Genomic DNA, 65,468 nt, shown 5'->3' with positions numbered 1-65,468 from the left:
AGACAGTCCCATAGAGACAGAGCAAGAACAGAAAGTGGCATGTGTTATAGAGACAGCAGGGAAAGAGACAGTCCCATAGAGACAGAGCAAGAACAGAAAGTGGCATGTGTTATAGAGACAGCAGGGAAAGAGACAGTCCATAGAGGACAGAGCAAGAACAGAAAGTGGCATGTGTTATAGAGACAGCAGGGAAAGAGACAGTCCCATAGAGACAGAGCAAGAACAGAAAGTGGCATGTGTTATAGAGACAGCAGGGAAAGAGACAGTCCCATAGAGACAGAGCAAGAACAGAAAGTGGCATGTGTTATAGAGACAGCAGGGAAAGAGACAGTCCCATAGAGACAGAGCAAGAACAGAAAGTGGCATGTGTTATAGAGACAGCAGGGAAAGAGACAGTCCCATAGAGACAGAGCAAGAACAGAAAGTGGCATGTGTTATAGAGACAGCAGGGAAAGAGACAGTCCCATAGAGACAGAGCAAGAACAGAAAGTGGCTTGTGTTATAGAGACAGCAGGGAAAGAGACAGTCCCATAGAGACAGAGCAAGAACAGAAAGTGGCTTGTGTTATAGAGACAGGAAGGACAGCCATGAGACAGCAAAAGGTGAGACAGAGCAAGAACAGAAAGTGGCATGTGTTATAGAGACAGCAGGGAAAGAGACAGTCCCATAGAGACAGAGCAAGAACAGAAAGTGGCATGTGTTATAGAGACAGCAGGGAAAGAGACAGTCCCATAGAGACAGAGCAAGAACAGAAAGTGGCATGTGTTATAGAGACAGCAGGGAAAGAGACAGTCCCATAGAGACAGAGCAAGAACAGAAAGTGGCATGTGTTATAGAGACAGCAGGGAAGAGACAGTCCCATAAGACAAATAGTGCAAGAACAGAAAGTGGCATGTGTTATAGAGACAGCAGGGAAAGAGACAGTCCCATAGAGACAGAGCAAGAACAGAAAGTGGCATGTGTTATAGAGACAGCAGGGAAAGAGACAGTCCCATAGAGACAGAGCAAGAACAGAAAGTGGCATGTGTTATAGAGACAGCAGGGAAAGAGACAGTCCCATATAGACAGAGTAAGAACAGAAAGAGGCATGTGTTATAGAGACAGCAGGGAAAGAGACAGTCCCATATAGACAGAGTAAGAACAGAAAGTGGCATGTGTTATAGAGACAGCAGGGAAAGAGACAGTCCCATATAGACAAATAGTGCAAGAACAGAAAGTGGCATGTGTTATAGAGACAGCAGGGAAAGAGACAGGTCTATATAGACAGAGCAAGAACAGAAAGTGGCATGTATTATAGAGACAGTAGGCTCAGAGACAAGTCTATATAGACAATAAAAGCTGGGCTAGAGACAAGCCTGCAAATACATAGAGAGATAAGCATATATATATATATATATATATATATATATACATACATACATACATAAAGAGCAGGGCCAGAGATAGGCCTGTATATACATAAAGAGCAGGGCAGGAGACAGGCCTGTATATACATAAAGAGCAGGACAGGAGACAGGCCTATATGTAAGTGAATAGGGCCAGAGACTGCCATATGAATACATAGACAACATGGCTGATGACAGACAGGCATGTATACACATAGAGAGCTGGGCCACAAACAGGCCTCTATATAGCAGGATTAGGTCTGTATATACATAGAGAACAGGGCCATTAATAGACCTGTATATATACAGAGAACAGGGCCTGTGACAGGCATGTATACACATAGAGAGCAGGACCATGGATAGGCCTGTATATACACAGAGAGCAGGTTCCTAGACAGGCATATATACACGTAGAGAGCAGGGCCACAGACAGGCCTCTACATAGCAGGATTAGGTCTGTATACACATGGACAACAGGGCCTTGGATAGGCCTGTATATACACAGAGACAGATATGTATACACGTAGAGAGCAGGGCCAGAGACAGGCTAATACTGACATAAAGAGCAGGACCAGTGATATATCTTTATACACAAAGAGAGCAGGACCGTAGACAGGCCTGTGCATACCGTATATGCTGTATGTATATATATATATACAGACAGGCCTGTACATTTGGGAAAAATACATTTCCTTTTTGACATAAAGACTGCCATGATATACAGATTATTAAGTTGCCCTGTGAAGGTGGCCATACACAGGTTCAGCTTATCGGCCCATGTATGGGCACTAACGACGGGCCTGCCCGACTGATACCTGGCCTGAAATCGGTCAGATCTCGATCTGGCAGGTTTGAAAATCTAGTCGGATCGGGGACAGCATTGGCTCACTGAACCAACGGGTGCCTATACCCATTGTTCTAATTCAACCGAATTAGCCCAATATTGCCCACCTGTAGGTGGGGATATCGGGAGAAGATTGCCAAGCGAGCGGATCTTATTGTGTATGGCCACCCTTAGGCTGATGGTAAACAGGATATTTTGTTTCCTACGCTATATCTCCACTACCGCGAGCAGCAAAATATCTGAAAATACATTAGTACTAAAAGTCAGTATAAATAAACTCTAAAATACAGTGACAGGCAAATAAGGCACCATGTTGGGGATATATTTACATGCCCCCTTGCTATCTGGCGAGCCAAAGTGCCAGTGCTGGGTGCAATGGCTACACATAGTGCAAGCAATGCCACAGTATGCTATGTGAGTGTTCTACGTGAGTGTGCTACATGAGTGTACTATGTGAGTGTGCTACATGAGTGTGCTATGTGAGTGTACTATGTGAGTGTGCTATGTGAGTATGCTACATGAGTGTACTATGTGAGTATGCTACATGAGTGTACTATGTGAGTGTGCTACATGAGTGTACTATGTGAGTGTGCTACATGAGTGTACTATGTGAGTGTGCTACATGAGTGTGCTATGTGAGTATGCTACATGAGTGTACTATGTGAGTGTGCTACATGAGTGTACTATGTGAGTGTGCTACATGAGTGTGCTATGTGAGTGTGCTACATGAGTGTGCTATGTGAGTGTGCTACATGAGTGTGCTATGTGAGTGTGCTACATGAGTGTACTATGTGAGTGTGCTACATGAGTGTGCTATGTGAGTGTGCTACATGAGTGTGCTATGTGAGTGTGCTACATGAGTGTGCTATGTGAGTGTGCTATGTGAGTGTGCTACATGAGTGTGCTATGTGAGTGTGCTACATGAGTGTGCTATGTGAGTGTGCTACATGAGTGTACTATGTGAGTGTGCTACATGAGTGTGCTATGTGAGTGTGCTACATGAGTGTGCTATGTGAGTGTGCTACATGAGTGTGCTATGTGAGTGTGCTACATGAGTGTACTATGTGAGTGTGCTACATGAGTGTGCTATGTGAGTATGCTACATGAGTGTACTATGTGAGTGTGCTACATGAGTGTACTATGTGAGTGTGCTACATGAGTGTGCTATGTGAGTGTGCTACATGAGTGTGCTATGTGAGTGTGCTACATGAGTGTGCTATGTGAGTGTGCTACATGAGTGTGCTATGTACACGGAGCAGCCGCCGAGCGTAGGTCTCACAATGCAAGTCACAGCGAGACTGTTAGAGACATTATCCAGTCTGCTGAGAGTTGGGTGGGGAGGGAAAGGGGCCACAGAGAGAGGTGGCTGCCGGAAGCTGGAAGTCACAATAGCTGGAGGGCTAACAGTTGAAATGCTTTCATGAGAGAGGCACAGGGGGAGAGAGCCACGAGTGACAGTCACATGTTCCAGGCCACAGGTCACCCTTGCCAAAAAAAAAAAAAAAAAAAATATATATATATAAGGCAGAAGAGTGACTAAGCATGCTCAGGTTCAATTAAAGGGGAACTCCACCCAATCACTGTTTCCTCATTTCAAAATAACTACAACAGAAAGCAGTGTTTATCCCTTTTAGCTCCCCTGGTTATGGTACTTAAAATCATGTAGCTGCTCCTGTGAAATGGTTTCAGGAGTCAGAGCCGTTAAAGGTAAATGTTTAGTATGTTATAGAATGGCTGGTTCTTAGCAATTTTTCAGTCTGCCTTTATTCTCTATTTTTTATAGTTTTTGAATTATTAGCCTTACTCTTCTGACTCTTTTCAGCCTTCAAATGGGGGTCACTGACCCCGGCAGCCAAACAACTGTTGCTCCGTGAGGCTACAATTCAAAACCACTGCCTGGTTGCTAGGTTAAATCAGACCCTAGCAACCAGAGTGCCATTTATTATCCATTTACCCTAAAATCACACACCTTCCTTCTGACCAATCAGATTGCACCATTCCATCCTTATAGACCATAAACCCAAATCAAATTGCTGCTACTGCACTGAGGCCTTCGACTTTTATCACCTCTCAGTGGCCAAAGGGAGTTGTAGTTTAACAACAGCTGATTGGCCATCTGTTGGTAAATCCTACCTTATATAAGTAAAGAACCCCTAAAAATCTGTTTTGCCCTCAAGAAACAAGACACCCCCATGCTTCAGATTCTGAGCAACTTGTGAATTTTGTAAAATATATTTAGTGCTTTAAAAGTTATGTGTAAATGTAATTGCTACTGCAAGCAGCATTGGCTGAACTCCTGGTTGTTACTTTTGAAACAATGTTGCAAAGGTTGGTCTCCCCCAGCGAGTCAGGTCTGTCAGGCTGCTCCTTGTGTTACATTGTTTCAGTCAGAGCCCCCAGGGCAGGGAATAGAGAAGGACAGGCAAACACAACTTCTAATAGCAATTATACATACAAATAACTCAAAAACCATTGCAAATTTGTAATGAATGTATATTGCAAAGGGTTGGGTTGACTTGTCCTTTACGATTGAATTGAAAGTATCTTTCTCAACATAGAGGAAAAGAAGTTTCTATCCCCTCCCCCTCCAAGTGTTCAGACTGACAGTGAGCGAGAGCTTCAGGGCCACAGGGAACAAGGCCACCAGTCAGCCCATGAGAAAAGATGGGAAAATGCCTCTTTTATAGAAGTGAGCTACTGGGCGGAACAGAGATTTCCCACCGCCTCCCGAGTCCATATTGCTTATATTTTCCTTTCTTCGGGGTGTCCCCTCCCAGGGAAATGTGCTTGCGCTTTATTGGCAACGCTGCGTTATTGGGGTCTGTGGGGGCCCCTGGGGTCGCTAATTACCATGTGAGTCTCAGAAGCAGAGACAGCAGGAGACTGTGAGGCCGCAGCACGGCCGGGGCTGGGTGTCTCTTTCTGAGAAGCCAGAGAACACATCCTTTGTGTGTTGGGCTGACTCACTTCCTCTCTCATTGTTTAGATTGGGGAATGTTTGCAGAGCTGGCAATGTATACATGGCTGTACGCAGGATACAGGCCCTGGTAACTAGCCCTCGCCAGCAGAGCTGACAATCCAAAAGCCTGCATGTTAACATTCTTTTGGCTGCAGATATACAGGACTAAAAGGATACACAGCACATATATGCTGCTTGCTGCCCTCCAGCTGCAGAACAGAAGGTCGGTGGAGGCTGCAGGGAGTTGTAGATATATCTGATTTAACCAATTTACTGTAAAGTGAGAATGCACAGGGATCGGGGCACCTGGGGCCAACCTAACCTCAAGGGCCCCTGGGGCTAGCCAGAGTTGTCATCAGGGTGGCTCCTATGGGAGAGGTGTGTGGGAGAATACTTGGAGGGGGTGTTGGTTCCTGACTGCAGGAGTAAAAGCAACCAGGGTGATGGCAGACTCTGGTGGCATATCATGGGCATTAGGTGGCATCAAATCTTAAAAAAAACCAAAACCAAAAAAAAAACCCACTGGACCAGCCGGGGGCCCACCAGATATTTTGATTGTAAGCTCTATTGAGCAGGGCCCTCTCTACCTTCTGTATTGGACAATATTTGTATGTAATCTGTAAAGGTGGCCATACACGGGCCGATTCCAGCTGCAGATTTGGGTCCTTCAGATTGATTCTGCCGTGTATGGGCACCCCCGGCGGGCCTACCTGACCGATATCTGTCCGAAAATTGGCCAGATGTTGATCAGGCAGGTTTAATTTTGCTGTCGGAGATCACATGGGCTCGTTGATACGGCCCTAAATCCAATGGCCTGTATACCCGCCATTTTAATCTGATTGTTTGGCCCTAGTGTCAAATGAGCAAATTAGTCCAAAATCACCAACTGTGGGTGGGCATATCGGGAGGCGATCCGCTTATCTGGCAACCTCGGCAAATGATCGGATTGCACCGTGTATGGACACCTCCAGTCTTGTAGGGGGAAGGCACAGATTAGGGGTTCTCAGGCCATAAGGTGAGTAACTGAAAGTGAATTGCACTGAGCAGGGCCTCTCTGTATGTAACCTGTATATTCAATGAATACACCAGGGGTCTGCAGGTGCCTAGGGCACAGTTTGAGGGGGAGGTGCAATTTGGGGGGGAATGGCGTAGTTCCTACTGCTTTCTCCATGCCCTCTCTGCATGGGAGGGGTTGGTCAGGTCTGGCAGCGTGTGGCTTCAAACATGGAGGCCCTTGGGGGCGGAGGTTTGCTTCAAGTGGCCTGGGGCCTCAGTATCTCTTGGTCGGGGTCTGTTTCACACACCTATTACACAGCACTGCAAAAAAAAAAGTAAAGTTGGTGCTTTATAAATATGAGTTGTTGATAATAATAACAAACAATATAGCTGTGAGTGCTAGGAGGATGGTGTCTGTCAGTGCAGAGAGAGGGAGGAGCAGAGTGGATCAGCTGTGTCTCTGGCTGCATTTATAAGCTTGTGTGGCATTAGCCCTAGGGCACTTGGCTGTTTCAAGCTGCGTTCTACCTACGCTTGGCAGTTGCATACACCCGAGTGAGTACAACCCCATCCGGAACAATGGGGTGCGTTTGCCCTGTGTAGAGATCCACCGCGGGGTGAAACACCATGTGTAAGAGTCCTTAGTGCTGTTTTTAGAAATAAAGGACAGCTGGAAACTGTGACCGTTTCCCCTTTAATAATTAAAAGCAGCACAATTGTAAAAGATGGAGAAAGTCAGACTGCTGGTAGAGAAATAGCCCCAGGCATATATTTAGCATGCCTCACACTAGTCCATTCCCCCCCATAGACAAACTAGAGTAGAAATATTTGTAAGAAATACACAGTAAAAATTCTCATCCTGCACAACAGCAATTCAAAGGCCCTACAATGTAGCCAAACCTTCTTGCAGAACTGTATTGAGTAGAGGGAATACCTATGCCCAGGGTCTAGGGTTGCCACCTATTATAAAGTTAATTACCAGTATGGGGGGGCCAATGATGTGGGGGGGCAGGACCATGGCCTGAAGTGGCAGGCTGTACAATTGGAAGGGCCAAAGTAAATTTAAACAGGCATTGGGGTGGGGCAGGGGGGAAGGTGTCACACATTGCTGGTAAATATGGAATAGCAGCCCCAGTCTTGGCAAGTATTTTATGGGCTAAGCAGGTAAGATGCCAGGGCAGCCATCAGGGGGTATTGGGGTGGACTGGTGTCAGGGGCCTGGTCATATTTTGATCTGGGGGGGTGGATAGGCAACACCTTTTTTAAATCATTATTATTACAAAAGATGTACTATCTGTTATAAAATATAAAGATATTAGAAATCATAATTAAATTCCTGTATAACTCAGCCTGCAGCCTTGTGCCTTTATATGGGCACAGAACCCCTCAGTGACTGCTAATATCCTTATCATTTACAGTAGGGGGTACATTATCCCTTATAATACATGAGTGATACTCAGAGTTCCCTGTATAACTCAGCCTGCAGCCTTGTGCCTTTATATGGGGGGCACAGAACCCCTCAGTGACTGCTAATATCCTTATCATTTACAGTAGGGGGTACATTATCCCTTATAATACATGAGTGATACTCAGAGTTCCCTGTATAACTCAGCCTGCAGCCTTGTGCCTTTATATGGGCACAGAACCCCTCAGTGACTGCTAATATCCTTATCATTTACAGTAGGGGGTACATTATCCCTTATAATACATGAGTGATACTCAGAGTTCCCTGTATAACTCAGCCTACAGCCTTGTGCCTTTATATGGGCACAGAACCCCTCAGTGACTGCTAATATCCTTATCATTTACAGTAGGGGGTACATTATCCCTTATAATACATGAGTGATACTCAGAGTTCCCTGTATAACTCAGCCTGCAGCCTTGTGCCTTTATATGGGGGGGCACAGAACCCCTCAGTGACTGCTAATATCCTTATCATTTACAGTAGGGGGTACATTATCCCTTATAATACATGAGTGATACTCAGAGTTCCCTGTATAACTCAGCCTGCAGCCTTGTGCCTTTATATGGGCACAGAACCCCTCAGTGACTGCTAATATCCTTATCATTTACAGTAGGGGGTACATTATCCCTTATAATACATGAGTGATATTCCCTGAGCCTGAGCTCCAGCCCAGGGATCAATCAGTGCTAGGGAAGTAACCAGTTCATGGAACCCAGACACAGCAGCTGAAGAAGTAGAAGCAGTGCAGATTTAACCACCAGTATGGCAGCAGCAGGCACATGGGATCTTTTAATTTATGTCTGTTCTGATGGGCTGTGTCAGTTGGGGAAACAGTGCAGAGCTGTTTGGTAGGCCCTCTAGTGGCCAATACCAGATCCTACATGTTTATAGACTACAACACGTGGCAGCTCAGTATCTGGTTAAAAGAAGGAAGGAGCGGGGTTTCTGTAGAACTAGAACTGCTAAATCCACAGAATGTGATGCTGAAACCATTACACATCTGACTGAGGACACAAAGCCGCAGTACAGGAGACAAGATACTGGCGCTTTCTATCTGACTGCATACTCTTAGCCTATAATGTATCTTTCCACAACAACCTTCCCTGTTTATTACAATCATTAACATTTACTTTATTTTCCTATACATATATATATATATATATATATATATATATATGTGTGTGTGTGTGTGTGTTCAGCAAAATCTAGAGGTAAAATGTATTCTGCACAGGGATCCTGTGAATCCTGATGCCATCTTTGCTTCTCAAGGTAAGCTCATCCACAGACTCCTAAGGGCGAAGACACATGTAGCGATTAATTGCCGCAACATTTTTAAAAAGTCAGTTGCGGCGGCTAATGACTGTGACTTTCGCTGTGCAAATTAGTCACTGCAACTTTTTAAAGTCGCAGCTACTAATTGCCACGTATCTTACCCCTAACAGTGCCCCTGGTGGCTCTCAGTGGCAGACTCACTATTGCCTAAACCTTTAGTAAGAAAACAGATCTCCTATGAGGCTCTAATTGTATTGCTATTTGTAATTTTAAGACTTCTCTTTCTATTCAGGCCCTCTCCCATTTATCTTCCAGTCTGTCATTTAAACCACTGCCTGGTTGTCATGGTAAATTGGACCCCAGCAATCAGATACCTGATGAAATTCCAAGCTGGGGAGCTGCCCAGCACAATCAAATGAACTCATTCAAAAACCACAGAAAATAAAAAATTACATCCACTTGCAAATTGTGTCAGAATAGCGCTGTGTGGTTAAACTACAACTCTCATCATGCCCTGACACCAGAATGCTGCAATAGGAGCTGGCACACTTCCCATTAGCTATCCCTGACTGAAGGGGCTAAGACTAAAGAGTAGGGGACACTGTTAGAGTAAGGAGGTGCCCCATAACTCGCACATTATTTAGATGTGGCCACTGTGTTCTGCAACAGAAATGACCCCAATAGCCATCTAAATCCACTCCTCCATTACCAGGGCAGTGGGGTTACAGTGTTGGTGGGGAGGGTACGTGTTGGTGGGGGAGGGTACGTGTTGGTGGGGAGGGTACGTGCCGGTGGGGAGGGTACGTGCCGGTGGGGAGGGTACGTGCCGGTGGGGAGGGTACGTGCCGGTGGGGAGGGTACGTGTTGGTGGGGAAGGTACGTGTTGGTGGGTACGGTAGGCCATACAGTGTGTGTATCATCAGACCCTTGCACACAAGTGCATGCTATCTATAGGTTATTTTCTGCTCTGTGCATACATACCCCTGCAGTGCCCACACTGACTTGCCACCTCTATGAGTAACCAGTCACCTTCCTATAAGTAAAACAATCATTTTAGTAAGATGACAGATCTAGAACTGCAGTTAGAGAATGTACCAGCAGAGGGAGCCAACACTCAATAGCAGCAGCCTTGTCTTGTTCCTGAACTCACCAAATCTATAACTGAGTGATATTCAGACATTATGCCTCCAGCCCCCAGCATGCCCACTGCCTAGCTAATGCTATATGTTTGGGATTTATTCCAACAGTTGGATGTAGAAACATGGATCCTATGAATCTGGTCCCAGCACTGTGACAGGTGCAGTTCAGCCGCCGCAATGATTTTCTCTCTACATGACCAAATGCCCCATCAGTGGCTTATTATTCCTGCACCCAAACTTTGGCTTAAGGGTTCTCACTTTGTTGCTATGACCCTTACCCATATTGATAGAGATATGTGGCCCAACCAATAGTAATGTCAAATAATATGAAGTTAAGTTTAATTAGTAATGTGTTACTCCTGCCAAGCCATTCTGCACTACATACAGCCTGCAAAACTTACCATCGTACCCCTAGACACACAAGTGAGTGGGCACTTGTATTAGTAGTTTTATGCTGCTAAGTTGGTAAGCAGTAGCCTAAAACTTCCCACAACTGTTACTTATTCCCTATTTGCACACAGCGGCCCTATGGCAGGAGTTACAGCCTGCCAAACCCTGGCACCCAGTTCCAGCACACATGCTGTGGGCACAGTAGTGTAATTAAACCCCTATGTGCCCTAGGTGGAAAATGTATACCATGCCCCCCCCCCCTTACCATGCTTTCATTGGTGTAACAACAGCATGCCTCCACCACCAAAAAATCTTTAGAGGGGCCAGTGTGCATGGTAGCCCCCTACCCAGGGCTCCCTCCAACCCTCTTGCGTCTCCCATTCCCAAGCTGCTTGCACTGGGGTAGGAAAGATAGTGGCTGGGGAGGGGGGATGTCTAAAAACTACAGAGGAACCAGACCCTGTAGTCCAGGCCCCTTGTCACCCAGGCCCCCCTATGACCGCAGGGTCTGCTTCCTCTATACACCACTCCATGCTTCATAGCATACGGCTCTATCCCCAGTGGCTCCCAAGATAGGTGGGCCCTAGTGCAGACACACTACTAGTCTCCCAGTACTTCCACCACCTTCCCCCACTTTAACCATGAGAGTGATGGAAAGGGCTGACCAAATGACCCCCCCCCCCCTGAGTCAAAAGGGGGTAAGGGAGAGAAGCTTTCTTCTTGCCAAGGCTCCTACATTTTTAAGTAGAATTTTGATGGTGGTCTCCGGCCTCAGCTCCCACACTGTGGTACATAAGCTTTACACAGTACCACAAGAGTGGCGGCACAGAGACAGGGAGCTCTGGGGGAGTTAGCCAGGGTGCATGGGGAGTTAGCCAGGGGGCATGGGGAGTTAGCCAGGGGGCATGGGGAGTTAGCCAGGGGGCATGGGGAGTTAGCCAGGGGGCATGGGGAGTTAGCCAGGGGGCATGGGGAGTTAGCCAGGGGGCATGGGGAGTTAGCCAGGGGGCATGGGGAGTTAGCCAGGGGGCATGGGGAGTTGGCCAGGGGGCATGGGGAGTTAGCCAGGGTGCATGGGGAGTTAGCCAGGGTGTTAGTAGTACAACCCCAGGCACAAATACTAACTGGCCCACAATGCATGCTGTACTCTCACCCATCAGTGGCTTTTTTCTCTCTAGAAGCCATAAAAGATGAGAGATCTCAAAGAGCTCTACAATTGTTGTTGAACTGCAACTCCCAAATCCCACTGAAATTTCAAGGTTGTTGTTGTATGTTTAGAGTTGTAGTTTAACAACCCTGCATTACGCAAAGCTACCCTCTCACTACTGCCATCTTTTTCTAAATCCTTTCTGGCTCTATAAGCACCCACACAAGGTCACTGCAGTGCTTTCACTGTCTGTCCTCTCATACCCCGCTATGGGGGGTCCCCGTTCCCCAATACCCCGCTATGGGGGGCTCCCCAATACCCAATTGATCGTCTGCGCTTCCAGTCAATCGCATCAGCGGGACTCCCTTCCCTGTGCCCTTCAGTGGATTCGCCCTCTGCCTGGGATTTAAACATGTGCTCCCGAGTGAGGGGAGGTGGTTGTCAGGGCGACCGTAACACCGCCCCTTCACCGCATTGGGCAGCGGCGGGTGAGAAGGCGGGGCCGTGCGACGCTGGAGTGACGTCACGCCGCGTTCTGCAGCTGCTGGGAGAGCGGAGCGGGTACGGGAGCGGAGAGGGCCGGGTAAGGGAGCGGAGAGGGCCGGGTAAGGGAGCGGAGAGGGCCGGGTAAGGGACGTGTGAGAGCCGCCTCGGCTGGGCCTGTGGGGCGGATCGTTAGGGGGCGGCCTGGGTTACTCGGCACTACAGCGGGCAGGCTCTCGGTGTAAATGTCAGGCAGGGTGACAGGCTCCTGTGTATGGGATCCCAGGGGGAGGAGTCATTACGGGAGGGGAATATTCCCAATGCCAGGGGGGGTAGGTGCTGCCAGTGTAAATGCCAGTGTAAAGGTGACAGGCATATGGGTAAGGGGGGGCAGTCTGGGAGGGGACTAGTGCCAGTGTAAATGCCACTGCAAAGGGGGGTACTGTGCCAGTGTAAGGGTGACAGGCATATGGGTAAGGGGGGGTAGTATGGGAGGGGACTAGTGCCAGTGTAAATGCCACTGCAGGGGGGTACTGTGCCAGTGTAAGGGTGACAGGCATATGGGTAAGGGGGGTAGTATGGGAGGGGACTAGTGCCAGTGTAAATGCCACTGCAGGGGGTACTGTGCCAGTGTAAGGGTGACAGGCATATGGGTAAGGGGGGGCAGTCTGGGAGGGGACTAGTGCCAGTGTAAATGCCACTGCAGGGGGGTACTGTGCCAGTGTAAGGGTGACAGGCATATGGGTAAGGGGGGGGTAGTATGGGAGGGGACTAGTGCCAGTGTAAATGCCACTGCAGGGGGGTACTGTGCCAGTGTAAGGGTGACAGGCATATGGGTAAGGGGGGGCAGTCTGGGAGGGAACTAGTGCCAGTGTTAATGCCACTGCAGGGGTACTGTGCCAGTGTAAGGGTGACAGGCATATGGGTAAGGGGAGGGCAGTCTGGGAGGGGACTAGTGCCAGTGTAAATGCCACTGCAGGGGGGGTACTGTGCCAATGCAAGGGTGACAGGCATATGGTAAGGGGGGTAGTATGGGAGGGACTAGTGCCAGTGTAAATGCCACTGCAGGGGGGTACTGTGCCAGTGTAAGGGTGACAGGCATATGGGTAAGGGGGGGAGTATGGGAGGGGACTAGTGCCAGTGTAAATGCCACTGCAGGGGGTACTGTGCCAGTGCAAGGGTGACAGGCATATGGGTAAGGGGGGGCAGTCTGGGAGGGGACTAGTGCCTGTGTAAATACCACTGCAGGGGGGGTACTGTGCCAGTGTAAGGGTGACAGGCATATGGGTAAGGGGGGGCAGTCTGGGAGGGGACTAGTGCCAGTGTAAATGCCACTGCAGGGGGGGTACTGTGCCAGTGTAAGGGTGACAGGCATATGGGTAAGGAGGGTAGTATGGGAGGGGACTAGTGCCAGTGTAAATGCCACTGCAGGGGGTACTGTGCCAGTGTAAGGGTGACAGGCATATGGGTAAGGAGGGGTAGTATGGGAGGGGACTAGTGCCAGTGTGAATGCCACTGCAGGGGGTACTGTGCCAGTGTAAGGGTGACAGGCATATGGGTAAGGGGGGGTAGTATGGGAGGGGACTAGTGCCAGTGTAAATGCCACTGCAGGGGGGGTACTGTGCCAGTGTAAGGGTGACAGGCATATGGGTAAGGGGGGTAGTATGGGAGGGGACTAGTGCCAGTGTAAATACCAGTGCAGGGGGGGTACTGTGCCAGTGTAAGGGGGGGTAGTATGGGAGGGGACTAGTGCCAGTGTAAATACCAGTGCAGGGGGTACTGTGCCAGTGTAAGGGTGACAGGCATATGGGTAAGGGGGGGTAGTATGGGAGGGGACTAGTGCCAGTGTAAATACCAGTGCAGGGGGTAGTGTCCCATAAGTGTATATACCAGTGCAGGGGTGAGCAGTTATTGTGTATAATATTGGGGAGGGGGGTACAGTAAGTACCAGTGTACATGCCAGTGCAGGGGTGAGTGGTTACTGTGTATAATATTGGGGAGGGGGGTACAGTAAGTACCAGTGTACATGCCAGTGCAGGGGTGAGTGGTTATTGTGTATATTATTGGGGAGGGGGGGTACAGTAAGTACCAGTGTACATGCCAGTGCAGGGGTGAGCGGTTATTGTGTATATTATTGGGGAGGGGGGGTACAGTAAGTACCAGTGTACATGCCAGTGCAGGGGTGAGTGGTTATTGTGTATAATATTGGGGGGAGGGGGTACAGTAAGTACCAGTGTACATGCCAGTGCAGGGGTGAGCGGTTATTGTGTATATTATTGGGGAGGGGGGGTACAGTAAGTACCAGTGTGCATGCCAGTGCAGGGGTGAGCGGTTATTGTGTATATTATTGGGGAGGGGGGGTACAGTAAGTACCAGTGTACATGCCAGTGCAGGGGTGAGTGGTTATTGTGTATAATATTGGGGGGAGGGGGGTACAGTAAGTACCAGTGGTACATGCCAGTGCAGGGATGAGCGGTTATTGTGTATAATACTGTGGGGAGGGGGGTACAGTAAGTACCAGTGTACATGCCAGTGCAGGGGTGAGCGGTTATTGTGTATAATATTGGGGGGAGGGGGGTACAGTAAGTACCAGTGTACATGCCAGTGCAGGGGTGAGCGGTTATTGTGTATAATACTGGGGGGAGGGGGGTACAGTAAGTACCAGTCTACATGCCAGTGCAGGGGTGAGCGGTTATTGTGTATAATATTGGGGGGAGGGGGGTACAGTAAGTACCAGTGTACATGCCAGTGCAGGGGTGGCAGGCTGTAGTGCATAGGATTGGGGGGGTCAGTATGGCAGGGGAATCATGGGATGTTTCTGGTAGAGGGGAACATTATTATGAGCCTTTTCCTTTAGTTGGTAAGTACCATGGAGTTTTGCAGGGATTATTTTGTGTAAGGAGAATCCTATATTTTCTCATTGCAGTGACTGGCAGGAGGGGAGATGGCAAGCTGGCATTAGAGTTGGGCATTCCCTGTTGGAACAAAGGACATTGAAGATGGGGGCACTGACAAGTCGGCAGCATGCTGGAGTGGAAGAGGTGGACATGCCGTGTAATTCCCTCTACAGATACCCACCCAAGTCTGGTGAGTGGCTTACTAGCCAAGGCAGCGGGGCGTTGAGCCACTGTGTGCCATACATTGGCTTTTTATGCATAACATGTAATGTTTGGCAATATGTGTAGCTGTATATTGCCTTCTCGTGCCAAGCTGTGTGTGATGTAAGCCATGTATGCACTATACTGTGGGTACTAGCCCAATGCCAGGGACATGTGCCAAGCTGTGTGTGATGTAAGCCATGTATGCACTATACTGTGGGTACTAGCCCAATGCCAGGGACATGTGCCAAGCTGTGAGTGATGTAAGCCATGTATGCACTATACTGTGGGTACTAGCCCAATGCCAGGGACATGTGCCAAGCTGTGTGTGATGTAAGCCATGTATGCACTATACTGTGGGTACTAGCCCAATTCCAGGGACATGTGCCAAGCTGTGAGTGATGTAAGCCATGTATGCACTATACTGTGGGGTACTAGCCCAATGCCAGGGACATGTGCCAAGCTGTGAGTGATGTAAGCCATGTATGCACTATACTGTGTGTACTAGCCCAATGCCAGGGACATGTGCCAAGCTGTGAGTGATGTAAGCCATGTATGCACTATACTGTGGGTACTAGCCCAATGCCAGGGACATGTGCCAAGCTGTGTGTGATGTAAGCCATGTATGCACTATACTGTGGGTACTAGCCCAATGCCAGGGACATGTGCCAAGCTGTGAGTGATGTAAGCCATGTATGCACTATACTGTGGGTACTAGCCCAATGCCAGGGACATGTGCCAAGCTGTGAGTGATGTAAGCCATGTATGCACTATACTGTGGGTACTAGCCCAATGCCAGGGACATGTGCCAAGCTGTGAGTGATGTAAGCCATGTATGCACTATACTGTGTGTACTAGCCCAATGCCAGGGACATGTGCCAAGCTGTGAGTGATGTAAGCCATGTATGCACTATACTGTCGGTACTAGCCCAATGCCAGGGACATGTGCCAAGCTGTGTGTGATGTAAGCCATGTATGCACTATACTGTGGGTACTAGCCCAATGCCATGGACATGTGCCAAGCTGTGAGTGATGTAAGCCATGTATGCACTATACTGTGGGTACTAGCCCAATGCCAGCCACATGTGCCAAGCTGTGTGTGATGTAAGCCATGTATGCACTATACTGTGTGTACTAGCCCAATGCCAGGGACATGTGCCAAGCTATGTGTGATGTAAGCCATGTATGCACTATACTGTGTGTACTAGCCCAATGCCAGGGACATGTGACAAGCTGTGTGTGATGTAAGCCATGTATGCACTATACTGTGTGTACTAGCCCAATGCCAGGGACATATGACAAGCTGTGAGTGATGTAAGCCATGTATGCACTATACTGTGTGTACTAGCCCAATGCCAGGGACATGTGCCAAGCTGTGAGTGATGTAAGCCATGTATGCACTATACTGTGTGTACTAGCCCAATGCCAGGGACATGTGCCAAGCTGTGAGTGATGTAAGCCATGTATGCACTATACTGTGTGTACTAGCCCAATGCCAGGGACATGTGACAAGCTGTGAGTGATGTAAGCCATGTATGCACTATACTGTCGGTACTAGCCCAATGCCAGGGACATGTGCCAAGCTGTGAGTGATGTAAGCCATGTATGCACTATACTGTGGGTACTAGCCCAATGCCAGGGACATGTGCCAAGCTGTGTGTGATGTAAGCCATGTATGCACTATACTGTGGGTACTAGCCCAATGCCAGGGACATGTGACAAGCTGTGTGTGATGTAAGCCATGTATGCACTATACTGTGGGTACTAGCCCAATGCCAGGGACATGTGCCAAGCTGTGAGTGATGTAAGCCATGTATGCACTATACTGTGGGTACTAGCCCAATGCCAGGGACATGTGACAAGCTGTGTGTGATGTAAGCCATGTATGCACTATACTGTGGGTACTAGCCCAATGCCCATTTCTTGTTTCCACAACAATTATTATTTTTTACCCAATATAATGTATTAGTAATGCCCCTGCCCCAGTCCGTACCACATACACAAGGGTGGGCTGCATTAGTAGCCAGTATGGAGTGCAGGAGGGAACCCACACAGACACGGGCACAGCTCTTTGGTCAGAATCAGACTCAGGACCCCAGAGATGCCTGGCAGCACCATGGCACCCAGTGTAGGCATTCTGTGCTGTGTGCCACAATCTGTTTGTATGGGTGCCAGACTCTACTAATGGGTGCCATGCTGGGTATAGGGTCTGTGCCTTTAGCTGAGTGGGCACCTCACCCAAACTAATGAATAGGGTGCAATTGCTGAAGAATGAGATGGGCAGCTGACTACTCGGATCCCTCTCGCTCCCATTGAGCCTATGGAAGCTTTATGTGGCAGGATTTCCCTAATAATAACACTGGCATCGAGCATCATTTTTACCAGCCAGGTGGCCCCCCTACAGATAAATGTGTCTCTGGATAGATGTATAATTGCTTCAATATTGTGTGTGGCTACTGTCCTGCATGTGTGCCGAATGGTGAGAATGGGGTGCTGGTACCCCTCTCTTCCTCGATTGGCTCATGAACCGACTGTTGAGCGCAGGAGCTGATTGGTGAGAGGAGGGGTAACTAGGGAAGCACCAGCCCTAAATACAGCCTGGCATGGCGGTTTGTTTAGGGAATAATGTAGCCCCTGTTGTAAAATATAAGGATATTATAAGTCACCAAAGAGTTCCATGGCCAGAAAGGAACAGGGCATTGAAACACCTAGGTGAGCTAATATCCTCGGCATAGGTACTGTAGGAGCAAGGGCTGCATCAACAGAAAATGGAGACTTGTCTGATTGAGATCTGGCCAATTTTAGGCAGCCAGGTGCCCATACACAGGCAGATTATCTGTCTGAATCGGCAGCTGAAATTTGCCCATGGACGGCCACCTTTAGTTGGTTTATTACCCTCTGTAGATCACTAATATACCCCCCCAGCACCTCACTGAAGCCTGGCGTCTATTTTGTGTGCTATGGGTACACATAAGGGTCAGTTTTATCAGTAGCCACTTAACCTACCAATATGTTGTTACACTGTGGATAGAGACCTGTGAATTCCAAGCATTGGAAATAGAAAATGGAAACTGTACACAGACTGTAAATGGGTCAGAATAGAACCAGGGAAGCACAGCATTGGGTACTGAATCCCCCCTGAGCCCCCCAGCCTTATTCACTGGCTCAGTAGCACTCTGCTACACATAGTCTCTTTACTGTCACACAGAAGAGACCCCAATAGCCATCGGGTGAGTGTATTAGAAGCCCCTTTTGGGTCAGCCCCTGCTAATTCTTCCTAATGCAGCACGGAGAGCCCTGTGTGAGGCTACTGAGGTGCAATTGTGCAGTGGGGCAGAGCCAGATGCAGTTATTACCCAGCCAGCACTTCTTTTGCTGCACACAGCGTGACTGCATTAGCTCATTGCATCAAGGCTGCAGAGCCACACACTGGGCAGGGGGGCGGCTGCAGTGCTGCTGTCACTAAATCAGCGTCCCCATAGCATCTGAATCCCACAGACTGGGGGCTGGCTTGGGCCCTTCTACAGTACATTCTGGTTTAATGTGATGTAACTAATGGCTTTAGGGGATGGAGAAGGGACACAGAGCTTACTGGGCTGCTGCCTAATGCAGTATGAATGGAAGATTCAAGCATAGATTTCTGTCTTGCAGGAAACTTTGTATCAGGTAGGACCCCCTGTACCCATGGCTCCCCTAGTGGCCACTGGGGCTGTATGATGCCTGGCTGTCCTGCACCCATATAGCCCCGAGCTCTATCCATCAGTCCCAAGCTAACTAAAGTACATTATACTGTAGGTGAATGAATGGACGGCACTAACAGCTTTATAGTGGAGAGAGTCTGAGCCCACCCCCGTAGAGCACCTACCTCTGCTGATTAATAATGCAACGGCTCTGAAAGCCGCCGGCATGAATAATACATGGCACCGAGGAAGTGTTTGTGCTTTATGAGTCTTACAGAGTTTTGTCCCTGGAAATAACTATTTTGCTGCTGGGGGAAAACAGGTATAAGAGCAATAGGGCCGGCCCCAGGAATAGGCCCAGGTAGTTGCAGCTCAGGGGGGTACTTTATTTATTATAATATACAAGTTTTAGTGAGTCATGTCACAGAAATTATATCACTAAGCGCCATTTATAAGGATATAATTTACAGGATATTCATGGCTCTTGTGTATTTTATAGTATATAAAGTGCCCCCTATTGTAACATATAGGGATATTATAAGCCCCCGAGGAGTTCCTTATAATATATAGTGAATAAAGTGCCCCCTATTGTAACATATAGGAATATTATAAGTCCCCGAGGAGTTCCTTATAATATATAGTGAATAAAGTGCCCCCTATTGTAACATATAGGGATATTATAAGCCCCCGAGGAGTTCCTTATAATATATAGTGAATAAAGTACCCCCTATTGTAACATATAGGGATATTATAAGTCCCCGAGGAGTTCCTTATAATATATAGTGAATAAAGTACCCCCTATTGTAACATATAGGGATATTATAAGTCCCTGAGGAGTTGCTTATATAGTGAATAAAGTCCCCCCTATTGTAAAATATAGGGATATTATAAGTCCCCGAGGAGTTCCTTATAATATATAGTGAATAAAGTGCCCCCTATTGTATAATATAGGGATATTATAAGCCCCTGAGGAGTTCCTTATAATATATAGTGAATAAAGTACCCTCTATTGTAACATATAGGGATGTTATAAGTCACTGAGGAGTTCCTTATAATATATAGTGAATAAAGTACCCCCTATTGTAACATATAGGGATATTATAAGTCCCCGAGGAGTTCCTTATAATATATAGTGAATAAAGTGCCCTCTATTGTAACATATAGGGATGTTATAAGTCACTGAGGAGTTCCTTATAATATATAGTGAATAAAGTACCCCCTATTGTAACATATAGGGATATTATAAGTCCCAGAGGAGTTCCTTATAATATATAGTGAATAAAGTGCCCCCTATTGTAAAATATAGGGATATTATTATTATTATTATTATTAAGTCCCCGAGGACTTATAAAGTGCACTTATATAAAGTGCACTTATATAAGTGGACTTATAAAGTGCCCCCTATTGTAACATATAGGGATATTATAAGTCTGTATATTCTATACATATTATTCCTGTATGCAAGTGCCTATATCTGATTCGGTGATATATATATATATATCAATGCTATTCTATTCTGCATTCCTAACTGTTTCCCACTTTGTCCTCCCCAGGGAGTTACTTTGGCAGCCACTTTATTATGGGAGGGGAAAAGTTTGAGTCCAGCCACCCCGAGGGCTACTTGTTTGGGGAAAACTGTGACCTGAATTTCCTTGGGAGCCGGCCAGTCACGGTACGTATATGAATGCTAGCTGTGTGACAGGGGCAGTTTACTGGCACCAAATGTGGTGAGATGCGGGAGCTGCAGACTGCCCATACCTGGTGTAAAATGCATGTGGACTCTCAGGGCAGTAACCCATAGCAACCAATCAGTAAATGGCTTTTTTTTTTCAGCCAGCTGCAGGTAGAACAAATGAATACAACAATTTGGTTGCCATGGGTTCCTTCCGATGGGCAAATTTGCCCAGTGTAAATAAATGAGTCCCTCTTGTGGTTGCTAGTGTATTTTAGCCAAGAGACCCCACAACAATTCTTTTCTTTAAACATGCATGGTGGATTTAACTACTTGCAGTGTAATCTATTAATTATATTATTGTTTGCTTTATTGTATTACTCTGTTTATCCAGCTGTCAGCCCTGTAGGTGGATCAAACTATTTATGCAAAAGGAGAGGGGGAGCAGACTGACTTAAACTCCTTAGTGCTACCTAAGTGGGGGTTGTCCCTACAGCTGTTGCCCACTGTGATTCCCAATAACCAAATGTTTATTTGATGTCATTTGGATGACGCTGAGCCCACGACAGATGGAAGGCAGATAGTTTGATACCACTGAGCTAAGTGGTGTGTTTATCAGTTTATAAACCAGTGCAAATCAGCAAGGGACCACTGTGTGTGTGTGCTGGGCTGCTAATAGTAGGGGCAGGTCCCAAGGAAAAATACAATAATAAAAAAAAACACAAATACAAGAGTATTGTAGAAATGATAGGTATATTGGCTAACAATAACAATACATTGCAAGCTTTCTTAGGCCCCTTCATCAGGCAAAATTTGCCTGATGAAGGGGCCTTAGAGCTCCGAAAGCTTGCAATGTATTGTTATTGTTAGCCAATATACCTATCATTTCTACAATACTCTTGTATTTGTGTTTTTTTTTATTATTGTATTTTTCTTTGGGACCTGCCCCTTGCAAGTGCAACTTGCAACACACTGGCTGTTATTGAAATTCAACTGACAGTCTTAATAAACTGAGGGCTTAAGGGGCTGTATATACCCCTTTATTGAATACCTAGAAATTTGGGTCCGGGGGCGGTTTGTCTTATTTTGCACCTTCTAAAGACAGCTCTGATTGCAGCTGTAATACTGGCTGTACAGCGACAGGCCCCCAATTCCAGTAATACATTGTAGTGGTGTGATTGGTCTGTCTCTCTGTATTTACAGCCTGAGCCTGTGAGTGTGAGGAGCCCTGTGTGTCGGGGGCACGGCAGGATAACTGCCCCCCTCCTGCAGATCAGAATGCTGCTTATACTGCGTGGCTAATCCCCCTGCGCTTTCACATACTCCTTAACCCCTTAGTGACCCTTATACAGATCAGCAACCTCTCCCCCCACTGCCCTGGTTGGTTCCTGGCTGCATGATCCTGTTTACAAGGTACTTCTGGCTGCCCCTAACCATTGCTAGTTCATCAGGTCTAGCATTAACTGCCACCTACTATTCTGACAGTTGGCCTGGCTGGCTGCCAGCTTCTGTGCTACCTCTTTGGCCTAGCTGGGGACTATGCAGTTAGGGGGAGATACCTAACCCTCTGCTTTAAGGGGTGGTTAACTATTTGTATGTTGTAGAATGGCCAATTCAAGTAACTCTGCAATTGGTCTTCATTATTTATTTTTTATAGTTTTTGAATTATTTGCCTTCCTTTTCTGGCTTTTTCCATTTATTGTTATTGGTACTTTTTATTACTTATCTTTTTATTCAGATATTCAAGTCTCCCATTCAAACCACCCCCTGGTTGCTACGGTAATAACCCCAGCAACCAGATAACTGCTGCATTTCCAAACTGGAGTTGCTGAATAAAAATGTAAATAATTACAAAAAGCAAATAATAGGAAATGAAGACCAGTTGCAAATTGAAGATTGCACTGAAAGTTAACTCAAATGTGAACAACCCCTTAAATGTCTGGCAGTCACATAGAACTAGAGGACTCAACCTAGTAGGATAAGAGAGAGCTGTATGTAAAAATCATATAGGGGAAAATGGAGCTGACAGTAATCAGTAATTATGGTGCCCTATACTACTAAATGATCAGACCCACCCTGGGGTAAATTAAATATTTGCTCTGCTAATGCTAGAAGGCTACCTTGAAGGCTGATTATGGTAAGATTTGGGGTGTATACTTCTCTGGATATACATGGGACTGTGGTTGAAATGGCAAGGTTTTCATATATATGTCCCATTAATATGGGCCAAGGGGAGCCCTGACCAAATGTTGGACCTCAGACTGATAAAAGACTAACCAAACAATGTGTTAGAACCAGGCCACCCCAAATAGTTCTCTCTGCAGCCATTTGCCTCCCAGCATTCCTAGGTGTGCCTATAAGGCTCAAGGTGACCTCAGTACGTTTGGGGATACAAGCCGCTAGCATCTCTAGGCCGTGCTACGTCATTCACATTCTTCCCTGTTCCTGTGCTTCAGCAATCCCAACGCTAACTCATTTTGTCAGTCTCTCTCTATAGCCAATCACATTCACTCCTGCATTAAGTAATGAATTCATCACAGGGATTCTATAGAACCGGAACCTTATCCCTCTCTCATGTCTTCCTTGTTCCCATCTGAGACTCTCCTGGGGCAGGAAGGCATTTGCCTGACCTAATTTTCTCTACTTGCCTAGTCCCCCATTCAACATGAGTTCTCTGATGTACAAAGAGGAGGCTCCATAGACAGCACTGGATGTATGTGTATGGCTTGTCCTTGCCCTGCATGGTGACAGATAGCCTAACCCGCCATTTGTGAGCCCATTTAGCTTGCTGACTCAGAGGCCCAGCCTTTTCATTCGTATGTATTTGGCTTTTGAAGCCTGACTCTTCAATTCAGAATATTATACACTGACACGTGTTAAATAATAGATCATGGTATTACTGTGTTGTCTTTCAGTTGCTTAGAAATGGAAGCGACGTGTCTCCATGGCAGGCAGGCCGGCTACATGCAGTGCCACTGTATTCAGTTGTGCAGCCATGCCGGCATTTAGTGGCTCTCACAACAAGCCCTATTGTTAGGGAGTGAAAAGGCACAATCCCTATTTATAGCACAGGAATACATTGCTCTGTGGTGTGCAGTGATAATGATGGCTAGTTGGCTTGGGCAGGGATGATAATGGCTAGTTGGCTTGGGCAGTGATAATGATGGCTAGTTGGCTTGGGCAGGGATAATGATGGCTAGTTGGCTTGGGCAGGGATGATAATGGCTAGTTGGCTTGGGCAGGGATGATAATGGCTAGTTGGCTTGGGCAGGGATGATAATGGCTAGTTGGCTTGGGCAGGGATGATAATGGCTAGTTGGCTTGGGCAGGGATGATAATGGCTAGTTGGCTTGGGCAGGGATGATAATGGCTAGTTGGCTTGGGCAGGGATGATAATGGCTAGTTGGCTTGGACAGGGATGATAATGGCTAGTTGGCTTGGGCAGGGATGATAATGGCTAGTTGGCTTGGGCAGGGATGATGATGGCTATTTGGTTTGGGCAGGGATGATAATGATGGCTAGTTGGCTTGTGTGGTAATAATAATGGCTAATTAGCTTGGGCAGGGATGATAATGATGGCTAGTTGGCTTGTTCACCCTGAGCCAGGGGTCCCCAACCTTTTTAACCCATGAATGTAAACAAAGATTTGGGGAGCAACAAAAGCATGAAAAATCTTTCCAGGGGTTCCAAATAAGGGTGATTGGCTATTGGTAGCCCCAAGGTGGACTGGCAGTACAGCTGGTTTTCATGCAACCAAAACTTGCCTCCAAGCCAGGAATTCAAAACTAAGCACTTGCTTTAAGCCCACTGGGAGCAAATTCCAAGGGGTTGTAGAGCAACATGTTGCCCCTGAGCCTCTGGTTGGGTATCTCTGCCCTAAGCTATTACTGTTAAGGCTGCACATATGTTGCATGCCCACAGAAAGCAAAGATGCCTTGGGCTAGTATATAGCTCACTGTGAGTGGCCAGTGCATGCCGGCCCATATGCCTGTGCTGCAGTACTCTATTGCCTGTGCACTGAAGGCAGCTCCCATGGAAGGAACTGGCCCACATTTGCCTTATAAATGCTATTTCCCTGGGTATTTGCTGATGCCTGTATGAGCCGTATGCTAAAGCACTATGCACTATGCTAAAGCACTTACCCCCATTACCCCCAAGCATCACTTGGTTATGTTGCTAATGAGACCTAGCGCCGGGCCCTGGCTTGCCTATACTACACACAATTAAAAGCTCTCATTAATAAGATAAAGTAGCACTTCCCAGCTATTACCCACATACATGGTGAGCCGCTTATTGATTACATGCTCCCTACATACATCCTGCTGAATTAATTAAAAAAAAAGATTATGAAGTATTAGGACCCATGAGTAAAACATAAGGGTATAGAAGGAGTTCCCAGTGTTAAGGGCGAAGGCTGCAGGCCAATTGCTTTTATAGGGGTTCTGGATCCCCAAGTTGATTTCTAAAAGTCTTTCATTTTAAGCAACAACATTATTTTTGTTATAATATTGAAGTTTCAGCCGAGAGTGACTTCACTAAACATCAATTACTGTATAACCAGCGACATGATGACTGATGAACAGTGCCAGTCCTGTTTTAAAATATAAAAAACAGTAATGGAACTCTCCAGTGACTTCTAATATCTAACGAGTCATGTGACCTCACTATGCGTTGTTTATAAGGGTGTATTTGACATGGCTGCTGTTTATTATAAGTCTGTAATTGACTCAATCTTTAGTTGATGTGTGTATGACCCAGCCCATGGGATCTAATTGTTGGCATGAAGTCCAAAAGGTTGGATCTGTCTGATTTCAGCTAGCCATGATTTATTATAAGGGGGCTTCATTGGTATTATTATTATTATTACTATTAACATGTATTTATAAAGCGCCAACATATCCCGCAGCGCTGTACAATAAGTGGGTTACATACATTGGACATACAGAGTAACATATAAAGCAACCAATAACCGATACAAGAGGGGAAGAGAGCCCTGCCCAAAAGAGCTTACAATCTATAAAGCCAGTCATTACGGCGCAGTCAGTGCCTTATACACAAGCCATTCTCGCCTGCTTACTGGGCTCATATTTTTTAGCCTTTTGTGGACGGTCTCTGTGCTTAGATCAGTGTATCTGCAACTCTCCCCTTGCACTGCAGTCACCTTCAGACTAGTGCGTCTGCTCAGCCGGCTCTAATTGGGTGAGACACCGCACAGCCTCCCTTCCCTATGTCTCTAATAGCCTAATCCCCACTCTAGACTCTGCGCTGTTACTGTCTGTCTCATCCCTAGCTCTCAGCCTAATGCTCCGGGTACGGCACAGAGAGCAGCCAGGGAGAGCAAAGGGGTATTAGTGCTACCGTTTGTACCATCGCTCTAGCAACATATATATATACAGTGGAGGAAATAATTATTTGACCCCTTACTGATTTTGTAAGTTTGTCCAATGACAAAGAAATGAAAAGTCTCAGAACAGTATCATTTCTATGGTAGGTTTATTTTAACAGTGGCAGATAGCACATCAAAAGGAAAATCGAAAAAATAACTTTAAATAAAAGATAGCAACTGATTTGCATTTCATTGAGTGAAATAAGTTTTTGAACCCCTACCAACCATTAAGGCTGATGCCACACCAGGCGTAGGGCTGATTTTTTCGGCAAGCGGAAAAACGCTTGCCGAAAATTCAGCCCTACGCCTGCTACTTGTGCCTGCACCCGAATGAATGGAATACGCTCGGGTGAAGGCACAAGTAGCCGATATACGCACGAAAACGCGAGAGAATGCAAAGTCTCGCGTTTTCATGCGTATATCGGCTACATGTGCCTGCACCCGAGCGTATCCCATTCATTCGGGTGCAGGCACAAGTAGCAGGCGTAGGGCTGAATTTTCGGCAAGCGTTTTTCCGCTTGCCGAAAAAATCAGCCCTACGCCTGGTGTGGCATCAGCCTAAGAGTTCTGGCTCCCACAGAGTGGTTAGACACTTCTACTCAATTAGTCAACCTCATTAAGGACACCTGTCTTAACTAGTCACCTGTATAAAAGACACCTGTCCACAGAATCAATCAATCAAGCAGACTCCAAACTCTCCAACATGGGAAAGACCAAAGAGCTGTCCAAGGATGTCAGAGACAAAATTGTAGACCTGCACAAGGCTGGAATGGGCTACAAAACCATTAGCAAGAAGCTGGGAGAGAAGGTGACAACTGTTGGTGCGATTGTTGGAAAATGGAAGGAGCACAAAATGACCATCAATCGACCTCGCTCTGGGGCTCCACGCAAGATCTCACCTCGTGGGGTGTCAATGATTCTGAGAAAGGTGAAAAAGCATCCTAGAACTACACGGGAGGAGTTAGTTAATGACCTCAAATTAGCAGGGACCACAGTCACCAAGAAAACCATTGGAAACACATTACACCGCAATGGATTAAAATCCTGCAGGGCTCGCAAGGTCCCCCTGCTCAAGAAGGCACATGTGCAGGCCTGAAGTTTGCCAATGAACACCTGAATGATTCTGTGAGTGACTGGGAGAAGGTGCTGTGGTCTGATGAGACCAAAATAGAGCTCTTTGGCATTAACTCAACTCGCTGTGTTTGGAGGAAGAAAAATGCTGCCTATGACCCCCAAAACACCGTCCCCACCATCAAGCATGGGGGTGGAAACATTTTGCTTTGGGGGTGTTTTTCTGCTAAGGGCACAGGACAACTTATTCGCATTAACGGGAAAATGGACGGAGCCATGTATCGTGAAATCCTGAACGACAACCTCCTTCCCTCTGCCAGGAAACTGAAAATGGGTCGTGGATGGGTGTTCCAGCACGACAGTGACCCAAAACATACAGCAAACAAAGGAGTGGCTCAAGAAGAAGCACATTAAGGTCATGGAGTGGCCTAGTCAGTCTCCGGACCTTAATCCAATAGAAAACCTATGGAGGGCGCTCAAGCTCAGAGTTGCACAGAGACAGAAACCTTAGGGATTTAGAGATGATCTGCAAAGAGGAGTGGGACCAACATTCCTCCTAAAATGTGCGCAAACTTGCTCATCAATTACAAGAAACGTTTGGCCTCTGTGCTTGCAAACAAGGGCTTTTCCACTAAGTATTAAGTCTTTTTTTGTTAGAGGGTTCAAAAACTTATTTCACTCAATGAAATGCAAATCAGTTGCTATCTTTTATTTAAAGTTATTTTTTCGATTTTCCTTTTGATGTGCTATCTGCCACTGTTAAAATAAACCTACCATTGAAATGATACTGTTCTGAGACTTTTCATTTCTTTGTCATTGGACAAACTTACAAAATCAGTGAGGGGTCAAATCATTATTTCCTCCACTGTATATATATATATATATATATATAAAAGTATCAGTCATGTATTATAGGGGATAATGTACCCCCTACTGTAAATGATAAGGATATTAGCAGTCACTGAGGGGTTCTGTGCCCATATAAAGGCACAAGGCTGCAGGCTGAGTTATACAGGGAACTCTGAGTATCACTCATGTATTATAAGGGATAATGTACCCCCTACTGTAAATGATAAGGATATTAGCAGTCACTGAGGGGTTCTGTGCCCCCCATATAAAGGCACAAGGCTGCAGGCTGAGTTATACAGGGAACTCTGAGTATCACTCATGTATTATAAGGGATAATGTACCCCCTACTGTAAATGATAAGGATATTAGCAGTCACTGAGGGGTTCTGTGCCCCCCATATAAAGGCACAAGGCTGCAGGCTGAGTTATACAGGGAACTCTGAGTATCACTCATGTATTATAAGGGATAATGTACCCCCTACTGTAAATGATAAGGATATTAGCAGTCACTGAGGGGTTCTGTGCCCCCCATATAAAGGCACAAGGCTGCAGGCTGAGTTATACAGGGAACTCTGAGTATCACTCATGTATTATAAGGGATAATGTACCCCCTACTGTAAATGATAAGGATATTAGCAGTCACTCTGAGTATCACTCATGTATTATAGGGGATAAGGTACCCCCCTCACTACAGTGTAGTCATTGATATTTTTCATGCCAAGGATAATTAGTATTTATCATGGGTATAAATTCTTAAAGAAGCAGCCCCACAATTTAGGAATCTGTGTTAATGGCAGGGTTGGGGGAGAATTGTATTGGAATGTGATGATGCCTATAGTTATGACTGCTTTATTTTTTTTTTATGGTCATAGTTTCCTTATACAGCCCCTTCTCCACAAGAGCCAGTGAAAACTCTGCGCAGTCTGATCAACATCCGTAAGGACACACTGCGCCTGGTCAGGTAGGCTTAAAATGTTACATTATCTCACATGCCAAAGCATATCGCTCTTTATTCTGCACCCTTTATTATAGTAATGACCCGTTGTGTATTTATCTATAGGGGTATATGTGCTATAGATACAGCTGGGATTTAATACTGTAGCTTTTAGCATTGCCAAGCTCTGACACAAACTGTCATTTCCATTGTAGGTGCACCGAGGAGCTAAAGGCCACCGGGGTGGAGGGGAGCCGCCCCAAGGTGCATTATAATGTGGAGTTCACCTTCGATACAGACGCACGAGTTGCAATCACCATTTATTACCAGGCCACTGAGGAGTTCCAGGGGGGCATTGCCAGGTACATTTCATTTAAGGAAGGGTGGCCCAAATGAGATAAGGGTGATTTTTTTTATCAACATACTGTATAGGTTTCTATAAAGTAAAGAGAGCCAAGTGTAGTGGGTAGAAGGGAAGGGGGCCTCTCTACCAACATGTTCATATTTGTTAGTAAGGGAGAAATCTGGGAAGGAATCTGCCCCAGGAGCCACAAAAGCTGTTAGGCTTAACACCTGTCCGAAGAAATGAATTTTTACATTACCCTTATCTACTTTGATTCCTAATTCCAGGGGACCCCATACCTATGACCCCCCCTGATTACATTTATTGGCCCCCAGCTTGTTGGGGATCAGTTGGCAAAGAGGTTCGGAAGGGAGCCCCTGCCTGTTTCCTTGTATCATTGCCATCACCTATAGTGGCAGCATAGGCAGGGGGAAATGGAGGGGGGATTTTGGGCACTTTGATGGTGCAGTGTTAGTGTGGAAACAGTATGGTGGGCTAATCTGCCTATGAACCCTACAGCTACCTGCCCAAATCCAGCAACCTGCAGTCGGACACTGTGCACTTCAAAAGAGGGGTGAGCCAGCAGTTCTGCTTCCCTTCCCATACAGTGGACCCATCTGAATGGAGAGAAGAGGAGGTAGGTGTTTCCCCTGGTGCCCTGGCATATAATCTGCTGGGTGAATCCCATGCCAAGGCTATCATTAGCCGTTATTGCCAATATTTGCTTCTTTATGCCCTACTCACACACATCTGTGCTTTTCAGCTGACCTTCGATCTAGACAGAGAGGTTTACCCTATGGTGGTCCATGCGGTGGTGGAGGAAGGAGAAGGTGAGAAGTGTAATAACTACTCTTTATTCTCATCCCCTACTTTGCAGCCTGGGTTATTAGTGACTGGCCCACTTAACTTTTATCCGGGCCAATCAGCAGTTAGGGCAACAGGATAGAGTGGGTGAGGGTGCCTTGTGAAAACTTAGTAACTTTTCATACACCTTAGTAATGTATAGACAATACAGTGCTTTATCATTGTGCTCCATAGTACTAGGTGAGCCGGCCCTCCTTTAGTAGCCCCTAATTATTTTGCCCCCTGTCACCTGGCTTCCCTGGTCAGTGAGCCTTTCCATCAGGCAGAATACCCCATGCGTGGCCCCATTGCATCCAAACCCAATCTATGATCTCCAAAACATGACCACCCATTCTAATACACGCACCTTCACTTCCCTTGGGGCCCCCTCTGTCACTGGGGCCCCTAACTGGATTACCACCTGTACCCCCCATGATGTCAGCCCAAGAGTAGTCTAGAAATCCTACAGTATCAAAGTAAGCACATTACTTGGCTGCAGTATGATCAGATGTACTGTTACTTGCACACTAATGGTGTGTGGGTCAACTAATCCTCTGCTCACATCGGCCCTAACCTGCCCGCTCCCAATCCGAACCCTACCCTACCTGGCTAGTTCCCTCAATTTATAGACCCGCCCCTGGCCCGCCATCCGATGATGTCACAAAAGGGGCAGGGCATACCTACAAATTATTTAGCCGTAAGCTGGCAGTGTAAGTTTGTGCCAAGGTCAACCTGCGGGTAAACCCATGGGTCCCACGGGTATCGGGCCGGCCCACACAACAGTACTGCACACCTACACAGGCAGTTCTGCATAGTGAGCTTGGGTGTAATGGTATTTACAGATTCAGTATTATGTTGGGGTGATTGCCTTTGCTCTGGGGGGGAAGCAAAGGTTTTTCTTGTGACTAATGAATTGGGAGGTGGGAGTGTTGTGCTGGGCAGAACTGGGAGATGTAATTAGGGATGGGATGATTTGCAAGGATAGCCAATATACTACCTTTACCTGTATTTTGCAGAGCATCTTGGACACTCCCACGTACTCATGGCGACATTTGAGAAGGTGAGTGATCACATTTTGGGAGTTGTACTTGTGCCAGTCACAATGATATGTGTTGGGTCTAGTGAGCAGCACTGCCACCTTGTGGCTGGAGTAAGTCACTGAGCCATAAGCACGACCCTGCAGCCAGTGTTAGTGCTGCTCTTGTGCTCACACTGCGGTTCTTCTCTTGTTTTTTGCAGCATGCCGACGGCAGTTTCTGTGTGAAACCCCTGAAGCAGAAACAAGTGGTGAGGATTGGGGGGTATCTGAGGATGGCATGGGCCCGTGGGGCAGCTATTGAGTCTCCGCTTTCTCTCCCCTCTCATAGGTGGATGGAGTCAGTTACTTACTGCAAGAAATCTACGGTATTGAGAATAAGTACAACAGCCAGGACTCCAAGGTGGGGACCTGATTGGCGCTGCCAAACCTTAGTGCTTTTTCCCCCTATAAACCTGCCTGTGTGCACGTGAGCTTGCGATCCATTTATATGTTATCGATTATTTCCTATTTCAGGTAGCCGAGGATGAAGTGAGTGATAACAGTGCGGAATGCGTGGTGTGTTTGTCCGATGTGCGGGACACGCTCATCCTGCCGTGCAGACACCTGTGTTTGTGCAACGCGTGTGCCGACACATTACGGTACCAGGCCAGTAACTGCCCCATCTGTAGGCTCCGTAAGTAACAGCAAGCATTCTGGGGCTTTTGTTTAACATGGCAGCCAGGGGTCACTGTTTCACTGAAACCTATGGCATAGCTTGTATATTAAACAATGTAAGGGAATTTTGCTAAGGGGCATCTTTTTAGAAAGGTAAAAAACTCCTTCAGATATTCTAATTATTAATTCTGCCCAACTTAATTCTAGCTTTCCGAGCCCTCCTCCAGATCCGCGCCATGAGAAAAGTCCCTGGTCCACACTCTCCGGCTGGTTTTAGTCCCATTATAGCAGCCCCAACGTCAGATTCAGAGGAGCACACGGTGAGAGTGTACTGTCAGCCATGTATAGATATGTAGTCATTTAAAGGGGAAATAACATATGCTTTATGGCTGAGATTCTAGCTATCTGTATAACAGAGCATTCTGTCACAGTGGCACAGATCCTATCTGATCCCCCCCCATTGTAAGCAGCAGTCCTGCCCTGCTTTATGGCTGAGATTCTAGCTATCTGTATAACAGAGCATTCTGTCACAGTGGCACAGATCCTATCTGATCCCCCCCCATTGTAAGCAGCAGTCCTGCCCTGCTTTATGGCTGAGATTCTAGCTATCTGTATAACAGAGCATTCTGTCACAGTGGCACAGATCCTATCTGATCCCCCCATTGTAAGCAGCAGTCCTGCCCTGCTTTATGGCTGAGATTCTAGCTATCTGTATAACAGCATTCTGTCACAGTGGCACAGATCCTATCTGATCCCCCCATTGTAAGCAGCAGTCCTGCCCTGCTTTATGGCTGAGATTCTAGCTATCTGTATAACAGAGCATTCTGTCACAGTGGCACAGATCCTATCTGATCCCCCCCATTGTAAGCAGCAGTCCTGCCCTGCTTTATGGCTGAGATTCTAGCTATCTGTATAACAGAGCATTCTGTCACAGTGGCACAGATCCTATCTGATCCCCCCCATTGTAAGCAGCAGTCCTGCCCTGCTTTATGGCTGAGATTCTAGCTATCTGTATAACAGAGCATTCTGTCACAGTGGCACAGATCCTATCTGATCCCCCCCCCCCATTGTAAGCAGCAGTCCTGCCCTGCTTTATGGCAGAGTAACAAGGCAAGTTATGGGAAGAATAAATACACTGAGGATTGATACAAGGGTGGACTGGGATAACTGTATTGAGGAATGTAATGAGCATGCTTTATGCAAACATACACCTCTAACAATTATATCTTTTCCAGTCAGAACATGTACCTCCTGGATATGAGGTGGTCTCTCTTCTAGAGGCCCTAAATGGTCCCCTGACCCCATCACCCTCTGCACCCCCACTGCGGGCTCTGGGAGAAGCAAGGCGCCCTGGGGGTCTGCCATCGTACGGCAGTGACATACACCTACGCATGCACTCCCCCTTGCAGCATCTCTGTGGGAGCCAGGCCTTAAAGCTAAAGAAGAGCATATCTAGGTAAGGCTACAGGGGTAGGGCGAATGCTCGGGTGTTATTTCTTGGCCATTAGTGGCCCTACTTTGTCTACTGTGTGTCTATTGAGGGCTAAGCAAGTAGACAGTGGCTTTGGTGTGAAATCCTGACCCACAGGTACTGGTTTGTTCCTTCAGGTCCATTTCCCAGAATTCCTCAGTGCTGCAAGAAGATGAGATGGAGAAATCGTTCAGTGAAACAGAAATTCGGACGCCTAGGAAAAAGACATCCCAGCTGGCAGAGGCAAGGAATGCCGTGGCACAGAGAATGGGGGCAATGGGGCAGTGTGGGAGGAGAAACGCTGGGATGAAGAGAAAGGCACAGAAAGGCAGGGGAACATGCAGTGGGCAGAGAGTAACTATGATGGATGAAAGCAGGAGCTGGGGGGAAGGCCACATAATAGGGCTGGAGAAAGTGCTTCATATTGGGTAAGGCACGTAGGCCAGGGCAGGTAGGTCATAGTCATTGAGCATGTTGACAGTAGGTCAGGGCAAGTAAACAAGCTCCACTGGGAGCAACAGCCAAAAGGGTGGTGAGCAACATGTTGCCCCCAAGCCACTGGTTGGGGAACACTGCAGTATAGTGTATAATAAGGGTGGGTAAAACTGGTAATGTCTTATGCCCCTTATCTGCATTTCTACCTAGGAGTGCGGAGCCACCCCAGAAAGTGAAAACCTGACCCTGTCTTCCTCTGGGGCCATCGATCAGTCTTCCTGCACGGGAACACCCCTGTCTCCCACAATCACCTCCCCTGAAGGTAAAGAGTGGTCTGTAACTTCACTACGACTGCAACTCCCGCATCACTTGGTATTAAAGACCGAGTTTGGCACAGACATTCTGATTATCTTAAAGGGCCATAAACACCAAAATGTTTAATTTACATGTTATTTGAGCCCTCCGGCCCTGCATGGCTGCCTCCACTACTAAAGCTTAAAGCTTCAGTAAGGCCATATGGTAAAAGTCATTTATTTATATTTAAAAGTTATAGGGGCCCTGACCTCAGTTTACAGGCTCCTATGGCCTTACTGAAACTTGTATGACAGACCCCACTGGTTAAATAGTAGCATATTTATACAAACTATATATATTCTATATATATGTCAGATTTATATAAACTTTATTAGAGCTTCCAGGTTTCTTATATTCTATATACTAATTATATTCAAAAACATTTCTTAAAGGGGCAGGGTAACACTGAATTATAAAGCCTTATCCTGCTTTGCACTTACATATTATGACCACATGGTGGCACAACTGCCCTGCATTTACTATATTATTTGTTGTACATATAGTACTATAGTACATATAGTAATAATAATACTGTACATGGAGAAGTAACATTGGGCACAGTTGTATTGCTTTAGAAAGTCCTAGTTTGTCACCACATTATTCAGTAGTAATATTCCATTATCCCTCCCCTTTTAAATTAAAGGGGTGGGTGTCTGCAAAAGAAAAAAATGAAACAATAAATCCACCCCTAGCCAACTGCACACACAGACACAACTCCACTTTTTGCTGCTATTTATCTTCCCATCATACCCTGCACAGTTGTTTTTGTACCTAGTATTTGTCAGCCATGTCATTTGTACTCTTCCGCCTCTTTGCTTTGTCACCACTTGCTCTCATTCACTCGTGCCTCTCATCCCTTTCTGCCTGCCTCACCCATCTCTGCCTTCTCTATCCTCTCGCTGCTCCTTCCTATCTCTGTCTCTTTTCTCTCCAAACCCGCCGTCTTTCACGCAGACCCCCTGAGCAGTAGCCTGGCGCAGTCCGTAATGTCCATGGCCTCGTCCCACAGCCAGCAGTCCCAGCTCAGTACTGACACCGTATCTTCCATGTCGGGCTCCTACACAGCTGGGGGAATGGAAGAGGAGGAGGGGGACATCACTCCGTCGCCCCCAGCAGCTGCAAGTGGCTCCCCCTCCATGGGGGGAGAGGTAAGATCTGGCACCATACTATGTATGCATAGACCATTAGAGGGTCTGGGTTCCATGGGTGGCAGGCAATGCCAACTAAATAGAATGAGGACCATGTTTAATTAAAAATAATACATCACATCTGCCCATGTCCCTGATCTGGCCAGGTCATGCCCCATTCTGCTTTAAAATACCCCTGATGTATCCCCATACTCTGGCAGATCCGCTCGCTTGGCGATGTCACCAAGCGAGCAGATCTTCTCCCGATATCCCCCATCTATGTGTGGGTGATATCGGGAGAATCCAGGGTAATTCGATAGTTTGGCCCTGAGGCCAAACGATCGAATTATAATGACGGGCATAGGCAAAGTCAGTCCGGGGACGGCATCAACGAGCCGATGTGGTCCCTGATCCGACTAGATTTGCTAACCTGCCCGATCGAGAGCTGGCCAATTTCAGGCCAGATATAGGTCGGGCAGGCCCGTTGGAAGTGCCCATACACGGGCCAATTAGCTGCCGAATCGGCAGCTACTATTGGCCTGTGTATGGGGACCTTAAGCCTGTCAGACTTGTGTGACAGTTGTATCTTTCCAGGCCCCGTTACTGTGGGGCCCCTGTGGGACAAACACACATTAATACCTCTCTCCTTATATTTTGCAGCTGTCACCAGCAGAATCCCCAGAGGCACTCTTTGTGACCGTCTCTGCAGAGGAAATGGATGCAGAGGTACCACAGACTGACCCGTTATCATTATCATCATTGTCCGTTACGTATATAGAGCAGACATAGTTTAATTAGAAGCCAATTAACCACCTGCCTGTGTGTTTTTGGGAGACGACTAGAGAATCCAGAGGAACCCCAACAAAGTTGCTCAATTTGCTTTGAAGGCCTTTGATACATTACTTGCTTTAGGGCTAAGGCAAATGGGGCATTTAGTTGCTGGCACAATTACTTGCTAGGAGTCAGGTGTCAAAAACCCATAGGGGGGTTTAATTGATCTGACCCTGCCAGTATAATTGTGTTATCGCTGGAAAATGCTCACTGGCACATTTTGAAAAGAAATAATAAAAATACACTGGCAGGACCAGGCCAATCACAAGGCTAGTCAATGGGAGGTAGCACTTGCAGATTGGTCACATGTGGGGATGGCCAGGTTGTGGCATCACAACAGAATTGTGGCCGTAGCCTGCTTCATGTTGGCTGGTAATATATATAATAGTAATATACAGTATATATATATATATAGAAATAAGTATATCAATGATAATGATCCCCTAGTGCTTATGTAAATATATATGTGTGTGTGTGTGTATATATATATATATATATATATATATATATATATATTTCATTGAGACCTACAGGTTGTATTCTAATAATTTCTCCCAGTAAAGGAGCGTTTGTACCTAGGGTAGGTTCAGTCTGTAATAGTTGGAGGGGTGTGTTGGATTAGAGGGACCCGCCTCGGGATCTTGCAGGCCCACAGGGCTAATCTGATAAGATGTATGGAGTACAATGGCTGTAGCTGTCAAACTGGAGACATGCACAAAAGCTGGATTTTCTGATTCTTCCTGCTCTGTGGCTTGTTCTAAAAATCACCAGGTTCCTGATGGTTTGGCCCATTCAGCAGATAAACTGAGATAACCTGCACTCCTGTAGAGTCTATTGGTGGCCATTATTAAGCTGGCCATGCACAGCCGGCTCTCCCTACCTGCCAGTCTGCCCCAAAGCCCAGGGAGAGGTTCCTATGGGGCCCATACACGTGTTTGGTGCCGATATGGGCCAAAGCCCAGGGAGAGGTTCCTATGGGGCCCATACACATGTTTGGTGCCGATATGGGCCAAAGCCCAGGGAGAGGTTCCTATGGGGCTCATACATGTGTTTGGTGCCGATATGGGCCAAAGCCCAGGGAGAGGTTCCTGTGGGGCCCATACACGTGTTTGGTGCCGATATGGGCCAAAGCCCAGGGAGAGGTTCCTGTGGGGCCCATACATGTGTTTGGTGCCGATATAGGCCAAAGCCCAGGGAGAGGTAACTGTGGGGCCTATACACATGTTTGGTGCCGATCTGGGCCAAAGCCCAGGGAGAGGTTCCTATGGGGCCCATACACATGTTTGGTGCCGATCTGGGCCAAAGCCCAGGGAGAGGTTCCTGTGGGGCCCATACACATGTTTGGTGCCGATCTGGGCCAAAGCCCAGGGAGAGGTTCCTGTGGGGCCCATACACATGTTTGGTGCCGATCTGGGCCAAAGCCCAGGGAGAGGTTCCTGTGGGGCCCATACACACGTTCTCTGCATATCCGGTGGCACAAACAGTTGGCAGAAATGAAAGGGACAAGATGGGGAGAAAGGGCCGATGACATAGAATGGGAACGGTCACCGAAGTCACACACAGACATAACGTTTGTCCCTTTCTGTTCCAGGGAAATGTCACCGAGGAAGAATTTGCATCGCCAGAGGAAGATGATGGTAACACTCAACATTTAACTTGTTCACTGCTGGACAGAGCTCATAGAGACCCCAGCTAGTTAGTTTCTGCACTTCATACGCCACTGTGTAACATAGCCTACCTACAGACACGGGCATTAGGGCCATGCAAGGGGTGCTAAACTCATAGCCCTGTGGCTTTATCTGACTGCAGCTGTGAGTTTGGCACCCTTGCCATCCAGCCCATAGAACCCTTGGCTACCCATAAAGCCTAGCTGTAGCCCAGTGTGCCCTGGGAAATCCCATAGAGTGCATGCTGCCATCTCTATCTCCTGCATGGCAGTGGGATTGAGCCGGCTGTGGCCAACATGCTCCTCCCCCTTATTGTGCACACTTAACCCTTTGTGTGATGTTGGGTCAGTCCTTTGGCTGCCTGCTCTGCCCGCCTCTAACCTCTCTAACTCTATTGCAGGGCAGAGGACTGGCAGAGAGTGTGACAATAACAATGCTGCTGGTGTCACGCTGAGGGACGTTCTGGACAATGTGCGGGGCTCTGAGGGCTGCCTGGCCGGTGAGTGGCTGCCTTCTGAACATGAACTCTTCACCTCCTCTGTCTCTCCTTAGAGCCCCGCCCCTTCCCTAGTGCCCGTTTGTGGCTGGCACTTGCACTGCAGGTCAGACTCTACATTATAGCTGCCACCCCCCCTTTGAAACATTGTTTTTTTTGCCCTTTTTCATCTTTAGTAATGGGGCACATGAGCAGTTTAGGTTTCAAGGTTCTCTGCCAATAAATGGGCAGATTATTCATTCACTTTAACGTCTCCCTAAAGCCAAGCCCACTTACCCCCACCCCAGTGATTATATCATTATAATATACAATTTGGTCATTTCCCTATGGGACCAAACTGTAAATTCTATCCTTATAAACGGTGCTCAGTGATGTCATCAGTTATAATCGGAGCTTAGTGATGTAATATGAGTCATGTGACTCACTAAAACCTGTATATTACAATAAATAAAGTACCCCCTGTTGTAAAATATGAGGATATTAGAAGTCACCTCGGAGTTCCATGACCTTGGCCTTCAGCCTCGTGCGTTCATGGAACTCCCTATATTTTACAATAGGGGGGATTTAATTCACTATATCCCTCCTGTGTCTCTCCAGACTTGTGCTTTTCTATGCCTCTTCATCATTGAGGGTTTTATCACATGGGCACAGGTACAGGATTAATATTCACTGTATTTTCTGGTCCTGGGCTGTTCTCTTCCCCATGGAAAGGTGGTGAGGCAGCAGAGCGCTATATGAATCTCAATGATGTTCTGGCCCAATGAGATCAATGCAATATTCCCCTACCGCCCTTTTTCTCAGTTGGGTGCAGTTTACCCCATGGGAAGCAGAGAACATGGGCTCTGTACCTGGTAAGTACTGGGGAAGCTTAGAGTCCCAGATATAACTAATAATAAATAATATTAAATATCAATTAACCCCTATATCCTGGACTTGTTTTATGCAGTCACAAGCTCTTTATTCCCTATTACTGGTAGCAGTCTGGCTGAGAACGTTGGGAATTCTAGTTATGCTACAGCCCTGACTTACCCTGTTCTGTTTAATGAGTCTGTGTATGAGAGTTTAGTGAATGTAATTCAATTTCCCAACATGAAAGTTTTATTTAAAGGGGTTATTCACCTTTGAGTTAACCTTTAGTATGATGTAGTTAGTGATATTCTGACAATTTGCAATTGGTCTTCATTTTTGTATTTGTAGTTTGTTAGTTATTTCATTTTCAATTTAGGAGCTCTCCAGTCTGGTGTTTTAGCAGTTATTTGGTTGCTAGGGTCCAAGTTACCTTAGCAACCAGGGAGTGGTTTGGATAAAAGACTATTATATGAAAAGTAGAGGCCTGACTGCCGGGGTCACTGACCCCCATTTAAAAACAGCAAAGAGTTGGAAATCATTCAAAGAGAGGCAAATCATTCAAAAACGATAACAAATAAATAGTGAAGACCAATTGAAAAGTTGCTTAGAATAGGCCATTCTATAACAAACTAAAAGTTAGTTTAAAGGTGAACCTCCCCTTTAAAGTTAAGCTGGATTTGCTCCTATACATGTTTCTGGGCCATTGGCAGCAGATTAGGCTGGATATTCCCCCCTTTGTACCCCCTGTCTCTATTCCCTCTGTCACTCACACTTCCTATAGCTGTACGTTTCTCTCTCTGTCTGTCCCTTTCCCCACGCTCTCTCTCTGTATGTCACATACCTAAAGTAAAAGTTCATGTTCACTATGTGTCAGCTGTGCTCACTGCTTCCTGCTCTGCCTGGGCCTGCTGCTCTCCTGCCCTTGCTTCCACTGCTGCCCCCTACGCATGCCCCTGCACATCAGGCTGCAGGAACCCTTGGGGTGCTTTGTGCGCTAACAGGGTGCCAGGCATCTAGCCCTGCATGGGACAGCACACACCGAGGCCACATGTGTAGTCTCTCTATACAGTTAGCTATACCAATAAATGCACCCACGATGTATTGGATGGTTGTCTTCAATCTGTTTATAAATGTATTTCTATTAATGTGTGTGATACTGAATATATTAGTTTGATCCCTTGACCTGTCAGGTAAAATTCCCTTTAAAAGGGAAACCAAGTCAATTCATGCAGGGAATTTATTAAGCTCTGTTATACAGATAGCTAGAATCTCAGCCATAAAGCAGGGCAGGACTGCTGCTTACAATGGAGGGATCAGATAGGATCTGTGCCACTGTGACAGAATGCTCTGTTATACAGATAGCTAGAATCTCAGCCATAAAGCAGGGCAGGACTGCTGCTTACAATGGGGGGATCAGATAGGATCTGTGCCACTGTGACAGAATGCTCTGTTATACAGATAGCTAGAATCTCAGCCATAAAGCAGGGCAGGACTGCTGCTTACAATGGGGGGATCAGATAGGATCTGTGCCACTGTGACAGAATGCTCTGCTATACAGATAGCTAGAATCTCAGCCATAAAGCAGGGCAGGACTGCTGCTTACAATGGGGGGGGATCAGAGAGGATCTGTGCCACTGTGACAGAATGCTCTGTTATACAGATAGCTAGAATCTCAGCCATAAAGCAGGGCAGGACTGCTGCTTACAATGGGGGGATCAGATAGGATCTGTGCCACTGTGACAGAATGCTCTGTTATACAGATAGCTAGAATCTCAGCCATAAAGCAGGGCAGGACTGCTGCTTACAATGGGGGGATCAGATAGGATCTGTGCCACTGTGACAGAATGCTCTGTTATACAGATAGCTAGAATCTCAGCCATAAAGCAGGGCAGGACTGCTGCTTACAATGGGGGGATCAGATAGGATCTGTGCCACTGTGACAGAATGCTCTGTTATACAGATAGCTAGAATCTCAACCATAAAGCAGGGCAGGACTGCTGCTTACAATGGGGGGATCAGATAGGATCTGTGCCACTGTGACAGAATGCTCTGTTATACAGATAGCTAGAATCTCAGCCATAAAGCAGGGCAGGACTGCTGCTTACAATGGGGGGATCAGATAGGATCTGTGCCACTGTGACAGAATGCTCTGTTATACAGATAGCTAGAATCTCAGCCATAAAGCAGGGCAGGACTGCTGCTTACAATGGGGGGGGATCAGAGAGGATCTGTGCCACTGTGACAGAATGCTCTGTTATACAGATAGCTAGAATCTCAGCCATAAAGCAGGGCAGGACTGCTGCTTACAATGGGGGGATCAGATAGGATCTGTGCCACTGTGACAGAATGCTCTGTTATACAGATAGCTAGAATCTCAGCCATAAAGCAGGGCTGGGCTGCTGCTTACAATGGGGGGATCAGATAGGATCTGTGCCACTGTGACAGAATGCTCTGTTATACAGATAGCTAGAATCTCAGCCATAAAGCAGGGCAGGACTGCTGCTTACAATGGGGGGGGGGGATAGGATCTGTGCCACTGTGACAGAATGCTCTGTTATACAGATAGCTAGAATCTCAGCCATAAAGCAGGGCAGGACTGCTGCTTACAATGGGGGGATCAGATAGGATCTGTGCCACTGTGACAGAATGCTCTGTTATACAGATAGCTAGAATCTCAGCCATAAAGCAGGGCAGGACTGCTGCTTACAATGGGGGGGGGATAGGATCTGTGCCACTGTGACAGAATGCTCTGTTATACAGATAGCTAGAATCTCAGCCATAAAGCAGGGCAGGACTGCTGCTTACAATGGGGGGATCAGATAGGATCTGTGCCACTGTGACAGAATGCTCTGTTATACAGATAGCTAGAATCTCAGCCATAAAGCCGGGCAGGACTGCTGCTTTGTGACAGACTAAAGCTGCCAATACACGTTAAGGTTTTTAAAAGATCTTTTCGTTATTATAGGACAAAGCTTATCCTGATACGATTGTTTAAAAATAAGATTTAAACATTAACGAAAACAAGCATTTTAAGTGATACCTAGTTGAAGCTGGAAAACGACCTGCCTGGTCCTGCAACAATGGACAAAATTCACTGATAATAACAAAAATCTTATATTGGACATTTTCCACCACAAAGCTTGCAGCCACCATGTTGGATTTTGGTAATAGACTTATTATCCCGGGCTATGGAAGCATGGTCTGGGCCCAGGGCAAGTGGGGTGGGAAGTGGGAAGACTGTTCCTTCATAGACTTTGATAAAGTTTAAACAGTTATATTTTTAGTTTTTATATGGCTAATGCTTACTATTTTGCTTACCTTGTCCTTTAATCAAATATTGTTTTTTTGCAGGAGTAAAGGTATAACTAAGCCCTTGTGATCAGTGGCCACCTACACTATTAGCAGCATTTGATTGTTGCCCTGGGACAATATGCCCACTGACTGGTTAAGGAAACAAATGTGATCCTGGGCTGACCCAACTAGCAACCCCCCCTCAACAAAATATAATGGCCAGACCTGGACTAGTAGTCTGTGGAGGGGCTGATTTTGCACAACCCTAACCACAAACTGAATGATATTAATTGGACAGACTGTTCCCTGGGCCTGTCAGTATGTGGGATGAGTGCAATGTAAATATATCTGCCAGCAGGGGGCATCTGTGAGCCTTGTACATTGCATTTGTTTGGGCCAACGTTTTCATTTGGGGCCACAGACAGATGATTGTTGGAAACAACCATCCATGTTTCTCACCCAATGACAGACTAACAGGGTTAAGATGGGGGGGTACAGTTCTGCTGTTCCACGGCAGGCTGATATTGTGCATTTATCTCACACAAGTGGTTCAGTTGTACGGTATTGTGGCACCTAATGTGATGCATGTAGCTTAGTAGCTCCCTTTTGTTGCAGGGGGGGGGGCTGCTTAGTCTCAGCATTATATTCATCTGTCTGTGATGTGATGTTTGTGCATTACACTTCTCCCTCCCTCCTGTCTCTCTTTCAATCCCTTCTTTTCTCCCTCTGTTGTTTCTCTCTAATTCGCCCCCCACTGCAGTGGCTGCTCCGGAACCCCAGCCAGTACCGATTGGAAATTAGGTACGCCACCTTCTGACGCCCATAGCGAATGCAACACTTTATTTTCTGTACCTTATGGAATATCCCTTGATTTACGCCCTTTTACTTTCTATTGCCCCCAAACACTCCCAACTGCCATCTGTTTCTTCTTACTTTAACCCCCTCTGCTCCATCCCTTGTAGATGTGTGTTACACCGGTGTCCCTGGGCAGCCACGGAGAAACCCCTACCATGGGTCAGACAACTGCATCTCTCTGCAGGAAAACAAGCAGAGCCAGCTGGGCACCCAGGAAGTGTGAACGCCGGCCTCTCGTATACTGACCCGACTTGCTGCTTACCCCGGGGACACTTCTCATCGAGAGGTTTCGCCATCCCACGGTCACTCAGGATAACTCACGGACTTACTCCTACCCACCCCATCTCACGCCTTCCTGGTACTTTGGACTTTTTTGGGAGCTGCTTTGAGATGTACATATATATGGCATCTTCTGCTGGGAAGGGAAGCTTGTTCCACTCCTCTGTTTAATGTCTGTCCTACCCACGATGTACATATTCTGTGTATAAATATAAAGGCAGGGGGTGGCGCATTATATCACTCTGCGTTATGTTGCATTGCCATTACTGTACCTCTTTAGCAATAGGAAGCTGCCACTGCTGCCCTACCCTGGGGGGGGGGGAGACAGGCTTGCCATTATTAGCACTGCTGCACCATCCAGGATTGCTTGGGCTTCTCTAGTCACAGAGGTTATTATTGGCTGAGCTGTAGCAGTGGTGGGAAGAGCTGGCCTTTAGCTTCCCCTTTAATCCGTTTGGGAACAGATTAGCCAGTAGGGAGCAGCATTATTGTATGAAAGACTTCATCTTCTCTCCCAAAATGCTTAGGAGCCCACCCACTGTTCACTTGCACTAATATACTAGGGTCGGACTGGGCCACCGGGACACTGGGAAAAATCCCGGTGGGCCCCAGCGGCCCAGACGACCCTTTCCGACGCTCCCCCTGCCCGACCGCTCCTGCCCTGACACGTTTAATATGCGCTTGGGGGAGGACGTCGGGTGGGGGGCCCTGTGAGAGGGGTTAGGGGAGCCCTTGCAGAGGGAGGGGGGGGGGCACGGGCACCTGCAGGGCCCCTGGGGCGGGAGCCCCAGTGGGCCCTTCACCCCCCAGTCCGACCCTGTATATACTGGAAGAAGGGTCAGCACTTGCAGGACTTATATGAATAAGTTTTTTTTTATTATACAGGAAACTAATGTCACTTAGATAAAGGCTAGAGTGCTAGCCCAAACGTTAGTCTCCTTTATAATAGAAAAACTTTTTTGGTATCAGTCCTGTGAGTGCTGACCCTTCCTCCAGTATATTCAACACCCAGGCACCAGCAGCCTATCTTCACGTGAATGCCGGCATCTCTTTGGAAGTATATATATATATATATATATATAGATCATTATAAATCCCCCATGTAATTTGAAGCAATGTATGCTAAGGGTAGGGCCTAGACCGTATATAGACAAAAGCAAGAGAGCCCTGCAAGTTAGACCCTACTCTAGCAGTGCTGCAGTATTATATGTACAGTTAGAGTTCATAGGCAAATTCATGGGGAGAAATTAAAATGACAAAGGGGAAATTGTGACCCCCCAATTGGGCCCTGGTGCATAGAATGGGCACTACTATGTAGCAGCTAAGGCTGTGCCAGTGGTTGGGCAGTGCTGGGCAGGAGTAGGGTTAGTTGCACTCTCTGTCAGTCAGACAGTCTGTAAGGATGAATAGTAGTGGCTTGTAGTGGCCTAGACCCCCAACCCTATCAGGCTCAGACTGCCCTGCTGTGCGCTGTCTCATTGACCTTTCCTTTTACATTCTATTCATTCCTTTCAGTCTCCAGCCGTTTTGCTGCACAACTGAGCAGACGCTCACTAACATTGCACCAACTAAGGGCAGGGCATGAGGGAGGCAGGGGTGCCCGGCTAAACTTCATTCCTTTGTTTGAATTGCTGTGTAATCTCACACAATAAATGTCATTTTTCAGTTATTTGCACTTAATAAGCGGCATCCAGATACAGTCTGTTCCATGGTATGGGTCAAAATCATCTGCGCATGTTCCTTAGTGCTCACATACTAACATGCTATGTATATCTGGGTGCAATACAGAGTACAGGTATGGGACCTGTTATCCAGAATGCTCGGGACCTGGGGTTTTCCAGATAAGGGGTCTTTGCATAATTTGGATCTCCTGCCTTAAGTTTGCTAAAAAAAATTATTTAAACAGTAATTAAACCCAATAGGATTGTTTTGGCTCCAATAGGGATTAATTATATCTTAGTTGGGATCAAGTACAGGTACTGTTTTATTATTACAGAGAAAAGGGAATCATTTAACCATGAAATAAACCCAATAGGGCTGTTCTGCCCCCAATAAGGGGTAATTATATCTTAGTTGGGATCAAGTACAGGTACTGTTTTATTATTACAGAGAAAAGGGAATCATTTAACCATGAAATAAACCCAATAGGGCTGTTCTGCCCCCAATACGGGGTAATTATATCTTAGTTGGGATCAAGTACAGGTACTGTTTTATTATTACAGAGAAAAGGAAATCATTTAACCATGAAATAAACCCAATAGGGCTGTTCTGCCCCCAATAAGGGGTAATTATATCTTAGTTGGGATCAAGTACAGGTACTGTTTTATTATTACAGAGAAAAGGGAATCATTTAACCATTAAATAAACCCAATAGGGCTGTTCTGCCCCAATAAGGGGTAATTATATCTTAGTTGGGATCAAGTACAGGTACTGTTTTATTATTACAGAGAAAAAGGAAATCATTTAACCATTAAATAAACCCAATAGGACTGTTCTGCCCCCAATAAGGGGTAATTATATCTTAGTTGGGATCAAGTACAGGTACTGTTTTATTATTACAGAGAAAAAGGAATCATTTAACCATTAATAAACCCAATAGGGCTGTTCTGCCCCCAATAAGGGGTAATTATATCTTAGTTGGGATCAAGTACAGGTACTGTTTTATTATTACAGAGAAAAAGGAATCATTTAACCATGAAATAAACCCAATAGGGCTGTTCTGCCCCCAATAAGGGGTAATTATATCTTAGTTGGGATCAAGTACAGGTACTGTTTTATTATTACAGAGAAAGGGAATCATTTAACCATTAAATAAAACCCATAGGGCTGTTCTGCCCCAATAAGGGGTAATTATATCTTAGTTGGGATCAAGTACAGGTACTGTTTTATTATTACAGAGAAAAGGAATCATTTAACCATTAAATAAACCCAATAGGGCTATTCCTGCCCCCAATAAGGGGTAATTATATCTTAGTTGGGATCAAGTACAGGTACTGTTTTTATTATTACAGAGAAAAAGGAAATCATTTAACCATGAAATAAACCCAATAGGGCTGTTCTGCCCCAATAAGGGGTAATTATATCTTAGTTGGGATCGAAGTACAGGTACTGTTTTATTATTACAGAGAAAAGGGAATCATTTAACCATTAAAATAAACCCAATAGGGCTGTTCTGCCCCAATAAGGGGTAATTATATCTTAGTTGGGATCAAGTACAGGTACTGTTTTATTATTACAGAGAAAGGGAATCATTTAACCATTAAATAAACCCAATAGGGCTATTCTGCCCCCAATAAGGGGTAATTATATCTTAGTTGGGATCAAGTACAGGTACTGTTTTATTATTACAGAGAAAAGGGAATCATTTAACCATGAAATAAACCCAATAGGGCTGTTCTGCCCCCAATAAGGGGTAATTATATCTTAGTTGGGATCAAGTACAAGGTACTGTTTTATTACTACAGTGAAAAAGGAAACCATTTGAAAAAATGTGAATTATTTCATTAAAATGGAGTCTATGGAAGATGGCCTTTCCATAATTCGGAACTTTCTGGATAATGGGTTTCTGGATAAGGGGTCCGATACCTGTACCATGTGCTTACATTTATAGGGTAAGAACAGATGAATTGGATACAATCGTATCCAATTACATTAGCCCCAGAAAGGAGGTCCAGTCTCCCTCTGTACAAGTCCAAGACACAGAAATAGAGAGCTCTGACTCCCTCTTCAGGCTGTTCTCTTTCCCAGTGGTCCAGGTGTGGATCAGACGTCCAGTAGGACTGTAATGGCTGCTAAGAGCAGTGTAGAAAAGATGGAGCAAGAGGCTAAAGCTCAACTTGCTTTACAAAGTCCATAAAGATGAATGAAACAAAAGCACTCCATGTGTAATCGGGGCAATGGATACCCTCTTAGCGAGGAGGGGACTGGGCGTTTGCCTTCCATTCAGGCGTCCTATCAACATTCTATAGCAATACTAAGCAAGTGTGTCTGTCCCACAAAGTGTGGGCAGACTGTGCCCTGTATGTTTCTATGCATTTGTAGCAAACACGCCAGTGCCCTGCAGAACTATCCCCCTTTTGGATTTCTTTATTTGACTTTCATTGAACATGGCTAGCGCTGGAGCCCTATTTTTCTATGGTATCCCTGACAGTTGCTTTCCCCCCCCCCTCACTTTGATGCAATAACCAAGTGCACTAAATGTTTAGGGACCCAGCATGCTGCAGGAATGGATGAATAAATTTCTTGGCGCACACACACAGTGTCTTGGTGTGATCAGTGAGGATCCGGTGCTCAAGCACAGGCATGTAGTAACTGGTAAGGAGCAGCAGGGGGCGCCAGAGGAAATCTGCCAGCAGCTGCCAGTGAAATAACCAAATACTGTAATTATAAAAATGGGTTTTATTGGGGGGAAAGCAATTCATATATACAGGTAAGCTGTAGCTGTATTAATTTTAATATAGTAGTTTGCACCACCGGGTGCATTGGGTTACCCATATGGTAACCAAGTAACAATCAATCTAGTTTATTTCAGAGGGCTGCTGTGCAGTCTGAAGGAACATCAGTCCAATCACAATAGATTTTCATTCCCAACAACTATTTTTGGGGGCAAAACGCCTTTTCCATGTCCAGACTGTGAGTGCCCATGGGAGCTCAGAACAGAGCAAGGTTGAAGTGATGGGCAAAACTGCACCAATTAAAATGCTGCTTACAATGGAAGTCTCACTTAGCGCCATTACAGCTGGTTTTGTCTATTCTGATAAATGCCAGTTGCAGGGCTTGGAGGTACCACTATATTGTGGGTTTAAACACAAGCTGATTATTGGGGTATACAAGAAACCCATCAAGGTGGATTAGGTGCTGCTTGCCTACCCATAGGTACTGCCAAGTTGCTTTAAACAATTTTGGCCAGTACGCATCCATATTTCTTGTAAATCCATGGCCTAAATCTGCTCATTCCAGGTTTTAATGCCCAACAGAGCCTTCAACCTGCCCTCAACCCCTTTTCAGGTCATGGATTACCCACACAGAATGGGGTAGTTGTTGGTTAGGCAAATATGCATAATATTTTCCATATACTCAGCCCTTTGTCCAGGTTCCATGCTAGACGCCACTTAGCAGCGCATGTTGGCCTGACCAGTCTAACCAGCTCTACTGGTGGGGCATGAAGCCTGCATGTCGGAGGCACGTGTCCCTCTAAATCAATAGCCTCCATTAATGAGGGACAAGTAGCTTTCCTTTGATGAAGCAGCCCTTTAGAATTAGCTCCAGATATGACCATCCGTAGCTGAAGGCTGTCATTATGTAATGAGGCAGGACAGGAATATAATGCAGCTTATGGAAGCCTGACCGTTTGCCCCATCCCAAAGTGCCCCATTGCCGCAGGTCAGGAAGAGTACATTGTGTGCCTGGGAAGGGGGGGTTGTGGGATACCCTGTAATATACAGTAATAAGCTACTCACATGGAACTATGGGGTTGCTTTCTGACCTGTTGCACTGCTGATACTGGTACATGCAGTATCTAGGATACTAGAGCACAATCAAGTTATACTGCAGCACTCCATTCAGTAGCAATGAGATTTATTACTGTGCTTAACTAGGCTTAGTGTCTATAAAGCAACCTGTGGGGTACACTGTGGGCCCCGCTGCTGCTGCCGCTGCAGGTAAGCAGATTGCATCTAAATTTACCCTGGCACAGTTACACTTTCCATATGCTCAACCCCTAATGCCTGGTGTGGCTATTAAGGGATTAGTTTGACCCCCAGCCTGCTGATGGGCTCCACAGATTCTTTGTATATCTTTATTTGCAGACACTGAAGCCCATGGAAATGTGAAATATTGATAAGTTGAATGCCACTGTTCTACTCTAAAATACGCACAGTCAAACCCCAAATTGACATTCCCAATCCCATGTCCTGCTGATTTTGATGGGTGCCTTTCCTAGATTTTACATCTCATTTTCTTGCATTATAAACCAACATTTTGCTTGTTTTCAGTTAAAATTACTCATTAATAATATATATATATTATTTGTGGGAAATAAAGCTGTTGATAATGCTACATTTGTATAACTTGCCAGCAGCTTAGCTTGAGTCACTGAGCCCCGCAGGAAAATTGTTATAGGGCCCACCTTTGGGAATAATGAAGGTTCAGGATATGTTTATCAAAAATGTCACTGTCTGAATGGGTCCCCTATACTATCAGGGCCCCCTTAGTCTGCAGTTACACCCATGTTGCACTGGAGCCTCTATGAATAGAGAATTTCAGTTGAATTGTATATGATATGGCCACTAGTGAAATCTAATGTAGGCAGGGCCGCTATCAGTAAACATGGGGACCCATACTAGTCAGCCTGCAGTGCCTTATCAGCCAGGGGCTCCCCATTATAAGATCATCAGCACGTGGCTACCTGGTCGATGGGCCCAGTGATAAAAATACTCTTTGCATGCAGGGTCATTCCTTCTGATGCATTCTAACTGTGCCTCATTATGCCAAAACTCTACCCATGATCCTTTGCCACGGGGTCCCTGCCTAAAGCACTTTAAGGAGCAGTCTTGCTAAATGAGTGCCATAGGGTACATGGTACTGCTTTACTGCTAAACCTTTCGGTGTTGTGGTTGTTCCCATAGAGTAGCTCAAGTTTAGCTTTCTACTCCAGTTGAATAAAGAATATTCGCTCGGTACATGGGTACACCATGCATTTCCCCATCTCTCCTCTTCCTCTCTCTGTTTGAGTCTCGGCTGACAGACCCCCTCTAAAAAGGAAGTGACAAACAGCACAAGAATGACAGTTTCCCTGTCAAAAGGGGAGAGAGAAAAACAAAGCTGTTTACTTATTCCTGAGTAATTTCTTTGGATTGCCACTAATGTAAAGGCAGCCAAAACGCCCCCCTGGCAGCCAAGTCCAATTTTTAACCAACTGCCATTTTGACAAAGTTCTGCTCTAGGAAAACAAAGATCTCACATTTTCCTCCTGGCACTGAGGCATAGTAAGTAAAAAGACTCAGTATCCCTATAATCTGCATTATTGCGTACTGGATATGGCATTTTATTTCCTATCAACGCAATTCACAAAAAGATGCCACCAAAGGCCCAAAATGTAGAGATAACTCCCCTTAGCTCATAAAAAGATATACTGAATTATTCCAAATGTACATTCTCAGATGTGGCCCAATGATTGCCCGGAAGGAATGGAACAATACAAATATGGCCATAAACATGCATTGGCACAGTATCCATCCGTTTGGCCAACGAGCCAATAGTATGTGTGCAGCCACCATAACAGGACACAAAGGGATTCTGGAGGAAATAGTGCCACTTGTCTATAGGATGGAGCCATATTTAATGCACATTGTGCATGCCTAATTAGCGGTTATAACCACACCCCTAATAAAACCCCATTCTGCAAGCCTAATTGGCAGCGCAATGAGATGCACGCTGCAGAACTCACCGGGGTCACTGTTGCTATGCAAAATGCAGCTAAATAAAATGCAAATGGCCCATTTAACACGGGGACCTGTATATAAAGGTATGGAGGCGGTCGCTCTAATTGGATCCATTCATTAATTGACTCATTATGACCCTGGTGTAATTATGAGACATTATTCCTTAATTGTTGTGGTTAAGGAGATTTAGAGAAGATTAAGAGCCTCTGATTCCATAGTGTTTATGCAAGGAATTGCTCGTCTAAGCACACGTGGGCAAGCAACGCCACTCCAGGTGGGCAGGGCTGCTTTACCTGTGGCTCTTCTGAGGTTTTCAATGTATAATACCCAGAACCCCCTGCCCGTCTACAGGCTTCTGGGACAGTGTCGGACTGAGATGCCAAGGGCCCACCAGATAACCTTGGACCAGACCATGGGCCCACTCCTCCTTTGCTCATTAAATCTCTTTATTATCCTAGGCTATTTGTTTCCTGGTATCCCAATGGACCAGTCCAACTCCTGCAAAAGCAGGAGGGCCCACTTACACCTGGGCCCGCCGGAAGTTTTCCTGGGATCCTGGTGTGCCAGTCCGACACTGTTGTGGGAGTTGTAGTTTGTGACACTAGCATATTTTGGAGTCTGAAGGCTGCAACATTTCTCTGCTCTTTTTGCTTATCTCTACCAGGAAGAATTTCTGTCAATTGGTATGGATCCCTGTGGAAGATTCTAGGTGATTCCGTGCTTGGTGGCAGGGGTGTTACGCACGCCCCCTCCCCTGTATTGTTTGCTGACTGAAGGAGAAGGAGCTGTGAAAGCACACACTTGCACCGACACTGGACAGAGCAGGAAACTGCAACTGCTTTTAGTGGGGCGAAACTCACCTTCTTCCTGTTTCTTCCCCATTAGGGATTCTGCTTTTACATATTAATTCATATTCTACCCTACAGGAAAATACCTGTATTTATCTTATAAAATCGAAGTAGTTTAGGCAGTATTGAGGAATTGCTTTGGTGTCTGGCCCCTAAGTGTCAGATATGGTCCTTGGCCAGAAAGTGCCCTTGGTTATTGTTATAGTACTTTGGCACAACAACATCACTTCCCCATCCATCCTTTGGATCAGTGTGGGTATTGCTTGTACAGGTGTGTGACAGTAAGTGGCCTATTTACACAGAGCTGTCGGGGTTTGTATTTGATTATGCACAATTTTCCTGCTTTTCCATATTTTAATCACTCATCTGCTTGACAGTGTTATCCATGAAATTATCTTAAGGTCCCCATACACGGGCCGATAGAAGCTGCCGATATTGGTCCCTTGGACCGACTCGGCAGCTTATCAGCCTGTGTAGGGGCAGAAACGAGCGTGCTGGCCGACCGATATCTGGCCTGAAATTGGCCAGATATCGATCGGCCAGGTTAGAAAATCCAGTCGGATCGGGGACTGCATCGACTCGTTGATGCGGTCCCCGGACTGACTGCCCCATGGGCGCAAATGTAATCCGATCGTTTGGCACCAGGGTCAAACGATCGGATTTTTTTTTTAAGCTACCCGATATCGCCCACCCGTAGGTGGGGATATCGGGTGAAGATCCGCTCGCTTGGCGACATCGCCAAGCGAGCGGATCTTATAGTGTATGGGGACCTTTATACTGCACAGTCAGGTGTAACTGCAGCAATTGGCTCAAAGAGTGAATTCCTCTTTTCTACTCTAAATTCCTCTAAATGTAGTCCCTAACAAGGTTATAGATATATAGAAACATTGGGGTAACAGTCACCCTGCTATAGTTCCAGGGGTACCCAGGGCACAAATAAGCACTCACCCCAAATCCCCCCCTAACTGGCCTTCAGGCTGGGCCCCCTTAGCCCATAACAAGGTTACAGATATATAGAAACATTGGGGTAACAGTCACCCCGCTATAGTTCCAGGGGTACCCAGGGCACAAATAAGCACTCACCCTAAATCCCCCCCTAACTGGCCTTCAGGCTGGGCCCCCTTAGCCCATAACAAGGTTACAGATATATAGAAACATTGGGGTAACAGTCACCCTGCTATAGTTCCAGGGGTACCCAGGGCACAAATAAGCACTCGCCCCAAATCCCCCCTAACTGGCCTTCAGGCTGGGCCCCCTTAGCCCATAACAAGGTTACAGATATATAGAAACATTGGGGTAACAGTCACCCTGCTATAGTTCCAGGGGTACCCAGGGCACAAATAAGCACTCACCCCAAATCCCCCCCTAACTGGCCTTCAGGCTGGGCCCCCTTAGCCCATAACAAGGTTACAGATATATAGAAACATTGGGGTAACAGTCACCCTGCTATAGTTCCAGGGGTACCCAGGGCACAAATAAGCACTCGCCCCAAATCCCCCCTAACTGGCCTTCAGGCTGGGCCCCCTTAGCCCATAACAAGGTTACAGATATATAGAAACATTGGGGTAACAGTCACCCTGCTATAGTTCCAGGGGTACCCAGGGCACAAATAAGCACTCACCCCAAATCCCCCCTAACTGGCCTTCAGGCTGGGCCCCCTTAGCCCATAACAAGGTTACAGATATATAGAAACATTGGGGTAACAGTCACCCCGCTATAGTTCCAGGGGTACCCAGGGCACAAATAAGCACTCACCCCAAATCCCCCCCTAACTGGCCTTCAGGCTGGGCCCCCTTAGCCCATAACAAGGTTACAGATGTATAGAAACATTGGGGTATGTTCCACTGCTTTATAGAATTTAAAGGGGAAAACTGGCTTGGGATAACAGTGACCATAGAGAATGCGTTGGGGAAGTTAGACTGTAGGCCCCACTGAGCAAGGACTGATGTGAATGATATATAATATATGTAAAGTGGATATATGCAGGTGCTATAAAAACAAATGGTAATAAAAAGAAAAAAAAGAGATCAGTGACCCCAGCGCTGCAGCTGGAATACTCACTACCGCTGTATGAAATGAGCCTTTTTGTGTGTGCCTTTGTCCTAACAATTTATTGCCTCTTGTTCAGAGCCATTCGCTGCCCCTCTTTGTATAATGGGATAGCAGTGAATTTGCCCTTATGAGAAAGCAACTCTTGTGGAATTAGTAATCATTTTATAACTCACTTCCTGAAAGCTGCTCCTGGCTTCCTATGTTACGGCTATCAGGTATCTCAGAATATCATAAGGAATACTGTTACAACTAATGGATTCATATGATTCTATGGGTATGGGAAGCTACTGCAGTTGGTCTGTTTATAAAAGGCCCAAAGACAGAGGTGCTGAGTATGAGAACATGGGGCTTTCCCTAGAGCCACTGAGCCTCTATAGAGGCCGTGAATGCTGTACACCTGTCCCATCCCAATCCTGCAGGTGATCAAAGGAAAGGCAGCAGGGATGGCTGAGACGGGGATGTTCAGTACACCCCGGGGGCATAAAGCCTGCAATACACATACAAGGGCTCTTTTTAAGATGCTAATGGCCTGGGTTTCCAGTACAGAGAGAGAGAGAGGGAACAGGCAGCAGATTCAGCGGGAGATAAGGCTGAAATCATGTTTCCCAAATATATCCCTTTTTGTCTGTTTTAGCACCAGGGGATCTTTTGGTGGGAAAGTCTGCCAGACCCCACCAACATTAGTCCCGCAGGTATCTGCTTGCTGCCCTATGGGTGCCCCTGTATGTGTCAGTCAGTTACTATGAGTGCACCAAGATAAGGTGGGCATCCTTTTCCCTGGTGATGTTGTTCAACTAGAACTTCCAGCACCCACCGACAGCCTTCAGATACATGATTACTGGGTAATCCCGTCAAATTATTATTTCCCGCATACAGCTATGCTGAGCAACAGTAACATTTGGGGTGGTGGGATACATCTCTGTACCCAAAGCTGTCTTCAAGGAGGCCAAATTGGGGTGACAGTAGGAATGTAGAAAAAACAGCATTCCGTTGGGCAAGATGGAGACAATAACACTTCATATGACTGTTGCCCAAATTATTGTGTGGCCCTTCGGTTACTGTTGAATAAAGGTTTCTGCAGCTGTTGGGGTGGTGCTGAGAGTTATAGTTAAACAACTACAGGGCCATAGCTCCTATTTGATATTGGACACATTGTACTATTAAAGTTGGCATTGTTTAGACCATAACCCAGTGCCAGCTGTGGGGGGGGTAGCTCACCTCCTGCCCCCTGAACTCTGTTCTGCCTACAGCAGCGAATGGGTTAAGTGAGTGACCTGCCCACAGTTCTTGTTATGCTAATGGCTGGCAAGTTTGTGGCACCCTGCCAGCCATCTCCACCTCCTCCTCTCTCACACGGCATTTTGGGGGAACTTTTCAGATCCCAGTTTTTGCGTATGGGAAAAAACCCCAGTGAATGGGTCCTTTGCTCTTCCATAGCGATGAGGGGCCAAAGTTGTCAGCAAGAGAAGGAGGGGGGGATGACACATTCAGAATGGAGACCCATACGCCACAAACTGTCTTATTGGGGTACATTATCTGCCTCCTACTTTTTTTCAATATAAAAAAAAACAATTGTCTGCAATGCTACAGTGTTGGTGTTGGGAATCCAACTAAAACCTATACAGCTCTGCCAAAGCAGTGACTGCCAAGGGGCCACCCATATGCCTAAATGCCCTATAAGTACCATACCCTAGTGCCTGTATGTATATAACAAAAACTGAGCCATGCTTACATGCTAGGGATAATCCTCCATAAGTCAATAAGTCTGCAATACTAGGAATAGTTGTACACACCTGTCATTCTCCCAATAATGCCTATCACACCCATATGTGACATGTATGTAAGAATATTTATTTAGCCATACACATACAGCCATTAATTGGTCACTTTATAGGTGGCAGTGCACTGAGCATTAATATAAAGAGGCCTAATAACTTCAGTTTCAGAACTACAGTCCTACTTGCTAATGATGCTGGGAGGTGTAGTTTCACCAAAGATTGCCCATTCCTTCTATATTCCACAGCAGCCACTGTTTAGGTAATTCCGCTTAAGATCAACCCCTTTGACTGGGTCCCAAGGGGTTGATCTTAAGCGGAGCTGCAGGAAAGTCACGTTTATACCCATATGATTTGATATACGGTTCACACAAGATTGGACATTACATCACATCTAGAGCGCTGAGGACTTTGGTATTGTATATATACCCCACCTCTGTTTAGGTAACGTTGCTTTTCTTGCTTGGTCCCTTACATACGCACAAACTTATACAGGTATAGGACCCGTTATCCAGAATGCTCGGGACCAAGGGTCTTTCTGTAGTTTGGATCTCCATACCTTAAGTCTACAAAAAAATCAATAAAACATTAATTAAACCCAATAGGATTGTTTTACATCCAGTAAGGATTAATTATATCTTAGTTGGGATCAAGTACAGGTACTGTTTTATTATTACAGAGAAAAGGGAATCATTTAACCATTAAATAAACCCAATAGGGCTGTTCTGCCCCAATAAGGGGTAATTATATCTTAGTTGTGATCAAGTACAGGTACTGTTTTATTATTACAGAGAAAAGGGAATCATTTAACCATTAAATAAACCCAATAGGGCTGTTCTGCCCCAATAAGGGGTAATTATATCTTAGTTGGGATCAAGTACAGGTACTGTTTTATTATTACAGAGAAAAGGGAATCATTTAACCATGAAATAAACCCAATAGGGCTGTTCTGCCCAATAAGGGGTAATTATATCTTAGTTGGGATCAAGTACAGGTACTGTTTTATTATTACAGAGAAAAGGGAATCATTTAACCATTAAATAAACCCAATAGGGCTGTTCTGCCCCAATAAGGGGTAATTATATCTTAGTTGGGATCAAGTACAGGTACTGTTTTATTATTACAGAGAAAAGGGAATCATTTAACCATGAAATAAACCCAATAGGGCTGTTCTGCCCAATAAGGGGTAATTATATCTTAGTTGGGATCAAGTACAGGTACTGTTTTATTATTACAGAGAAAAGGGAATCATTTAACCATTAAATAAACCCAATAGGGCTGTTCTGCCCCCAATAAGGGGTAATTATATCTTAGTTGGGATCAAGTACAGGTACTGTTTTATTATTACAGAGAAAAGGGGAATCATTTAACCATTAAATAAACCCAATAGGGCTGTTCTGCCCCAATAAGGGGTAATTATATCTTAGTTGGGATCAAGTACAGGTACTGTTTTATTATTACAGAGAAAAGGGAATCATTTAACCATTAAATAAACCCAATAGGGCTGTTCTGCCCCAATAAGGGGTAATTATATCTTAGTTGGGATCAAGTACAGGTACTGTTTTATTATTACAGAGAAAAGGGAATCATTTAACCATGAAATAAACCCAATAGGGCTGTTCTGCCCCCAATAAGGGGTAATTATATCTTAGTTGGGATCAAGTACAGGTACTGTTTTATTATTACAGAGAAAAAGGAATCATTTAACCATTAAATAAACCCAATAGGGCTGTTCTGCCCCCAATAAGGGGTAATTATATCTTAGTTGGGATCAAGTACAGGTACTGTTTTATTATTACAGAGAAAAGGGAATCATTTAACCATTAAATAAACCCAATAGGGCTGTTCTGCCCCAATAAGGGGTAATTATATCTTAGTTGGGATCAAGTACAGGTACTGTTTTATTATTACAGAGAAAAGGGAATCATTTAACCATTAAATAAACCCAATAGGGCTGTTCTGCCCCAATAAGGGGTAATTATATCTTAGTTGGGATCAAGTACAGGTACTGTTTTATTATTACAGAGAAAAGGGAATCATTTAACCATTAAATAAACCCAATAGGGCTGTTCTGCCCCCAATAAGGGGTAATTATATCTTAGTTGGGATCAAGTACAGGTACTGTTTTATTATTACAGAGAAAAGGGAATCATTTAACCATGAAATAAACCCAATAGGGCTGTTCTGCCCCCAATAAGGGGTAATTATATCTTAGTTGGGATCAAGTACAGGTACTGTATTATTATTACAGAGAAAAAGGAATCATTTTAACCATTAAATAACCCAATAGGGTTGATTTGCCCACAATAAGGGGTAATTATATCTTAGTTGAGGATCAAGTACAGGTACTGTTTTATTATTACAGAGAAAAGGGAATCATTTAACCATTAAATAAACCCAATAGGGCTGTTCTGCCCCAATAAGGGGTAATTATATCTTAGTTGGGATCAAGCTACAGGTACCTGTTTTATTATTACAGAGAAAGGGAATCATTTAACCATTAAATAAACCCAATAGGACTGTTCTGCCCCCAATAAGGGGTAATTATATCTTAGTTGGGATCAATTACAGGTACTGTTTTATTATTACAGAGAAAAGGGAATCATTTAACCATTAAATAAACCCAATAGGACTGTTCTGCCCCCAATAAGGGGTAATTATATCTTAGTTGGGATCAATTACAAGGTACTGTTTTATTTCTACAGAGAAAAAGGAAATCAGTTTTAAAATTCTGAATGATTTGATTAAAATGGAGTCTATGATCCTATACCTATATATCAGTTTCTGCCAGTGCAGTAAATGAATTGCAAGCTCTGCAACTAGGTGGTGCACCCTCCGGTATAAAAGTGAAAGGACTGTTCCCTGCCATCCAGTGATTTTGACCCTTTGAAACTTATACGTCAGTGATTATATAATATGTCAGTAACCCGAAAAGTTTCCCCAATTACAAAACATTATTGAATGCTGCAAAGTTGTAGCAGGAAAAGCAGACACCTGGTTGAGTGAAAGGCACATTCCAGCCCCCCTTGCACCTTCCTGCCCCCCTGTGTATGCACAAATACTATTTATTTCATGCAAAACAATGCCTGACTTGCAACCTGCACTCACAGCAGCCACAGGAATAGAGGGGTGGATGACTGAGTGCTCCATGGTGATGTCTCAGCCAATAGGAGTTCTCAAAGCTGTTTATGGGGGCGGGCTGTTGTCATGGTGCCCAGAGAAGCCTTTCAGAGCCTCTGGTACTTAATGCCTGGCAGCAGAGTCAGGGGGGTAAATAGGAAAAGAGCTGGCAGGGCAATAACTCATCTCCCCACCACCTCTGCTGCCGCTGCTGCTGCTGCTGCTGCTTCCAGAACCTTCCTGCCTAGTTCTGCTCTATTGGGACCCACTGTACCTCAGGTAAATACAGACTGCTGTACCTGTATATGCCCTACTCTCTCTTATTACCTTTAAATTGTTTCTTAATTACTTTTTCTAGTGCTTTTCTTTGTTTTTTGTTTGCTTCTGCTAAAACTGAACACTAATGGATTGCTAGAATTGGGGATAAATTGCAAGCTCTTGGGCTCGGGCGTTGGTTTTTGTGTTCTGGACGCTGACACTTTGTGCTGCCGCTGGATGGGACGGCCATATATTTCCCAATGACCTGGCATCCAGCTTATGAAAGGGCTCTTATAGCTGGCACGGCTGGGCGCACAAAATGTCTGCACGTCACCCAGGCTTTGGCACCACTTCGCAGTGACTTTGGAAGGGGAGTGATGGGGGGGAATGTGAGGTGCATTTTAATCAAGCCTACCCTAAATAGCTGGCCCACTGACCAGTCCCCCCCCTCTATTCCTCTTGCACAGATCCATGTCTTATACCGGCTCTGCCCTTGGTTTCTCCAAAGAACCAGGGCTGCTATGGGGGGCCCACTTGGCATCCCTGCTATGGGGCCCCACCTATATATCACAAATAGTGTGTGGGGCCCCCACTGTTGCAATCTGTGCCCTTTGTATGTTAATATAAGTTCCTATATTGCAAAGCTCTGCCCATTGGCTCATTGGCACTGTATAAGAAACGGCAAACACCATCTTTATTCTAATGGCAGAGCTAGAGTATCATTTGGCCCCATAGTAATGAAAGAGCTGAGTGTGAGTAAGGGGTGCATTGCTTTATAGGGGTGCTATATCTATAACTGCTGGTCCATATGCTCCTGTATAGGCCAAGGTGAATGTGCTTTGGGCCAGGACAGGTGCAGCCAGACAGAAATTCCCATGCTGTGTGTGTGAGCGGCTGTTCTTGGGCTAAAGGATAAACCATGCATACTGTTTATTGTTGGCCCGGTGGGGGTCCAACACAGCGGAATTATCTAGCCAACCTTGACTTTATGCTGGTGAGAAATTTAGAAGATATTAATCTTTTGCTTCTCATGAAAGGAGGAATAACTAACTATTGGAATGTCTCCTCCGTCCCACCTTCGGGAATTAGCCTCCCACTCACAGGAAAGCCTGGGAATTCTAGTCTGGGATGTCTCTGTTTTAGGGTCTATAATAAGTTTTTAAGCAAATTTAATTTTATACTAAGTTTTTATTTTCACTTTGTTTGAAAATGTTTTAATTTTTAATGTTATGTTTGTTTGAAAACAGTTATACCTACCTAGCTTCCATCCTATTCCCAGCAATGCCTACCATTAGCACACAATATGCAGTTAAGATCACCTTACAAATAAAATGACGTAGGGTGGGACCAGGAGCTAGGGTTCCCCCACAGAGGTAATGACATCTCACTGGGTAAGGTTTTGCTACGTCAGCACCCTAGGGTGCCTTGGCCTTAAGAGGGACATGCTTTAGGATAAGTAACCCAATCAGCACTTTCCATGACACCATGTTTCTAACAGACCATTCTCTGGTTGCATTGTAGGAGCAGTTCTTGGATCACCAGGCTTTATTAATGTTTGACCTGCCCACAGTGGCCCCGATAGACATGGAGGACAGCTGGGTGACTTTCCAGGCTGAGGGGGAGCAAGGCCAAGATTCCTTTTCTAGCTCGGTTAACCTGGACGACAGTCTGACCAGCTTACAGTGGCTACAAGAATTCTCCATACTCAATGCCAACGTGGGTAAAGCACCATCATCTGGGGACTCCCATGGTTACAAACATCTATCCGGTGCCCCCTGTTCTCCTCTGGCCGCCGACCCCGCTTGCCTGGGCATGCCACATACCCCAGGAAAACCCATCTCCTCGTCCACCTCGCGGGCGTCCCACCTGGGACTCCAGCCAATGGAAGATATCGATTACAAGACCAACCCGCATGTGAAGCCCCCTTATTCCTACGCCACCCTCATCTGTATGGCAATGCAAGCAAGCAAGAAGACCAAGATCACACTGTCTGCCATTTACAAGTGGATCACCGACAACTTCTGCTACTTCCGACACGCCGACCCCACCTGGCAGGTATGTATGCGGATGGGGATGGCAAGACTATTATATACCATATATTATTTATACATTGCAATCTGTTAATATTCCCTCATAACAACGCGGTCTAACTTGCCTTTACCTTACGCCTGAAGCTGCTGTTGTAGTGCTGAGGCAATAAGGCACACAGTGGTATGGTTCTGCTTCTCTCTGCCTGTCCCCTGTGTATAATTACTCTGTGGTTCCGTGAACCTTGAGTTACTATTTTGCGCTTCCTACATCCCACAGCGTCACATGGCTCATTAACCCTTGCCGGCGGGAGCTGTGCATCCATCCCCGTCAACATTCTTCTAAAGATGAACTAATTAATTGTATTGAAAAGCTTAATGGTTAATGTGTAGTGCATGATAGTTCTCCCTTATTCAGGGCCATTGCTGTACATTGGTGTTTTATTTAGCTGGGTGTCAGCCCCCCCGCCCCGCAGTTCTGTACTTTCTGTGTGGCCCTGACACCCCATTGTTCTAAGTAATGGATTGTGAGTAGGAGGGTCCATTTGAGATTGGTTTATAGGGGGATCTTGTACAGTCAGGTGGGGTGGGGGGGGGTGAGCTTCCTGGAAGGAAAGAAAGAGGCCCTCCCTGCTAGTTTAAAGAACTTGTCCCCGATGCCCCTCTTCTGTGATGCTAATGACAGTCCATTTACTGCAGTGACATGTAGCTTATTTATATATACGTGTGTGTGTTCAGTAATTTGGGATAAATATGTGCTTGTGGCACATTTACATTATAAATATGTGTGGTCTGCAGGGCTTTTATTGAGAAGGGCTCTCAGACAAAGTTTCCTGGAGGCAGAAAATAAATCCTCTCCCCCCCCCTCCCTCCCAAGCCAAGTCTTTGGTGAGGTTTAATTAAACATTAGTGTAGGTGGGGGGGGGGGGTTACCCCGACACAGGTGGTTAGGATGGAAGCCGCTGAGGCAGGAATGATAAATATGTTTAACAGGCCAAGCAATAAGCATCCAGAGGAGAGTGATGAATAGAGAGAATGGATGGGAGGGGGGCTCAAAGACGAGCAGAGGAATTTGTTCCCCCCGCCTGTTAAACTTTATTAAACAGTAACTAGCGGATCAGGAAGATCCGGGATCCCTGGGGATTTGATGGCAGAAAGGTGGGAGATATCCTTATTTTAACCCATTTTTGCCCGGCGTTATTATTTAAAAGTAGAAAGCGTGATCTACACCCCCAGAATAGACACACATTTCCCATTCTGCTCCTCCTCTGTCCCACCATTCCCGTAAGCCAGGGGATTCTACAAAGGTCGCCCCTCCTTTTGTCTAAATAGAAGAGGCGGTTAAGGGGGAAGGTATTTGGGATGGCTAGGAATTGGAGAGGTCAAAGGAGGATATGTGGCTATAAAGTCAGCACGCTCAGCCCACTGGATCTTCCTTTCTCTACTATTTTATGATTCCAATCTTTTTGTTTTTAGCTTCCAACTCCCTTTCTACCCATTCTTCCCTCCCTACATCTGTATCTCAGACTAGGCCTGGGGAAAAACAAAAAACAAGGGCTTTCTCTGCCCAACTTGCATTATTCCCAACTCCATAAGTTTTCTCCATAAATTTCAGAATGATCAATTTTCATCTAATTTTCTTTTTTTCTCCCAACTAGAATTCTATTAGACACAACCTCTCCCTGAATAAGTGTTTCATCAAAGTCCCACGGGAAAAAGATGAGCCTGGCAAAGGAGGCTTCTGGAAGATTGACCCACAATATGCCGATCGCCTGATGAATGGGGCCATGAAGAAGCGCAGACTCCCGCCTGTGCAGATCCATCCGGCCTTCGCTAGCGCCCAGGCTGCAGCCTCCGGTAATAGCAACAGAGGTTCCCCCTGGCAGTTGAGCGTCAATTCGGAGTCCCACCAACTGCTGAAGGAATTCGAGGAGGCAACCGGTGAGCAAGGCTGGAATGCATTAGGAGAGCATGGCTGGAATGCCATAAGCGATGGGAAGTCCCACAAGCGCAAGCAGCCATTGCCCAAACGCATGTTTAAGGCCCCACGCCTCTCCAGCTCCCCTATGCTCTGCCAAGAGGAGCAGACTGAATTGGGGTCCTTGAAAGGTGATTTTGACTGGGAAGTGATCTTCGACTCTTCAATGAATGGGGTTAACTTCTCGGCCTTCGAGGACCTGGAAGTCACGCCTCCCCTGAGCCCAGTTACGCGCTCTGTCGACCTCACCGTTCATGGAAAGCACATCGACTGCCCACAGCAGTGGTACCCACTGGGACAGGACCAAGCGGTGGTCCAAAACAGCTTGGATTTTGATGAGACCTTCCTGGCCACCTCCTTCCTCCAGCACCCGTGGGAAGAGAACAGGAATGATTATCTGTCAAACTCTGCCAATATCGAACAGCTTTTTGATCTCAATGAGGAATTTCCCGCAGAGCTCAATGACTGGTCTGCCTTGGGCTCCTATATATAATGTTGCCATACAGGGACACAGATAGACACTTATATAAATAAATTTATATTTACTAAGAACTTTTATGAACATTTATGAAATCCTTTGCAGAGCAGAGGGTACCGATTCTGGAGTTTACACAGTTTGGGAATAGATCGGGTCTATCCCGCTGAACGCTCCTCCAGTGGCCTGAGCTGTCGGGCAGCAGATACGCTGGGCAGAAGACTGTCCCGTTCCCTCTGTCCATGATGAAAAGAACAGTACTTAAATAAAGAACCTTTTTGTACTTATTTTTCTAGGTATTTTCAAAACGAACTTAGGTGTTACCTCTGTATTGTGGGTAGGGCGAAATACAGACAATGTGATATCAGATGAGTCTGATGTATGATCACTTCTGGAATATGTGCAATGTGCCCTTCCCTCTCTCTTTCTCTCTTCCACAGGCCGAAGAGTTGCCCGTTATCTGTCTTCTAATCTTTTTTTATATAACAGCGGTAGAAATGGGAGAAAAAAAAAAACAGATAGACAACGAAAAAAAAACGAAAATACCTAAACCTAATGTGTTTAATGTCATTAGGAATACTGTTATTATTGGGGGGTGATTTCTTTTTATTTTAGAAATTTTAACCAGACACAACAAATCTAACTTTATTTAGCCTCCTATTGCCTGTCTTTCATTCCTAATCCCTTGTTACTGAGAAATCAGACAGAGTGATATCAAGATGTACAGGCTTGGTGTAATAATACCTTAAATATATATATATATATATATATAAAAACAAATATTCAACGTATATTTTTTTCTCAAAACCAATTTCTGTCGGCTTCCACATTGCCATAGACGCTGCCCTGGCAACAAAGAGAGTCGGGAAATAGCTACTGGGAGAAAAAGGTGTCCAGTAGTTTTCTCTTTTGTTTTTTTTCTATCTGAGGAAGGGAATGAGAGTGTGTGAGAATGCTTGTGTTTGAACAGAAAAGAAGGCAGCCAACAATGCAGATTTTATGACTCTGTTTATCTCCTGCCTGAATGGTTCAAACATTATTATGCAATTGCAATTGGGGTAGAAGGGTGACTGAAAAGTGGGCCACTGTTTTTCGGATGAATAAAAACGACAGCACGCTTGTATGAGCTTCCAAGTGTGTGTGTTCCGCAAATAAATTCATTTTTGTATAAAAAAAAAATACATTGGATCTTGTCTTGATTTGCTGTCATATTCAGTTGGGTGGTTTGGGGGGAAAATATGTACTTTGATCATTTTAAACGTTATATAGTCTCTTGCACTTGAATAGAGGGGAGTAGTGGCTCGCTCTACAGGGATTATACATCATTCCCATCAGTCGCTGCCCCAGTGAGCTTACAATCTAAGGTCCCTATCACATTCCCATCAGTCCCTGCCCCAGTGGAGCTTACAATCTAAGGTTCCTATCACATTCCCATCAGCCCCTGCCCCAGTGAGCTTACAATCTAAGGTCCCTATCCCATTCCCATCAGTCCCTGCCCCAGTGGAGCTTACAATCTAAGGCCCCTATCCCATTCCCATCAGTCCCTGCCCCAGTGGAGCTTACAATCTAAGGCCCCTATCACATTCCCATCAGTCCCTGCCCCAGTGGAGCTTACAATCTAAGGCCCCTATCACATTCCTATCAGTCCCTGCCCCAGTGAGCTTACAATCTAAGGTCCCTATGCCATTCCCATCAGTCCCTGCCCCAGTGAGCTTACAATCTAAGGCCCCTATCACATTCCCATCAGTCCCTGCCCCAGTGGAGCTTACAATCTAAGGCCCCTATCACATTCCCATCAGTCCCTGCCCCAGTGGAGCTTACAATCTAAGGTCCCTATCACATTCCCATCAGTCCCTGCCCCAGTGGAGCTTACAATCTAAGGCCCCTATCACATTCCCATCAGTCCCTGCCCCAGTGGAGCTTACAATCTAAGGCCCCTATCACATTCCCATCAGTCCCTGCCCCAGTGGAGCTTACAATCTAAGGACCCTATCACATTCCCATCAGTCCCTGCCCCTGTGAGCTTACAATCTAAGGTCCCTATCCCATTCCCATCAGTCCCTGCCCCAGTGGAGCTTAGAATCTAAGGTCCCTATCACATTCCCATCAGTCCCTGCCCCAGTGAGCTTACAATCTAAGGTCCCTATCACATTCCCATCAGTCCCTGCCCCAGTGGAGCTTACAATCTAA

General features: G+C 45.9%; 2 protein-coding genes and 1 long non-coding RNA gene across 9 annotated transcripts; 2 read left to right on the top strand and 1 right to left on the bottom strand.

The window, feature by feature from the left end:
- Positions 1 to 5,891: 5,891 nt before the first annotated feature.
- LOC116408019 lies at positions 5,892 to 11,995 on the bottom strand. The gene is made up of 3 exons (XR_004220673.1): positions 11,917 to 11,995; positions 9,903 to 9,954; positions 5,892 to 6,505 (listed from the first exon to the last, which is right to left on the bottom strand). It is a non-coding gene; the product is annotated as an uncharacterized LOC116408019 (long non-coding RNA).
- Positions 11,996 to 12,061: 66 nt separating this feature from the next.
- On the top strand, positions 12,062 to 44,972 carry rnf157 (ring finger protein 157). 6 transcript variants are annotated; one of them, XM_012952552.3, is made up of 21 exons: positions 12,062 to 12,158; positions 15,007 to 15,167; positions 20,412 to 20,530; positions 28,708 to 28,796; positions 28,985 to 29,131; positions 29,632 to 29,749; positions 29,876 to 29,942; positions 30,972 to 31,015; positions 31,195 to 31,242; positions 31,323 to 31,394; positions 31,508 to 31,667; positions 31,856 to 31,968; positions 32,884 to 33,104; positions 33,257 to 33,362; positions 33,765 to 33,876; positions 34,863 to 35,056; positions 35,696 to 35,761; positions 37,458 to 37,503; positions 37,934 to 38,032; positions 42,930 to 42,970; positions 43,132 to 43,543. In XM_012952552.3, the coding sequence occupies exons 2-20, from the start codon at positions 15,080 to 15,082 to the stop codon at positions 42,968 to 42,970; spliced, it is 1,950 nt and encodes a 649-aa protein (XP_012808006.1). In that variant the 5' UTR covers positions 12,062 to 12,158; positions 15,007 to 15,079; the 3' UTR covers positions 43,132 to 43,543. The 6 variants fall into 6 exon arrangements, 5 of the variants coding, with proteins under 5 accessions (XP_012808006.1, XP_012808005.1, XP_012808007.1 ...); XR_001168815.3 differs by lacking the exon at positions 42,930 to 42,970 and having other exon boundaries at positions 37,934 to 38,135; XM_012952551.3 differs by lacking the exon at positions 42,930 to 42,970 and having other exon boundaries at positions 12,063 to 12,158.
- Positions 44,973 to 58,595: 13,623 nt separating this feature from the next.
- foxj1 (forkhead box J1) lies at positions 58,596 to 64,457 on the top strand. 2 transcript variants are annotated; one of them, XM_012971716.2, is made up of 3 exons: positions 58,596 to 58,819; positions 60,320 to 60,853; positions 62,484 to 64,398. In XM_012971716.2, exons 1-3 carry the CDS (start codon positions 58,628 to 58,630, stop codon positions 63,294 to 63,296), a joined length of 1,539 nt encoding a protein of 512 aa, XP_012827170.1. In that variant the 5' UTR covers positions 58,596 to 58,627; the 3' UTR covers positions 63,297 to 64,398.
- Positions 64,458 to 65,468: the final 1,011 nt, after the last annotated feature.

The sequence above is a fragment of the Xenopus tropicalis genome, chromosome 10 (genome assembly GCF_000004195.4).
Source record: "Xenopus tropicalis strain Nigerian chromosome 10, UCB_Xtro_10.0, whole genome shotgun sequence".
Lineage (NCBI taxonomy): Eukaryota > Metazoa > Chordata > Amphibia > Anura > Pipidae > Xenopus > Xenopus tropicalis.
Note: the sequence above shows the minus strand (reverse complement) of the source record. Positions and strands in the feature narration are given on the sequence as shown.

Coding starts and splice junctions, on each gene's coding strand:
- rnf157 (XM_012952551.3), top strand. CDS start 15,080: ATGGGGGCACTGACAAGTCGGCAGCATGCTGGAGTGGAAGAGGTGGAC. Junction 33,877..34,862: donor CACAATCACCTCCCCTGAAG/GTAAAGAGTGGT, acceptor TCTTTCACGCAG/ACCCCCTGAGCAGTAGCCTG. Junction 35,057..35,695: donor CCCCCTCCATGGGGGGAGAG/GTAAGATCTGGC, acceptor TATATTTTGCAG/CTGTCACCAGCAGAATCCCC.
- foxj1 (XM_012971716.2), top strand. CDS start 58,628: ATGGTGCCCAGAGAAGCCTTTCAGAGCCTCTGGTACTTAATGCCTGGC. Junction 58,820..60,319: donor TGGGACCCACTGTACCTCAG/GTAAATACAGAC, acceptor GTTGCATTGTAG/GAGCAGTTCTTGGATCACCA. Junction 60,854..62,483: donor ACGCCGACCCCACCTGGCAG/GTATGTATGCGG, acceptor TCTCCCAACTAG/AATTCTATTAGACACAACCT.